The 72089-nt window shown below is 34.9% G+C and overlaps 6 protein-coding genes and 3 pseudogenes across 6 annotated transcripts; 6 read left to right on the forward strand and 3 right to left on the reverse strand.

The window, feature by feature from the left end:
* Nucleotides 1-6250: 6250 nt before the first annotated feature.
* On the reverse strand, nt 6251-7166 carry LOC143572621 (tyrosine/DOPA decarboxylase 5-like). The gene has a single exon (XM_077057729.1). The coding sequence runs from the start codon at nt 7050-7052 to the stop codon at nt 6387-6389; it is 666 nt and encodes a 221-aa protein (XP_076913844.1). The 5' UTR covers nt 7053-7166; the 3' UTR covers nt 6251-6386.
* Nucleotides 7167-9654: 2488 nt separating this feature from the next.
* Nucleotides 9655-12313, forward strand: LOC143572635 (putative boron transporter 7; annotated as a pseudogene).
* Nucleotides 12314-27617: 15304 nt separating this feature from the next.
* Nucleotides 27618-29286, reverse strand: LOC143572622 (tyrosine decarboxylase 1-like). The gene has a single exon (XM_077057730.1). It carries the CDS (start codon nt 29248-29250, stop codon nt 27754-27756), a length of 1497 nt encoding a protein of 498 aa, XP_076913845.1. The 5' UTR covers nt 29251-29286; the 3' UTR covers nt 27618-27753.
* A 4884-nt stretch (nt 29287-34170) lies between these two features.
* On the forward strand, nt 34171-34539 carry LOC143572638 (uncharacterized). The gene has a single exon (XM_077057737.1). The coding sequence runs from the start codon at nt 34171-34173 to the stop codon at nt 34537-34539; it is 369 nt and encodes a 122-aa protein (XP_076913852.1).
* A 155-nt stretch (nt 34540-34694) lies between these two features.
* LOC143572639 (uncharacterized) lies at nt 34695-35249 on the forward strand. The gene has a single exon (XM_077057738.1). The coding sequence runs from the start codon at nt 34695-34697 to the stop codon at nt 35247-35249; it is 555 nt and encodes a 184-aa protein (XP_076913853.1).
* A 10637-nt stretch (nt 35250-45886) lies between these two features.
* On the forward strand, nt 45887-48545 carry LOC143572640 (putative boron transporter 7; annotated as a pseudogene).
* Nucleotides 48546-62303: 13758 nt separating this feature from the next.
* LOC143572641 (tyrosine/DOPA decarboxylase 5-like) lies at nt 62304-63669 on the reverse strand (the record flags this gene model as incomplete). The annotated part of the gene is made up of 1 exon (XM_077057739.1): nt 62304-63669. A coding segment is annotated over one exon (1230 nt), but the record flags the coding sequence as incomplete, so codon positions are not given.
* A 15-nt stretch (nt 63670-63684) lies between these two features.
* On the forward strand, nt 63685-64497 carry LOC143572642 (tyrosine/DOPA decarboxylase 5-like; annotated as a pseudogene).
* Nucleotides 64498-69031: 4534 nt separating this feature from the next.
* Nucleotides 69032-69912, forward strand: LOC143572643 (boron transporter 1-like). The gene is made up of 5 exons (XM_077057740.1): nt 69032-69135; nt 69207-69289; nt 69389-69581; nt 69691-69822; nt 69903-69912. The coding sequence occupies exons 1-5, from the start codon at nt 69032-69034 to the stop codon at nt 69910-69912; spliced, it is 522 nt and encodes a 173-aa protein (XP_076913855.1).
* Nucleotides 69913-72089: the final 2177 nt, after the last annotated feature.

A 72089-nucleotide genomic window follows, 5' to 3' on the forward strand; every position in this document is an offset into this window, starting at 1 on the left:
GCGAAGCTATTACAAAAAAACAAAATTAATAATTTGGGATGAAGCCCCAATGACCCACAAACATGTGTTTCAAGTTCTAGAGTAAACATGCAAAGATGTGTTGCGATCTAAACTACTGTTCGGAGGAAAATTTGTTGTGTTTGGAGGCGACTTCAGACAAATTATGCCAGTAATTCAAAAAGGAAGCAGACAACAAATAGTAATGGCATCTCTATGTTCTTCATACTTTTGGAATGAATGTTGTGTCCTTAGATTAACAAGGAACTTAAGGTTAACAATTGGTCAACCATCTCCTGATATAAAGGAAACAAAAAAGTTTGCACAATGGTGCTAGACATCGGAGGAGGTAAAGTTGGTGGTCCTAATGACGGTACTATAAAAATAGAGATACTAACTGATTTACTTATCGAAAAATGTAATGCCCCTATCACAAAGCTAATTAAGTTTGTGTATCCAGACATTTTAAACAAGGAGCCCTAATTACTTTCAACAGAGGGCATTACTTACACCAACAAATGAGGTCGTACATGAAATAAACGACCGTCTAATCGAAAGCTTCCAAGGTGAACCGGTTGAGTACTTAAGCTCAGATTCAGATTCTGTATCGAAGTATGACTATATAAACGAAAATGCTGTCCAACATTATACTCTACTGAGCTATTAAACGGTATAAAAATAGCTGGACTACCAAACCATCGCCTTATACTAAAAGTGAGAGTGTCGGTTATGCTTTTAAAAAATATTGATCAAAAGAAAGGCTTATGCAATGGCACTAGGCTTCAGGTTATTTCTTTAGGTACCCGTGTAATTCAAGTGAAAATTCTTTCAGGAAATATCTATACCTAGAATCGCTTTAACACCTTTGACAAGAACATAGCATTCAAATTTACAAGACGATAATATCCCTTATTAGTTTGTTTCGCTATAACTATAAACAAAAACCACAGACAGTCATTAAATAGGGTTGGTTTGTACCTAAAGAACGATGTCTTCTCACATGGACAACTATAAGTCGCCTTATCAAGAGTTACAAGCAAAAAGGGTCTGCAGATACTTATTCTAGACAAATATAGAAAACAAACTAACAACACAAAAAATGCTGTCTTCAAAGAGATCTTTTCTTACTTGAACTAAATGTAAATGTAATTTTGATTTCTGGTTTTCATAAACTATTTTGAATTCATACTGTGATGTTATTGATTGATTTCTACACTAAACTCCACACTATTATGTACATTAAAAAAAATTAAACAACCCGTGTAACGCACGGGCTAAAAGCTAGTTTTGTTATAATTTTCTATATCATTTTTATATATCTGAAAAGGTAGTAGAAGTAAAACTATATAATATAGAGATGATTAATGTGTATTTTATACATATTTTGAGTTGTGAATTATTTATGCTTAAGTATTAAGTATGTAAAATTATCATGTATAATATATTAGTAGTGTTTTATTATAAAACAACTTACTCGTTATGTGAAGCTCTTCTCTTGCATCTAGTATTCCGACTTTCGAGACCTAAAAGCCTCAGAACGCCTCACGCTTTTAATATCATGGTCTTGATTCGGGTAGTTTGAACTTATAAGTACCATATGTAGTCCGTATGTCTTAGTATATAATTTGTTTAGCAAAAAAATATACCATTTAATGCAAATTTTAGCCCAACCTAGTCTGACACTAGCCAATATAACTTGACTCCAACCAATATATTCTATTTTCCCTCATTGACTAAGGATCCTGGATTTAATACGAGTTATAATTATCTATAAACTAGTACACACCATGGAGAAAGTTCTCAATTAGAACATATCATGGAGCAAGTTCTCAACGACACATGGTTTTTTTCTTTATGAGGGACAGAAAAACCTTTAGACTGAACGTGGAGCAAGTTCTCAATAACATTCATTTCAAATTTAAACGTTTTATTCATATGCTGGGACTAGAATAAAAATATAATAAATAACGTTCAAATCGGTCATTGGTTTGATTTCACCATTAATTTTTTTCATTTACTTTTGGCCGGTCGTTTACACTTTTCAAATGTTCGTTTCAGTTTTCGACGACAAAAACCGGTTAATAACGATTTAACCCACGGTTTAATTTAAAAACCATCAAAATCAAACCAGATCGCAAATGCCTCTACGTAAAATGTTATTTTTTTTAAATTTAAAAAACTATAACAATATGATAGTCAAATTAAAGAGAAAAACATGCTCGTTTTTATTGTGTAATTTCTTTAAAAAAATATTAGCGCATGAAAAAGTTATTAATGTTTAAAAATCACGAGGGAAGTTGAGTTAAAAATGAAAATAAAAGTCACAAAAGAGTGAAAGATCAAGGATCATAGTTGTAACAAATTTTAAAATTTACAAAAATTAAGTAAAGTGAAGGGGTTAATGTTGTAAATATTACTTAAGTAACCGCATTTAACTTTTTAGTGGACAAGTTTGCCCATGCTCTAGATGTATTAAAGGTTGTACCATATCTTGAATAATTTATAAATCCCTTAAATCTAAAGTGTCTTAATTTGCTCTTCTTTCATACATTATATATAGTATAGATAAATAATGATGGTTAGTATCTATATACCAGCATACACAACTAAAAATAAATAAATTAAATAATGATGATTAGGGTTGTGCATCAATCATATTATCTATATAGATAAATATCAAATTTTGGTGTCATAACTTTTTTTAGAAACCTACTATTTTAGTATTTATAATTTTAGTTTCATCAATGAAATAAATTTGTTAGTGAAGATGTGTTGGCTAAAGTGTCTTTTTGCTAACTTTCTTTGTGTTGAGTTGCCAAAGGTTCAAACCTTGGTTCCTTCATATGGATATTTTTTTCTTTTTCTTATCTTAAATTGTTTTAATTTTGGTGGGTTATAACATCACTTTTTTTTGCCTTTCAATTTATATTCTTTTTTGAAAGTTTTTTTAAGTATAATAATTTGAGGAAATTTTGTTTTAGATTTAGTTTCGGTATCGTAACAAATTTAAGCCCCGCCAACTAAAAAGGGCAACGCCTTATATAAGATAAATATTGAACGGTGGTGCCACGGAATTTACCTTTGCAATCTTACATGCACTTAAAATGCAATAATACCTGACCTAAAATAATGACATATCGCTTGTATGGATGGTTATTGCTAGGAAGATAAACATTACCTTTAATTCAATCACCCTGTGTTCGAGTCTTCGTTGTGATATCTTTTTGCAGCAAAAAGCAATTTGTTTGATCTTTCTTAGATAATTAGGTGGAGAAGTAATTTCCTGAGGCGTGGCCGAGACACGTTTCGGTATCACTTACTATTTTGATTATGTTTTACTTTGTTGCCCATTTTGATATACTTTGTGTTTGTTCTTTTTCAATAACAATTATAACCGAAACCAACTGAACTCGCGTTGACTCCCCATCACAACGCCCATGTTATATCAACTGAATAAATGTCGTTTTAAGTATGTTATTTTTTTTGTATCATATGTTGTATGAATTCTTTTTTGTTTTAGTTTCGCCATAGTAATATTGAACGTAACTGAAACCAACCGAATTCGGGTCACAACTCCCGGTTTTACCGATCGAATAACCTGTGATTCAAGTATGTTTATTTATGGTTTTTTTTTGTTTTGGTTTCAGTATCATAACAAACGTAACCAAAAATATTGACAAGTGAATCATGAGTTTTTTAAAATTTTTAATTTTAGTGCTTTCTGTTTTTAGTTTTTTAAGTAATTTGACGTCTTTTTTGCTTTATATATGTAAATATTTTGTCTTTCTTTTCTTTTTAGTTCCGGCGCCGTAACAAAAAAAATTGAAACCGACCTAATTCGTATTGACTCGCTGTCATCAAACACGGTTTATTGCTCGAATAAATATCCTTTTAAATATGTTATTGTTTTGTATCATAAGTTATACGAGTATCATGGGTGTTAATTTTCAGGTTTAGTGCCAGTACTGTAACGAAACAAACCGATACCAACTGTATTTTGTCGTTTTGATCATAATTGTACGTGTGGCGATACTGTTTTAGTTGCACACAGATGTATTTTTGGATTTATTGTTGTTGCCTTTACGAACTTAAATGATACCAACCGAACTTGTGAAATTGCTCTGTCGTCGCAACGCGGCGGTACTCAACTAGTTATCAATTATTATCTAACATAATTTACAAGTTTGGTGCCGCTAAGTCGCCATTGGGCCACTTGGCGGCACCTTACTTGTCCACACCATTTTGTTTTTTGTTTTTGCTTTTGTTTTTCGTTTTGTTAGTGTGACGAAAACTGACCCAATTTGCATAGACTCAACGTCCGAGACCGGCAACGCTTAGTTTTACCAACACCCGAGTTTACCGACCGAAACCACCCGACTGGTCCACTCAATTTTATATATATTTTTTTTCCTTTTTTAGCCCTGATACAGTAACGTACATAGCCGAAACCGACCGAATTCGTGTCCGGTTACCGCCTCAATGCCCGGACTGACAACGCTTGAGTTTTACCACCGTTCGGGTAAACTGACCAAACAAACTTCGTTTTAAATAACTTATTCTTTTTATATGTTAATTTGACAAAAATATATTTTTTGGACGCTAAGGTTTTACCAATGGTGTCTATATCGTAAAGAACGTAAACGAAATTAATTGAATTCACATCAACTTACCGACGTAACGCTAGGGTTTTACCAAAACCCAGGTTTCAACGTTGAGGTTTTTTCTAATCGCCCCGGCGCAACACGCCGAGTGAAAATCTAGTATAGTATAATTAAGAAGTTTGGTGTCACAATTTTTTTTTGAATATTATATTTTTTTGTTTTGCTTTTTATAAACCATTTTGATGTTTAACAAATTGAGATATCTTTGTGCGTTGGTTGTTGCTAGGATTGTTAATTCTTAGGAAAATGAGGGAAGTCATTGGCATCTAGGTTCGAGGCATGCTTGAAGCACACTAAAACAACAATCTTTTCTTTAAACATGGTTTTTTTGTTTTATGTTGTTTTTTTAGTTATTTTATGTGTTCTTTTTAATATGCTAACATGAATAAGAGTTTTGGTTACGCAAGTACTTCATTTGGCTACTTGTGTTGCGTGTTTATATAAATAACAGTCTGGCGGCATCTTATTGGTGAGAACAATTTTTAAATTTGTTTTAGTTCAAACGTAACGAAAACTGATTGAATGCCAATTTTGTAACAAATGTGACGGAAACCGGCCGGATTCACATAGACTCACGCCTTTTGTTTTAGTTCAGAAACCAAAATAAACTTGACGAAAAACCGACCAAATTTGGGTAGACGCCACATCGTCGGGGATCGATAACGGTCTTGTTTTACCAACACTCGAGTTTTGTCAACCAACGCCACCCCATCGGGCCACCTCATTTTTTTATTTTTTTTTTATTTATGGATTTAGTTCCGGTACAATATCGCATGTAACCGATACGACCTAATTCACTTTGACTTACCGCCTCAACGCTTAGGTTTTACCACCGCCCGAATTTTACCAACCTGCTCCGGCGCAACGTGCCGGGTTAAACCCTGGTAGATATATAAAGGAGAAGTTTGGCACCGCTAACTAAGTGGCGACACCAAACTTCTACATACCACTTTGATTTTTTTTTGTATTGGTAGTATTGCGAACATAATGAAAACCGACATAACGTCAATTTTTGTTCATGTAACGAAAACGGACTGAATTCGTGTAAACTCACTGCATCAACATCCGGGACTGGAAATGCTAGGTTTTTTATGCCATTTGGTTTTTTTGTTTTATTTCCGGTACCATAATAAAAGTAACGAAAACCGACCGGATGCCAGTTTTCTTTTTTATTTTTTGTTTTAGTGCCTGAACCATAACAAACGAGAAGAAACCGACCAAATTCGCATAATGTCACTGCCTTTTGTTTTAGTTCCAGTACCACCGTAACGAAAACCGACCAACTGTCATTTTTGTTTTAGTTCTGGTATCGTAAGAAACCAACTGGATTCATGTCGACTAACCATCTCAACGCTCGAGACTGACAACGCTTGAGTTTTACCACCACCAGATTTTACCGATTTGCCCGACGCAACACGCTGGGTAAATTCCTAGTTTACTATATTAATCTGTTATGTGTAAATGAAAAGCATTTAATTTTGGTTAAACTCATGTGTTCGGTTCATTTATGGTTTGTTTAATCAGAAACCTACATTTTTGGATTCTTATATGTTGTTCACAACTTTTGGATCATTACGTGATAATTCGACACATGATTATTTGAACGACAAAATCACATTATTTTATATATATTCAATACTAGATCCATTTGAAAAACACTACACGAAAAGCAAGAGAATTTGAGTACAAATTACTGTAGTGGTGCAACTTATTTAATATTGGCATATATTAGGTAATAGCTAGCAAACGACTTGCATGCTCTTGCACCATGTCCCATAGCATATTAACATGCTTCTCCTCAACAAGGGTTGCACCAATTGCAACCCGAATCACGTAGACTCCTATCACCGCATGCGTCATGTAAACTAAACCCGACCCATTTAACGATTCCAAGAGAGACTGCGTCAAACGATTAGAATCTTCATCGCTACTATCGTTAGCCAAAGGCGACACCCTAAAACACACGGTCGCAAAGTTTCTAGGAACCACAACTTCAAATCTCTTGTCAGTTAACAAAAGTGCTTCAAAATGCTCAGCCAATTTCACATGTTTCCTTATAATTTCTCGTAGGCCGGTCACTCCATAGCTTCTTATCACCATCCATAACTTCATGGCTCTAAACCGACGACTAAGCGCAATCTGCCAGTCTTTGTAGTCCACCACTTCCTTAGTATCACTTGCATTATTCTTCAACAGTTCAGGATCACTAGAAAGAGCCTTTGTAAGATCGGTTCGATCTTTAACCCAAAGACAACAACAATCTAAAGTGGTCAAGAACCATTTGTGCGGGTTAAAACTGAAGGAGCTTGCGCCTTCTACCCCATCAAGAAAGTGACGAAACTCTGGGCATATGCATGCGCTTCCCGCGTAAGCAGCATCCACATGAACCCACATATGGAATCGTTTCGCAATCTCACTCAAGCTATACAACGGATCCACTGCCGTCGTTGGTGTTGTCCCTAATGTGAGACACACGTATAGTGGGATCAAACCGGCTTTAACATCCGCTTCAATCGCCTAGAAAGTTTCCGGTTACACATAAGAAACCTCAATTAAAAATAAAACAGTCTGATAGTTTAAGAGAATGTAATGGTGTTTCGTTTATATATATTTAAGATGTGAGAGAAGAAGAGAGAAAGTGAGACCACAATGTTGCTCCTCAAGTTTGTAGACAAGGACTTCACTTCACAGCCACAACAACGAAGTTTGTCAAACCTTTGTCTATATGATATTGTGATGTCACATAAATCCAAACTTTGGAATATGATGCTTGTTGTGAATGCTCTAAACTTATGACAATTCTGTTAATATTTAAATAAGAAAAAAAATCCTTTAAACTTTTGAAACAAATTGGTGATAATTTCGTATACAACGTGAAGCAATTTTTTATTACTTTTAAGTGTGAGGGCAATCAAATTGATTGATTAACTTGATTTTTGAGTAAATCATAAACTATAAGGTTCTTGATTAAATTGGAAGTACGCTATCGACCCATTGCGTGTTTTCATGCTTTTAGGCTATACGAAGTGGTCCCGGATTCCATTTCCCTCAATTTTTTTTCTAAAAACGGAGAGGACCGGGGGGGTTGTGGGTTTCTCGGATCCATTTTCTCCCACTTTCTCCCAACTTCTACAACTTTCTACCTTGCCCCCCCCCCACCACCAAATTTTTTCACATAAACCGATGAGTACTTCATTGATTTCGATGAAACATCATTCAGGAGAAAGCGGAGGACGGTGTTTCCACCCGATCCTGTTTTTCCCACCACCTCCCTACGGCTCCCACTCTGTGTGTTCTTGTGGTTAAAACCAACTTAGAACACTTCTAAATTGCACAAATATATATATATATATATATATATATGCAACTATTTGAATCAAAATTGATTGGGGTATGACGGATATAGGTTGAAGTTTTTTTGATGGAACACATTAACACAAATGGGTGAAAATGCAATGGAATGTGAACATAATGATGTTTAAACATTAGGGAACTTCTTTTGTAGGCAATCCAACTATTACATGAACATAATTAGGTGTTTTGATTAAATTACTCTAACTAAGAACTATATGAATTTTGAATGACTTCATATTAAATTATTTAATTTTATTGAAAGTGTCTTGTGATAATTCTTCTTCTTCTCTTTCTTATTTTTATTATTATTATTATTATTTATTTATTTTTTGTAATCAAACAAACACATAAATATGTTAATGAGAAAAAGGTTTGTAAATATTTAATGAGTAAAATGTAACCAAACGTAATGAATTACAACTTGGAGATGGATTTTGATGGAATACGTTTAAAAGTCAGTTATATGACTCAACTACGTAAATGATAAACTCGAGTGTATTTGAAGGCATTTGAGTATGAACCGTTGTAATAAGGTATCAAATAATAATATAATCTTGGGGTATTAAATGTCGTCCCTTCTAGGTTAAAAGTTCGAGTGTCACTATGGATTGTCAAATCTTTTAATTTTACACTTATGATTTAAAAATGACTAAATACGAGAAATCTTGTTTATAATATTAACACGCTATTATCTTTTTTCTTTTTAATACACTTGGTTTCTTGTTGTTGAAATCTTTTAGCAAGGTTCCACAGGTGCTCATAGTAATTTTTAGCCTCTAAGATCGAAAGCTTTGTTTTTAATACCTATAATTGCTTTTGCTATTAAAATGAGTTATAATACAACTTGTTTTCTGGTTACCTGTCGTATTTTATCGTTTGTCTTTGGTAAATATTCAAATACGACTCAATTTAGTTTATAAATTAAAGAGAATAAAAATATAATAATAAAATAAACTAGTTGTTTCTCATACTTTGCTTTTAGCCTTTATACGTGTAGTTTAATTATTATTAAGTTACTTTCATAATATTTAAACAAAACCATTACGGCATTCATCCATCGGGTCTGCACCGTCGAACGGCATCACGCACAACCATCGTCCTCCGGCAGGCAAATGCATGCCTGATCATATCGTATCATATCATAGCGTATTAATTTTGTCGACGTAAATATCTCCGGTAAACATCCGGCCTGTTAACTACTTGTTATTAATTCATTCATACGCACATGAATGCCTCATGCATGTATCTATATCTATATTCAGATGGATGTTTTGTTCTAAACTTGCATGTTTTGTTTGTACGTATATGCATGTCCATGCAGATGCATATATAACAAACATTAATTAATTAATTAGCTTGCTAGGGTTCTAATGTTAGCAGCTAGGGCAATTTAGCCATCGAAAACATTTTGGGAATAAGATGGTCAAATGGACGTACATTATAGCAGAGTTTCTATCAATAAAAATTTATGTTGTATAACTTTATAGTTTTAAAATGCTTCTCATTCTTGTTATATATAACTAATTTAGCAATTAATTAGCAGTGTTAGTGTTATAATTAATAACTAAGGTCTAATGTTTAATCTGCTCTTCTCATATTATAGTGGTAGAGTTGCTTCCTTGATCATATATATATATGTCCAATGGATACCCCTAAAATCCCTTTTAGTGGGATTAAGAAAGATGTTCAAGGAAGATTGCAGTGTTACAAGCAAGATTGGGTTGGGGCACTCGGTTCAGGCGCCAGGTATCTCGTTTTCATGCAGATTAGTATTTGGATATCATGCAGATTAACAAGTTAATAATAATCTTTTCTAGGATATTAGCTCCAACAGCATACATCTTCTTTGCATCTGCCCTTCCGGTAATTGCATTCGGTGAGCAGCTAAATAAGGAAACGGGTACTGCATATAAGATATATTTGTGTAATATGTTATTAATACAACATTATGCTTCTTTGTCTCAAAAGATTTTTTTTTTGTTTTTGTTTCTGAGGACAGATGATATCTTGAGTGCAGTAGAAACTCTCACTTCTACTGCGATATGTGGAATTATTCATTCAGTTTTCGGTGGACAGCCGCTTTTGATATTAGGTGTTGCGGAACCTACTGTAATAATGTACAGTTACTTGTATAGTTTTGCCAAAGAACGACCCGAGTTGGGGAAAGATCTGTTTCTAGCTTGGGCTGGATGGTATGCTCTTTTTCAGCCTTGTTTTTAATGTATAAAGTTTGATTAGTTAATTAGTTATCTATATATTACCTTTCATTTATACGATAATACATATTGTTGTTGTAATTAGGGTCTGTGTTTGGACCTCTGTGATGTTATGTGTTCTTGCAATACTCAATGCTTGCGCGCTCATCACAAGATTCACAAGGATTGCTGGAGAATTATTTGGCATGTTGATTTCTTTATGCAAGAAGCTGTTAAGGTATGCAAATCACTTGTTACTATATATTTTGTCTTTACTTTAGGAATATATGTTTAACTATGTTTATATATATATTTTAGGGAGTACTAAGTGAGTTTCATGTACCAAAAGGAGAAGATGATACAAAAGAAGAGTACCAATTTCATTGGTTATATACAAATGGCTTACTTGCAATTATTTTGGCCTTTGGTACCCTCATGACTTCCATGAAGAGTAGAGATGCCAGATCTTGGTCTTACGGTGTAGGTAATATATACCAAGGCATGCACGTAGTGTTTGAATTGAAGCGATTATATTTGATATTTGATATATTTTTCTTTTCTACCATGTTGACAAGAACAGGGTGGATGCGCGGTCTAATAGCAGAATACGGGGTTCCACTTATGGTCTTGGTGTGGACTGCAATATCTTACGCAAAGCATCGAGAAGTTCCTCGTGATGTTCCTAGACGGCTATTCTGTCCCCTTCCTTGGGACGCCGGGCCTTTATCTCATTGGACAGTTATCAAAGTATAAGCGTTATAAAGATATTATTATTAGTTTGAATTAATGAAGTAGTTTTCTGAATTAGATTAATGTTATTGCAGGTAATGGGGAAGGTTCCAATGGTTCATATTTTCACTGCATTAATACCGGCTCTGATGATAGCCGCCTTGTACTTTTTCGACCATAGTGTAGCTGCACAAATGGCACAACCGAAAGAATTTAATTTAAAAAATCCATCTGCTTATCATTATGATTTACTCTTGCTTGGATTCATGGTAACTATTAAGTTGTGTCTTGTATATCGTCGTTTACATTTCAACGGTTTTCATTGATCTTGTGATCGGATGTTTCTTAGACTTTGATTTGCGGTCTGGTTGGAGTCCCTCCATCAAATGGCGTCCTACCACAATCACCCATGCATACCAGGAGTCTCGCAATTCTTGAGAGACAGGTTTGATATGCACCTTGAAATAACACTCTCGAAAAAAAGTATATATTTTTTTCATTCAACAAATGTCATGACTCGTGTTTTCAGATAATGCGGAAGAAGATGGCAAAGTGTGCAAAGGAAGGCATTAAGATGGAAGCAAGCAAATCCGAAATCTATGGAAAGATGCATGCTGCTTTTGTTGATATGGATCCTCATAAAACAGTATGAATCATCATTCGCATATTTTGTTTAATTAATAAACTTACATATTGCATAAACGATGTCATTTTATTTTTAGAGTCCTGTAGACAAGGAGTTAGAAGACTTGAAGGAAGTTGTTTTGGATAATGAAGACGGAGAAACCAGGGTCAAGTTTGACCCGGATGTACATATTGAGGATCATATACCGGTTCGGGTCAATGAGCAAAGAGTAACAAATCTACTGCAGTCCATATTAGTGGGCTCTGCAGTCTTTGCTCTGCCTGTTATTAGAAATATACCTACATCTGTTCTATGGGGATATTTCGCTTACATGTCGATAGATAGCCTTCCCGGTAATCAATTTTGGGAAAGATTCTTGCTCCTTTTTATCCCTTCGGGCAGGCGTTTCAAGTAAGTCAAACAACATAAATCCTCAAAAATAATTTGACTTCATTATTCATTCAGATTTAACTTTTCTGTGGTAAATATGGGACAGGCTCTTAGAAGGGCCTCATGCTTCGTATGTGGAATCGGTACCGTTCAAATACATAATGACGTTTACACTATTCCAGATTCTATTTTTCTTGCTTTGCTATGGAATCACATGGATACCGATAGGTGGTATATTGTTTCCCTTACCGTTCTTCTTGCTAATACCCATACGAGAGCATGTTCTCCCGAAAGTGTTCCCTCGTGAACATCTTCAGGAACTAGACGCATCTGCGTATGAAGAATTTAGGTGTTTTGTTTAGTTGAGTCTCAGGTCTAGTTTTTATTACTTGTTTAATTTAGTTAATATTTAATTGACTGTTTTTAGCACATCAAGGATCAACAAGCTGCATTTTTTCACAAAGTAGGTTGTGTTGTCAAATACTAAGACCCTTTGTAAACAGATCAGCAGGTTGATCTAATGTATGTATTTTTTCCACTTTAAATACTCCAGCCACAACCTTTTCTCTTATGAAATTCAGATCAATCTCAAAGTGTTTCTTCTGGTCATGAAACACCGGATTAGCAGATATGAGAACAACAACTTTATTATCACAAAACAGGGGCATGGGTAATTGACATTTAATTTTTAGATCAGCCAAGAGTTTGATCAGCCATGTTACCTCACATCCTGCTACTCCCATGGCTCTATATTCAGCTTCAGCTGATGAGCGAGACACAGTAGGTTGTTTCTTGCTCCTCCATGAAACGAGGGAATTCCCGAGGTACACACAATACCCAGAGATACACCTTCGGGTTGCCAAGCATTTGCCCCAGTCAGAGTCAGAATAGGCTGACAAATTGAAATTGTTGCTTTTACTAAATAAGCATCCTTTCCCTGGTGACCCTTTTAGATATTTTAGTAACCTCATGGCAATTTCAAGATGAGAGTCCAATGGTTTATGCATTAATTGACTTAGACAACCAATAGTATATGAAATGTCGGGTCTAGTTAGAGTGAGGTAAATTAATTTTCCAATCAGCTTTTGGTAGCTAGTAATATTAGACAATTCAAAATCCTCTTTGTAGGAATTTTGTTTGTTTGTTACTATTAACTTTTGCTCGATTGGGTTACCAACAGATTTTTATGCCAGCTTTCCAAATTCACTTAAAAGATCTAGACAATATTTTCTTTGAGATAAAACCAACCCTTTATCTGTTTTTAAAACTTCAATACCCAAGAAGTACTTAAGTTCACCTAAATCTTTTATCATGAATTTTGACATTAGGCAAGACTTAACATTTTCAAGCATGGAATCATTGTTTCCAGTTAGTATTATGTCATCAACATAGACAAGTAAAGCACATATTGCGTCTTTGTCAGTTTTAACAAATAAGGAGTAGTCGGTTTTACTTTGTTCGAAACCGATTTCAGTAAGAGTTGTGGTAAATTTCTCATTCCATTGTCTGGGTGCTTGTTTTAGCCCATAAAATGATTTTTTAGCTTACACACTTTGGTTTCATTTTTATTAAAATACCCTTCAGGCAGTGTCATATATACATCCTCATTGACGGACCCATACAGGAATGCATTGTTGACATCTAGCTGATATAGGGACCAATTATTTTGGACAGCAATACTGATTACACATCTTATTGTAGCCATTTTCACAACAGGGGAGAACGTCTCATCAAAGTCCAGGCCTTCTCTTTGACTGTAACCTTTGGCAACAAGCCTGGCCTTATAACGTTCTATTTCCCCGTTGGATTTGTATTTATTTTGTATATCCATTTGCAACCAATGGGTTTTCTGTTTTTTGGCAGTTCAGTGAGAACCCATGTGTCGTTTTTTAGAAGGGCCTCCATTTCCATATTCATGGTAGTGACCCAATTTGAGTCTTGTGAAGCCGTTTTATAAGTTTTCGGTTCAATACTTTCGTTAAGACTTGAAACGAAACAAAATTATCAAGTTTTTGAAGCACAATTGTTTTTCTAGTACATCTCCTTGGGGCTGTTGTGTTTTGTTGATTTGGTCCTAGCACACCCTCAGAGTCAGTTAATTCATTCCTAGGAGTTTCAGTAGTTTCTGCCATCCAGGTATCTCTATTCTGAGTTAGAGGTTCCGAGTCATTGACAGTGTCAAATGTTTGACTTTTGTCGGTTGCGGGTTTACCGCCATGCCTCTCGGATCCACCTGTCTCAGTTTGCGATTCCGAGTTGTTGACACTGTCAAATGCTTGACTTATGTCGGCTGCAGGTTCACCGTCATGCCGCTCAGATCCATCTATCTCAGATTGAGTATCTGGTTGCTGAACTTCACTGTTATGCCCCTCATGAGTATTTGACACATTTAGCACATCATCGGGTGTGGGTGTCTTGCTTTGCATATTTTTTACAAGTAATTCATCAAAAAGTTTTAGTCCTTCAATAAAGTCAGAGGATGGTTTTTGTTTGAAAGGGAAAATATCTTCGTAAAATTTTACATCTCTAGAAAAAAACGAAGTTCTTTTTTCTAGATCCCACATTTTATATCCCTTCTTTTCAACAGAATAACCAATAAAAACACATTTGATAGATCTATAATCAAATTTATTTAAAGCATTTAAATTAGCGCAAAAAGCAAGACACCCGAAGCTTCTAAGATGTAATAAAGAAGGTTTTCTTTTAAATAACAACTCATAAGGAGATTTACCAGCAAGGACAGAAGAAGGAATCCTATTGATGAGGTAAGTAGCAGTAACACACATTCATTCCACATATTGAGGGGAAGGTTGCCCTGAACATGAGAGATCTAGCAGCATTAAGTAAATGCCTATGTTTTCGCTCAACAATGTCGTTTTGTTGAGGTGTGTAAGCACACGAGGTTTGATGTATCACCTCATTTTGTTCAAAAAAATGTTCCACTTGTTTGTTGACAAACTCAGTCCCATTATCAGACCGACAAATTTTTATTTTTTTGTCAAAATGAGTTTCAATTAGTTTGAAGAAAATTATGATTTTTTGAAAGACTTCATCCTTAGATTTTAGAAGGTAAACCCATACAGCCCGAGAATGGTCATCAACAATGTTTAAAAGTATTTGTAACCTTCTCTGCTTGTCACCCTAAATGGTCCCCATAGATCCATGTGAACAAGTTCACCTAGATCATTTGATTTGTGGTCACTTAAAGTGAATACATTTCTGGTTTGCTTAGCTTGATGACACACATCACATGGGTATGTAGATTTAATGGTATTTAGAGGAAGAACATCTTTTAGGACATGTAGAACATTTTCAGCGGGGTGACCCAACCTGTTATGCCACAATTTTGTAGATAGAGCAGCAGAGTTTGCAAAAACAGAACCATCTAAGGACTCACCCTTGTTAAAAGTGTTGACAAGTACAAACCCTCGACTTCTGGCGCATAGAGTCCTGAATATAACAGTTATCTTCAGTAAACAGGCTATAAACTTTATTGTCTTTAGCCATTTTATTAACAGAAAGGAGATTAGCGGTATATTCAGGGATAAACAACACATCTTTAAGAGTAACATGATCAGATATTTTTAGGTTGCCAATTTTAGTTATGAGAGCCTTAGTTCCATTCGGATGAGAAACAGTGAGATTAAGGTCAGAAACATCAGTACAATTAACAAGGTCCTTTTCATACGTAACCATGTGTTGGTTAGCCCCGGAATCAATGACCCAGTGTTTAGAGAAGACCATGTTTTTAAAGCTATTTAGACATAAAAAAGTGTTCCAACCAATAGAGAAAAATAGCTTGCCTGACATATTAGAGATTAGACCCTCACTTCCGGACTTTTCACATATCAAGGACATGATCTTGTTAACCTGCTCATGTGTAAACGGAAAATGGTTTGTTTGGGAAACATTAGCCATCTTAGGTTTATCTTGATCATTAGATTGTTGGGCTCTTTGAATATTGGTCTTCTTTTTATAATTGGGAGGGTACCCAACAATTTCAAAGCATTTATCAATGGTGTGACCAGTAAGATTGCAGTGTGAGCATTTTAGAGGCTCCCTTTTGTTAAACCTTTTTTTTAGGATCAGGGCCTCTAGAAGCAAAGGCAGTGGCATGAGTTTTTTCAGAATGGTTGAGAGATCTATGGGATTCTTCACTGGATATCAAGGCAAATGAATTTTTGACAGTAGGAAGGGGTTCTTTGTAAGAATTTGAGTTCTTAAAGGTTGGTAAACATCATCAAGCCCCATTAAAAATTTCATAAGTTTGATTCTTTGATTAAAGTTTGATAAATTAGTAGCATCATCACATGTGCACTTAGGAAGATCAATTAACTTATCATATTGCCTCCACATAAGTTTAATTTGTGATAATAGTCAGAGATGGATGAACCATTTTGACATGTGGAGTTAATTTGTCTGTGTAAGTTATAAATTATAGACCCATTTATCTTATTGTATGTTTCTTTTAACTCAGCCCAAACTTCAGAAGCAACTTTTGAAAATATTTGCCCAACATATAGTTCTTCACTTATAGAATTAAGAATCCATGACAAAACAACAGAGTTGCCTCGTTCCCATTGCATAGCAAGGGTAGGATTGTCAGTAGATTTGACACAAGTTCCATCAATGAATCCTGTTTTATTTTTGACAAGAAGAGCTAATTCCATTGAACTCGCCCATATGGAGTAATTTTCAGTCCCAATAAGTTTAAGATTTATTATAGATAAGTTATTGGTGTCGGAAGAGTGAAGATACAAAGGATCAGCAAAATCAAGGTTGCTCATTCTATCAACAGCCTTTGGAGACCCGTCCATAACAACAGAATATAGGTGAGCACAAACAGATAATTATGATATCACAGAAACCCTAGGATGCCTATATGCACACATTACAGGGGATGTCTCTCCCTGTTTTTTCCAGCCAATACGTTGGTCCCTCTAACCCAGCCACAAATGCCTAATGCAGATAAAAAAAAATAAAACAAGGGAAATTAGAAGGATCTCACAGAGATTGATGTCATGAAGAAGATGAGGCAAAAGACTTGTGTTCTCAAATTTTGAATACAGGATCAAGAGTTTAGACTTGGGTGATTAAATCCCAGGTGAGATTTTCTTTTTTCCTTGAAGTAATTCTTTTTTTAGAGCAGAAGTCAATTTGCCAATACTACAGGCCACATGAATCTGAAAGGACAAACAAACCGAGAGCCAGATGAAAGTAATATGAATCAAACAAGAAGAATAAGGTTAAACTGAAAAAAGTTTCAATTAGGTTTCTTTTCTCCAAAAAAATTAGGGCTTGTAAATATCAAACGAATAATGATTGTCAAAGGATAGCCAGGACCAAGAGCACGAGGCTCTGATACCATGTAAAGAAATGGTTTCCTTTGACAAAACAAAATCGTTTATTGAATAAACACCTTACAAATACAAACTAGAATCAGAACATAACAGTGAAAATATGAAAGGTATTACACTAGTTGTCACACATTACTCTAGCTTCATGATGTGATGATGTTCAGACTGCAACCAACTGGATGCGGATGATCGAAGAGCAGCGGAGACGAACACAACAGCTCATGATGTAGTTGCAAGGGAGAAGGCAAAATATTTTTTTGTTCGTGCCTCTTGTCAAAAGGTGAGAAGACCTTTAAATACCCAAGCTGAAGTTGAAAAGTCCATGTAAACAGCCCTTGAAGTTTCCCAAAAATAATCAATCAATCCCTCACTACATACATGCCAAAAAGGGAGAAATAAAATTTATATTAGAATAAGTTTACCAAATATAAAAGAAATATAAAAAAGATAAATATATACCATTGAAATTGAATATTCTAACAAAACTCTTAAAAAAGATATAAGGTTCACATGAATGTTGAATGGTGTAATAAAGGTTCATATATCAAGTATCTTTTCAAATACATAAACAAAGGGCCCAATCAAGCGACTATGTATTTCGCTAACGGTGGAGAGGGTCAAAATAATGTAGACTAAACATTGATGAAATTAAAGAGTTCTATGACTGTCGATATCATGTGAGGCTTCGTGGCGTATTTTTGCTTACAATATACATTATAGAGTTCCAACGGTTATGAGACTACATTTTCACCTTCCTGGTAAGCAACAACTCATTTATGGTATAGGTGACGACATTGAAAATGTGTTGGAAAAAATAGACACTGTTTCATCTTCAATGTTCGAATTATGGATGTAATGTAACAAAAATGACTGTGCGGCACGTAAACTAACATACTCAGAATTCCCTACAAAATATGTCTAGCATCTAAGTCCAAGTGGATGGCAACGAAGAAAGTCGGGATTCTGTATTGGTAGAGTACAGGCTATATCTCCTGCTCTTGGAGAAGCGTATTTTAAAGGGTACTTATAAACAGAGTGAAAGGTCCAAGGAGTATTGAAGAAATACATACTGTTAACGGTCAGCCATACAATACTTTCATAGATGCATGTTATGCCCTTGGATTACTTGATGATGACACATAATACATTGAGGGAATTGAAGAAGCAAGTCTATCAGGTTCATGTGATTACCTACGATCATTGTGTCGCACCCCTATCTTAGGCCTGGGCATGCGACGAACAATTGGTACCACATTTGTAAATAAATCAGAGTTAGCGGATTAGAGCATTCTCAATGGGTTCTTTATCTTCATTTTTAAAATTTAACTAAAAAACATGATTTATTTTATTTATACATCATTTTCTAATAATCTCCCCCAACCCATTCTCCATTACCATCTCTATATTCTTTTGTCTTATTATCATTTTCAATATAAATTGATTTCTAATATATATTTATAGAAGAGTAGTTGGAAATGGAGTGTTGTGTCAACACTCTAAATTTGGAGGCTTCCTATATCATTTCACTAAAATTTAGAGATGGAGTTTAGAGATAGAGAATGGGTTGGAGTGATTATTTAGATGTTTTTTCTAAATTTTAGAAATGAAGATGGATATGGAGAACCCATTAAGAATGCTCTTACAACAGAAAATATATTTGCATGGATTACAATATTATATTTATATTACAAAAGACGGGATTTTAAAATACCCATGAATTGTTTACAAAAATTACTTGTTCTTATAAAACACCATTACATATTTTAAAGTTTATCAAAAGATCTGAGCTATCAAATCATCTACCATCAACTTCGATTCTTCAAGCGCGGCTAACCTTCGTTACCTGTAAAAAATGTTTGAAAATACGTCAGCAACACATGCTGGTGAATAAGCTGACGCATAAAATATTTTCTTTACTTGATTACCCATCGAGACCTAACTTAGGTCCGGCCCATCGTGGCTTAGGAATAATCAAGTTTTAAAACAAAACACAATTATAAACTTAAGGTCTACACGAACCACTCAGCAAACACCGCAGCGTTCGATATTACTTAGATACCATCAGTATACACATGATTACCCTCACTCAGACGTAACTTAGGTCCGGCCCATCGTGGCGGAGGCTCATAACCAAGTGTGGCGCAGTGTGCCCACCGACTTTTTACCACATATGCAAGGATCCAAACAAACGTACACGTAATCTCATGTAATCAATTTGTTTGAAACTTTTAATACAAGTTTATAAAGTTGGGCGTATTCACCTTTCTTTGAAAAGATCAGCTTCAATACATTGACCGGTTCTTCCTTGCTATCTCGCACCTATGGTACGAGTATAACCTTTTGTTAATACCATACCTTTAATCTGCCTTAAGACCTTTAGTCTCTTTTGTACAATCTTTACCTCGATTATATTTTCTTTATGAGCCTTTAGTTCAAAATATTTTTCTTTCTTTTATAATTTAAACTCTTAGTTTTACTTATTTACTTTTCTTAAACACTACGTTTCTTCTTTGAAGAAACGTATACTTTATTTTCTTATATATAATTCAAATAAAATTTTAAATAATAATCACATTTATTAATAAAGAATTATTAAATATTCATATTCTTTATTCTTTCTTTTATTTATTTGTTTCTCGAGGTATCGAGTACACCATTGACTTAGAGTTTAAGCCTTTTAATATTTGATTATTATTATTTTATTCGGGCATTATCCCTACCTTGTTTCGCTTATAAAACCCTAGGCACTTAGGCAGTTACTTCTTTTGAACTTCCTTGATCAACACCTTTCTTGGCACGCGAATCGAGGCACGTCGGTCTTCGTTCTTCCTTCGCACGCACTTCGAGGTGGAGCGTCGGGTCATCTCGGGATGGCTTGTACTTCAATATTACATCATCGGGTTATGGCGTGGAGATCGAGGAAACGTCAGAGTTAGGGCACGGATTACGAGGTAACGTCGTGGCACGCTTTACGAGGTTTAGAGAGATGATTTTCTAGAGAGAGAATGAGCTGTGTGAAGTTGGGTGAGTGAGAGTGAGGGATGGAACCCTCAATTTACAGACTGATTCACCAGACCATCGCAATACGCGATGATCAAAGGAATACCTCGTCGCGTACGCGACATAGGTGAGCTGAGTCACCCCTAGCCTTGTCACGTGGCAGACGCGGTGCCACGTGGTGACCTTTGTGCCACGTGGGGACACGTGGCGGGACACGTTCCCCTTGTCAGACCACGTCATCGCGATAGGCAATGTCTTTGGGCCTAAGGCTGTCGCGTATCGCGACCGGCCCAGATGACAGATTTTCTTTTTAGTCCTTTATGTTTGCAACTTGGCAATTTTGGTTCGAAGTTTTCATGATGTTACACATTGTTTGCTACAATGTTGTCTGCTGATAGTCTCTCTAGACCCGAACATGTATGGAATAGTGCATGGAAACTCATCCCGGAAGACATAATCTATAAGCAACGCAAACTTTTAAAATCTCTAGGTATATTCTATGTCTTAAATAATATTAAATGTTAAATTTTAAACTTACTAATTAAAAGTCTAGTTTGTTTAAAACTTCTACAGGGTTGCAACTGACTGAAGAACAAACAAAGAACCTTACCTTACTTGAAATCCAGAAAATACTACAACAAAAAAACACTAGCTTAACTAGGTATGAGACGATGCATTTTTCCAATGAAGAATCCTGATTTATTATCAATAATAGGTTGATCCTTGACGAACAGTCATACGATCAAGAATTTGAAAGAAAAGAATTTCAAAATCTCTTCGCTACGATCACCTCAGAACATAAAGAAATTTTTCACACAACAAAAATTTCTAAAGACTAACGGTGGCGTTTTTTTGTTTATGGTTATGGTGAAAAAGGAAAAAAGTACTTATGAAAGACATTAACTTCAACAATACGATCAGAAGATAATATTGTTTTGAATGTTGTCTAAAGCGGAATTGCATCATTATTCCACTTAACCTGAATAATGAACACATTCGAGATTTCACATTCCACTTAACCTGAATGAGGACTCCTCTTGTGTAATAGAACGAGGTTCGGATGAGGCGAATCTATTACAAAAAAACAAAATTAATAATTTGGGATGAAGCCCCAATGACCCACAAACATGCGTTTCAAGTTCTAGAGTAAACATGCAAAGATGTGTTGCGATCTAAACTACTGTTTGAAGGAAAATTTGTTGTGTTTGGAGGCGACTTCAGACAAATTATGCCAGTAATTCAAAACGGAAGCAGATAACAAATAGTAATGGCATCTCTATGTTCTTCATACTTTTGGAATGAATGTTGTGTCCTTAGATTAACAAGGAACTTAAGGTTAACAATTGGTCAACCATCTCCTGATATAAAGGAAACAAAAAAGTTTGCACAATGGTGCTAGACATCGGAGGAGGTAAAGTTGGTGGTCCTAATGACGGTACTATAAAAATAGAGATACTAACTGATTTACTTATCGAAAAATGTAATGCCCCTATCACAAAGCTAATTAAGTTTGTGTATCCAGACATTTTAAACAAGGAGCCCTAATTACTTTCAACAGAGGGCATTACTTGCACCAACAAATGAGGTCGTACATGAAATAAACGACCGTCTAATCGAAAGCTTCCAAGGTGAACCGGTTGAGTACTTAAGCTCAGATTCTGTATCGAAGTATGACTATATAAACGAAAATGCTGTCCAACATTATACTCTACTGAGCTATTAAACGGTATAAAAATAGCTGGACTACCAAACCATCGCCTTATACTAAAAGTGAGAGTGTCGGTTATGCTTTTAAAAAATATTGATCAAAAGAAAGGCTTATGCAATGGCACTAGGCTTCAGGTTATTTCTTTAGGTACCCGTGTAATTGAAGTGAAAATTCTTTCAGGAAATATCTATACCTAGAATCGCTTTAACACCTTTGACAAGAACATAGCATTCAAATTTACAAGACGATAATATCCCTTATTAGTTTGTTTCGCTATAACTATAAACAAAAACCACAGACAGTCATTAAATAGGGTTGGTTTGTACCTAAAGAACGATGTCTTCTCACATGGACAACTATAAGTCGCCTTATCAAGAGTTACAAGCAAAAAGGGTCTGCAGATACTTATTCTAGACAAATATAGAAAACAAACTAACAACACAAAAAATGCTGTCTTCAAAGAGATCTTTTCTTACTTAAACTAAATGTAAATGTAATTTTGATTTCTGGTTTTCATAAACTATTTTGAATTCATACTGTGATGTTATTGATTGATTTCTACACTAAACTCCACACTATTATGTACATTAAAAAAAATTAAACAACCCGTGTAACGCACGGGCTAAAAGCTAGTTTTGTTATAATTTCCTATATCATTTTTATATATCTGAAAAGGTAGTAGAAGTAAAACTATATAATATAGAGATGATTAATGTGTATTTTATACATATTTTGAGTTGTGAATTATTTATGCTTAAGTATTAAGTATGTAAAATTATCATGTATAATATATTAGTAGTGTTTTATTATAAAACAACTTACTCGTTATGTGAAGCTCTTCTCTTGCATCTAGTATTCCGACTTTCGAGACCTAAAAGCCTCAGAACGCCTCACGCTTTTAATATCATGGTCTTGATTCGGGTAGTTTGAACTTATAAGTACCATATGTAGTCCGTATGTCTTAGTATATAATTTGTTTAGCAATAAAATATACCATTTAATGCAAATTTTAGCCCAACCTACTCTGACACTAGCCGATATAACTTGACTCCAACCAATATATTCTATTTTCCCTCATTGACTAAGGATCCTGGATTTAATATGAGTTATAATTATCTATAAACTAGTACACACCATGGAGAAAGTTCTCAACTAGAACATATCATGGAGCAAGTTCTCAACGACACATGGTTTTTTTCTTTATGAGGGACAGAAAAACCTTTAGACTGAACGTGGAGCAAGTTCTCAATAACATTCATTTCAAATTTAAACGTTTTATTCATATGCTGGGACTAGAATAAAAATTTAATAAATAACGTTCAAATCGGTCATTGGTTTGATTTCACCATTAATTTTTTTCATTTACTTTTGGCCGGTCGTTTACACTTTTCAAATGTTTGTTTCAGTTTTCGACGACAAAAACCGGTTAATAACGATTTAACCCACGGTTTAATTTAAAAACATCAAAATCAAACCAGATCGCAAATGCCTCTACATAAAATGTTATTTTTTTAAAATTTAAAAAACTATAACAATATGATAGTCAAATTAAAGAGAAAAACATGCTCGTTTTTATTGTGTAATTTCTTTAAAAAAATATTAGCGCATTAAAGTTATTAATGTTTAAAAATCACGAGGGAAGTTGAGTTAAAAATGAAAATAAAAGTCACAAAAGAGTGAAAGATCAAGGATCATAGTTGTAACAAATTTTAAAATTTACAAAAATTAAGTAAAGTGAAGGGGTTAATGTTGTAAATATTACTTAAGTAACCGCATTTAACTTTTTAGTGGACAAGTTTGCCCATGCTCTAGATGTATTAAAGGTTGTACCATATCTTGAATAATTTATAAATCCCTTAAATCTAAAGTGTCTTAATTTGCTCTTCTTTCATACATTATATATAGTATAGATAAATAATGATGGTTAGTATCTATATACCAGCATACACAACTAAAAAAAATAAATTAAATAATGATGATTAGGGTTGTGCATCAATCATATTATCTATATAGATAAATATCAAATTTTGGTGTCATAACTTTTTTTAGAAACCTACTATTTTAGTATTTATAATTTTAGTTTCATCAATGAAATAAATTTGTTAGTGAAGGTGTGTTGGCTAAAGTGTCTTTTTGCTAACTTTCTTTGTGTTGAGTTGCCAAGGTTCAAACCTTGGTTCCTTCATATGGATATTTTTTTCTTTTTCTTATCTTAAATTGTTTTAATTTTGGTGGGTTATAACATCACTTTTTTTGCCTTTCAATTTATATTCTTTTTTGAAAGTTTTTTAAAGTATAATAATTTGAGGAAATTTTGTTTTAGATTTAGTTTCGGTATCGTAACAAATTTAAGCCCCGCCAACTAAAAGGGCAACGCCTTGTATAAGATAAATATTGAACGGTGGTGCCACGGAATTTACCTTTGCAATCTTACATGCACTTAAAATGCCATAATACCTGACCTAAAACAATGACATATCGCTTGTATGGATGGTTATTGCTAGGAAGATAAACATTACCTTTAATTCAATCACCCTGTGTTCGAGTCTTTGTTGTGATATCTTTTTGCAGCAAAAAGCAATTTGTTTGATCTTTCTTAGATAATTAGGTGGAGAAGTAATTTCCTGAGGCGTGGCCGAGACACGTTTCGGTATCACTTACTATTTTGATTATGTTTTACTTTGTTGCCCATTTTGATATACTTTGTGTTTGTTCTTTTTCAATAACAATTATAACCGAAACCAACTGAACTCGCTTTGACTCCCCATCACAACGCCCATGTTATATCAACTGAATAAATGTCGTTTTAAGTATGTTATTTTTTTTGTATCATATGTTGTATGAATTCTTTTTTGTTTTAGTTTCGCCATAGTAATATTGAACGTAACTGAAACCAACCGAATTCGCGTCACAACTCCCGGTTTTACCGATCAAATAACCAGTGATTCAAGTATGTTTATTTATGGTTTTTTTTGTTTTGGTTTCAGTATCATAACAAACGTAACCAAAAATATTGACAAGTGAATCATGAGTTTTTTAAAATTTTTAATTTTAGTGCTTTCTGTTTTTAGTTTTTTAAGTAATTTGATGTCTTTTTTGCTTTATATATGTAAATATTTTGTCTTTCTTTTCTTTTTAGTTCCGGCGCCTTAACAAAAAAAATTGAAACCGACCTAATTCGTATTGACTCGCTGTCATCAAACACGGTTTATTGCTCGAATAAATATCCTTTTAAATATGTTATTGTTTTGTATCATAAGTTATACGAGTATCATGGGTGTTTACTAATTTAATTTTCAGGTTTAGTGCCAGTACTGTAACGAAACAAACCGATACCAACTGTATTTTGTCGTTTTGATCATAATTGTACGTGTGGCGATACTGTTTTAGTTGCACACAGATGTATTTTTGGATTTATTGTTGTTGCCTTTACGAACTTAAATGATACCAACCGAACTTGTGAAATTGCTCTATCGCCGCAACGCGGCGGTACTCAACTAGTTATCAATTATTATCTAACATAATTTACAAGTTTGGTGCCGCTAAGTCGCCATTGGGCCACTTGGCGGCACCTTACTTGTCCACACCATTTTGTTTTTTGTTTTTGCTTTTGTTTTTCGTTTTGTTAGTGTGACGAAAACTGACCCAATTTGCATAGACTCAATGTCCGAGACCGGCAACGCTTAGTTTTACCAACACCCGAGTTTACCGACCGAAACCACCCGACTGGTCCACTCAATTTTATATATATTTTTTTTCCTTTTTTAGCCCTGATACAGTAACATACATAGCCGAAACCGACCGAATTCGTATCCGGTTACCGCCTCAATGCCCGGACTGACAACTCTTGAGTTTTACCACCGTTCGGGTAAACTGACCAAACAAACTTCGTTTTAAATAACTTATTCTTTTTATATGTTAATTTGACAAAAATATATTTTTTGGACGCTAAGGTTTTACCAATGGTGTCTATATCGTAAAGAACGTAAACGAAATTAATTGAATTCACATCAACTTACCGACGTAACGCTAGGGTTTTACCAAAACCCAGGTTTCAACGTTGAGGTTTTTTCTAATCGCCCCGGTGCAACACGCAGAGTGAAAATCTAGTATAGTATAATTAAGAAGTTTGGTGTCACAATTTTTTTTGAATATTATATTTTTTTGTTTTGTTTTTTATAAACCATTTTGATGTTTAACAAATTGAGATATCTTTGTGCGTTGGTTGTTGCTAGGATTGTTAATTCTTAGGAAAATGAGGGAAGTCATTGGCATCTAGGTTCGAGGCATGCTTGAAGCACACTAAAACAACAATCTTTTCTTTAAACATGGTTTTTTTGTTTTATGTTGTTTTTTAGTTATTTTATGTGTTCTTTTTAATATGCTAACATGAATAAGAGTTTTGGTTACGCAAGTACTTCATTTGGCTACTTGTGTTGCGTGTTTATATAAATAACAGTCTGGCGGCATCTTATTGGTGAGAACAATTTTTAAATTTGTTTTAGTTCAAATGTAACGAAAACTGATTGAATGCCAATTTTGTAACAAATGTGACGGAAACCGGCCGGATTCACATAGACTCACGCCTTTTGTTTTAGTTCAGAAACCAAAATAAACTTGACGAAAAACCGACCAAATTTGGGTAGACGCCACATCGTCGGGGATCGATAACGGTCTTGTTTACCAACACTCGAGTTTTGTCAACCAACGCCACCCCATCGGGCCACCTCATTTTTTTATTTTTATTTTTATTTATGGATTTAGTTCCGGTACAATATCGCATGTAACCGATACGACCTAATTCACTTTGACTTACCGCCTCAACGCTTAGGTTTTACCACCGCCCGAATTTTACCAACCTGCTCCGGCGCAACGCGCCGGGTTAAACCCTGGTAGATATATAAAGGAGAAGTTTGGTACCGCTAACTAAGTGGCGACACCAAACTTCTACATACCACTTTGATTTTTTTTTTGTATTGGTAGTATTGCGAACATAATGAAAACCGACATAACGTCAATTTTTGTTCATGTAACGAAAACAGACTGAATTCGTGTAAACTCACTGCATCAACGTCCGGGACTGGAAATGCTAGGTTTTTTATGCCATTTGGTTTTTTTGTTTTATTTCCGGTACCATAATAAAAGTAACGAAAACCGACCGGATGCCAGTTTTCTTTTTTATTTTTTGTTTTAGTGCCTGAACCATAACGAATGAGAAGAAACCGACCAAATTCGCATAATGTCACTGCCTTTTGTTTTAGTTCCAGTACCACCGTAACGAAAACCGATCAACTGTCATTTTTGTTTTAGTTCTGGTATCGTAAGAAACCAACTGGATTCACGTCGACTAATCATCTCAACGCTCGAGACTGACAACGCTTGAGTTTTACCACCACCAGATTTTACCGACTTGCCCGACGCAACACGCTGGGTAAATTCCTAGTTTACTATATTAATCTGTTATGTGTAAATGAAAAGCATTTAATTTTGGTTAAACTCATGTGTTCGGTTCATTTATGGTTTGTTTAATCAGAAACCTACATTTTTGGATTCTTATATGTTGTTCACAACTTTTGGATCATTACGTGATAATTCGACACATGATTATTTGAACGACAAAATCACATTATTTTATATATATTCAATACTAGATCCATTTGAAAAACACTACACGAAAAGCAAGAGAATTTGAGTACAAATTACTGTAGTGGTGCAACTTATTTAATATTGGCATATATTAGGTAATAGCTAGCAAACGACTTGCATGCTCTTGCACCATGTCCCATAGCATATTAACATGCTTCTCCTCAACAAGGGTTGCACCAATTGCAACCCGAATCACGTAGACTCCTATCACCGCATGCGTCATGTAAACTAAACCCGACCCATTTAACGATTCCAAGAGAGACTGCGTCAAACGATTAGAATCTTCATCGCTACTATCGTTAGCCAAAGGCGACACCCTAAAACACACGGTCGCAAAGTTTCTAGGAACCACAACTTCAAATCTCTTGTCAGTTAACAAAAGTGCTTCAAAATGCTCAGCCAATTTCACATGTTTCCTTATAATTTCTCGTAGGCCGGTCACTCCATAGCTTCTTATCACCATCCATAACTTCATGGCTCTAAACCGACGACTAAGCGCAATCTGCCAGTCTTTGTAGTCCACCACTTCCTTAGTATCACTTGCATTATTCTTCAACAGTTCAGGATCACTAGAAAGAGCCTTTGTAAGATCGGTTCGATCTTTAACCCAAAGACAACAACAATCTAAAGTGGTCAAGAACCATTTGTGCGGGTTAAAACTGAAGGAGCTTGCGCCTTCTACCCCATCAAGAAAGTGACGAAACTCTGGGCATATGCATGCGCTTCCCGCGTAAGCAGCATCCACATGAACCCACATATGGAATCGTTTCGCAATCTCACTCAAGCTATACAACGGATCCACTGCCGTCGTTGGTGTTGTCCCTAATGTGAGACACACGTATAGTGGGATCAAACCGGCTTTAACATCCGCTTCAATCGCCTTTAATAATGCATCCGGAGACAATTGAAAATTCATGGACTTCTTCGTTTGGACTGTTCGAACGTTGTTCGGACTAATGCCAACAACTTGACAAGATTTTTGAAGAGAAAAATGTGTCTGGTCAGAGCAATAAACAACAAGCTTACACAAAGCTTCTCTTGTTGTCCCAAATTGATTTAACTTATTCTCTCTAGCAGCAATGAGTGTGCACACAAAGCTTTCACATGTACTCCCATGAATGACACCCCCTCCACCACTCGAAAACGAGAACGATTTAGGAAGTTGAAGAAGCTTCAAAAGCCACTCCATGACAACCATCTCGAGCTCGGTGGCAGCAGGAGAAGCCAACCAGTTAAACCCTACGGTGTTAAACCCGCTAAGAAGCATTTCGCCTAGAAAGTTTCCGGTGCTTCCATTCGACTGGAAATAACCGAAGAAACCCGGACTTTGCCAATGGGTTATGCCTGGAATGATATGTTTTTGAACATCTTGCAGTATGGCTTCAATGGGGTCGGGTTGCGATGGCGCTGATTCGGGCATTGTTTTTGTGAGATAGCCGGGTTCGACTTGGCTACACACGGGATATTTTTCGATGTTGGAGTAGTAATCGGCTAAGAAATCAACCACCAAATGGGCTTGTCTCCTGAACTCCTCAGGGTCTAAAGGGTTCGTCATGCTAATTGCTTCAACAACATTGCAGCTACCCATTTTGTTACAAGGTAAATAAATATTAATATTATTTGTGTTTATTATATTTTATATGAGACATAGGGCTTTTATATAGACAATCGGATTCATGTATTTACAATTTTAATAAATGCCACACGGTTTTATCAGCAAGGCCAAACTCACTAGCTACCACACAATTTCAAAGAAGTTTTCATCTTTCATATTTTTGGACACGTTTTTTTTAGTGATACATATTAAAAACATGACTAACTAGTATATAGAAATGTCGGCCGGTTTTATTATTAGACAATCCGTGGGGTATATATTTGAAGACGTTTTCAGCCAAAGTTTTTGATTTGGCGTTTTGTATATAATGTTCATGGCTAAGCGTTTCGTGATAGAGAGGTAGAGAGAGAAGGAGGGGAAAGAAGTTTCTTCTAGACAGTTTCTCACTATACCTTATTTTTGCAAAAGGTTGAAAAAACTTACTGGACGCCACATGACGAAACATATCATGGTCTTTTATATTTAAAGGTATATTTCATTTTTTAATCCCCAATAGGGAGCGAGAAAAAGTGTTAGATATGCTCTAGCAAACATGTAGAGGAAACTAAAATAATAGAAAATTCATTGTGAAGTCATAATTTGTTTCAAATGTAAACAAGTATTGGTATACTTAATTATAATAAAACAGGTATTCGAAAAAATCAATCAATTTTTAATAGATTTTATAATGGTTTTTTAGAGTTTTAGCTGGCCATATACGAGTCAACCATTTAATTACTCGATTGTTGATCACCCAAGATTTTCTTAACTTGGTAAAGATAAATTTATATTTGTTGTATTGGAAAAGCGAAAATCAAATAAGAGAATGAGTATTGAATTCAATTAACCACTATAATTTATTCTTTCTAAATGATTATTAAGGGTTAATTATCTTTTCGTGACAGTCATTATCTCAAGAACCTCATTATAGTTTTAACGCTTGCAAGTGCGAGGCATCATTAATTATACGTGACTCAGCCAAACCCAGGCCGAAACTTCTAATGGCGCGCGATTTAATCCGATTTAACACATCTACTATGTGTATACGCCAAACAAAATTATTATTACAGCAAAATGAATTTTGGGATCAAACTCGTAACAAAAGTTCTCGTGGTCAGGATAAAACCCAAACTAATAACAATGCATAGATAATAAGAAAACTCGATCTGGTCATATAAAGAATCCTTAGATCTAATACCACCCAAACTTTTTTGAGCCTTTCTTTTCTTCTAACAAACTAATAGTTGGAGGATATTGATAGAAGTATGATTACGTGAGAAGAGAAAAAATGAATGAGTGAATATTATTAAAACGTTTGCCTTGTTTATATATTGGTTTAAAGTTAATTAACTTTCGTTTAACTGATTTTAAATTTCATCACAGCCAAGGAAGGTAGGGATATTAGCTTAGAGGCCGGAGATGGAACGGATACCGGTTTCAATCACCTTAGCGAGGTGCAACGTAGTAATTGAATGGTATGGTGTCCGGTGTGTAGGGAAGCGAACGAAACCGCGAAACATTTGTTGGTATCTTGCAAGTTTGCTCAAGCGGTATGCCATGGTTATTCAAGCGGCTTTTTCTACACGCGATATCTTGGAGTTACACATATCTTGGAGTTTGTTTAATGGTTGTTTGGTGACTTTAGAAGACAAGGAATGAAGTCGTTTTTTAGAGAAAACTGGCACATGTTAGGAATGTTTTAGGTGATATCAAGACGTTGAGCTTTTTGTGGATTAGTAATAGATCGAGGAATTCAAATTTTACTTAAGAAAGGTGGAGAACGTTTGATGTTTAATTGTATTATTTGTGGTAGAACTGAGAGTGTATTGGTTTGATGTTATACTTTTGCTAAACTAGCAACTTGCTGGTTTGGTTTTTGGCTAATAAACCTCTTGTTTGATCGTTCAAAAAAATCCATCACACTATTCCAAACCTTATCAATAGTTTTTATTGTTTTTTGGATTTACCGGGTATAATTATGGTTGATTTTAAGTATGTGAGAATATGTCACACAGGTAAAATTAATTAATTATAGCCAAGGTTGTAACTTAAGTGTTACTGTTTTCACATTGGTGTCCATACGTATATATACTTGGTTTGTATGGCACTAGACGTGCACAAATCGGGTAGTTTTAAAACCTGGGAACCGGGTATTTTTAGATCGGGTACAAAATGGGACGGTTTCAATCAAGAACCGGGTAGCGACCGGACCCGACCCGGTGGAGTAATATGGGAACCCGGTTCCAGTAGGGTACGAACCGGGTCCGGTTTATACCCAAAAAACCGGGTACACCGGGTTTTTTGAATTTTAAACAAAACTAACCGTTAGGAACCGGTTTTTAACCATATATAACTTACACACATACTATAAATAGCTAGGTGGTGTGTAGAAATTGGTAAACCACTTTTAAAACTCTAAAACACACTTTAAATCACAATTAAGCTTAAACCGGCAATCAATGGCAAGTAACGAGGATGTTGTTATGGTCATCGACACACCACGATGCCCCGAGGTTTGGGTTCATTATGATTTGTGTGTCATGACCGACTCACAAGAGATGCCGCAGTGCAAGTATTATTCAAAGTTTTTTAAAGCGGAGTCAAGCTCCACGCTACGAAAGCATACCAATAAGTATTGTCGTAAGAAAAAAAGTTTGGATGCCAAGAAAGTGGAAGCGGGAGAGTCGTTCGGCTCTACAACTCAAGCACCTACCACTGCCGGTAACAACGCTTAATTGTTGTAGAGCATGGGAATAAAACAACGAACCTTGTTTGTTATTTTAAGTTGTTATCTTACTACTCTAATAAAAGGCTACTAAATTTTGTCACTTGTCAACCTCTCACCACTCCTCACATATTTTTACCCCTATTCACTAATTTAACCCATATTCACAAAAATGGTATTATTTCGGATCAACCCACCCAACTAATATTATCCAGATCCGGATATTATTCTATCCATTTGTTTCCCCTTCCAAATAAAAAAAACCCTACGTTACAGACCCTAAATCAGGTGTCGTGACCCCTCCGCTATCAATCTGCCATTACTTCGTTGCCTTCTCCCTTATCTGATTAAACCTACGAGACCATTCATCTCCACCGCTGCTATCGCTTATCTCCGCCGTTGCTTTACCCAAATCATTCAAGATACATTTGGTCAAAATATATAGTTGAATATCAAATAAAATTTACACACCATTATTTTTTATGGTACTTGGTTATTAAGAAACACATATCCGTTAATACTCGATATGCACACCACTAATTTTTATATAATTTTTATTTAACATATTATATATGTTTTTATAATAGTTATTAAATACATGAAAATAAACAGTAAAATAAGTAAATAGTTTATATTGTTTATACAATCGAATTTCAAAAGCGTGGTTTGCCTCATGCCATATGTGCTTATTTATTCACGCCGATCATAAGCTTCCCGATGTAGAACACGTTGATCCTTTTATTTATGCGGAGATTCCTGATAAGAATGAAGACCCTTAATTACATAACCTTTTGAGTGAATTGATGATTCACGGTCCATGTGGTGCCCATAATCCGACTTGCTCGTGCATGTTTGACAACAAATGTTCAAAAAATTTCCCAAAGAACTTTCATGAGACAACATTAGTCGATTCACAAGGTTATCCCCTGTATAGAAGACGCGATTTTGATCAATTTGTTCAAAAAGAAGACATTCAATTAGATAACAAACGTGTGGTCCCCTACAACAAGTACCTATTAAGACGATATCAAGCACACATTAATGTTGAATGGTGCAATCAGGCATCATCTATGAAGTATATGTTTAAATACATAAACACAGGACCTGATCGAGCTACTGTTTATTTTTCCAAAAACAACACACAAGCAAACGTGGAACAACCAGAAGTTGATGAGATCAAACAATTTTATGATTGTCGGTATTTATCTGCTTATGAGGCAGCCTGACGTATTTTCGGCTATGATGTCCATTACAAAATGCCTTCTGGTTACCCGACTACCTTTCCATCTTCCAGGACAACAACATGTAGTTTATGGTGCGGACGATGATCTTGATAATTTCTTGGACAAAGTTGAAAGTGTCTCCTCTTCCATATTTACTGCTTGGATGAAGTGCAACCAAAAGTATGCTAACGCGCGTAAAATGTCTTATGTTGAATTACCTACGTAATTTGTTTGGCATGCTCAACCCCGTCGTTGGGAACCAAGAAAATCAGGATTTTCCATAGGAAGAATTTATGTCGTGTCTCCTGCTTCTAGGGAAGCATACTTCTTACGAATTCTTTTGAGCATAGTTAAAGGTCTAAAATCGTTCGAATAAATCTGTACTGTTAACGGTCGTCTTCAACCTTCATTTAGAGACGTGTGTTACTCTTTTGGATTGTTAGAAGACGATTGAGGAAATTGAAGAGGCAAGCCATTCATCGTTGGGTCATGGAATACGCACGTTGGTCGCTACAATGTTGTCAACTGATAGCCTTTCTAGACCAGAGCATGTCTTAATAAATACTTGAAAATGGCATTCTGATGACATTCTTTACAACCAACGGTGTCTTTTAAAGTCACCAGGTATTAATATTTTGGAAGTCAGTTTTACAATCTTTATATTTATATATAGTCATTAATATTACCAAATTAATTTTTTATTCAATTTTCACAAAGTTATCGCTACATGAAGATCAAATCAAGAACCTCACTTTATTTGAGATTGAAAAAAATCTTGTTGTGTAACAACTCAAGCTTAAGAAAATATCAAACCATGCATTTCCCCGATGCCGAGTATATATCTATTGCATATAATAGTTTGATTCACGAAAAGTACCATACGATCATAACTTGCTTTTAGTAGAGTTCCAAACTCTATTTAATTCAATTACTCATGAGGAGAAAACTGTTTTTGATCGTATAATGATGGTTGTTCAACGGAATAAAGGGGGTGTGTTCTTCATATATGGTTACGGTGGAACATGTAAAACATATTTATGGAAGACCATATCAACTGCCATAAGATCTAAAGGCAAAATCATCCTAACTGTTGCTTCAAGTGGAATTGCTTCGTTATTGTTAACCGGAGGTCGCACAACACATTCCAAGTTTCGTATTTTGAAAAATCTGAATGAGGATTCTACTTGCTACATGGATCCAGGCACAAATGAGGCACAATTATTAGAAAAAACCAAATTAATAATTTGGGACGAAGCTCCAATGGCTCACAAACATGGCTTTCAAGCTCTTGACGTGTCTTTAAAAGATGTTTTATCTTCTAATTTGCGATTTTGAGGAAAAGTTGTTGTATTTGGAGGAGACTTTTGACAAATCCTACCTATAGTTCAAAAGGGCACTAGACAAGAGATAGTAAACGCCTCTCTATGTTCTTCTTACATTTGGAGTGAATGCAATGTCTTGAGATTAATAAAAAAAAACTAAGGTTAACTATGGGTACGCCATCATCTGATGTTGAAGAAACCAAATTGTTTGCGAAATGGATTTTAGATATAGGTGAAGGTAATATTGGCGGTCCTAATGATGGTGGTGCAACGATAGACTTACCTGACTATCTAGTTATAAAAGATTTTGTTGATCCTATATCAAAACTTTTTGACTTTGTATATCCTGATATTCTACAGAATTACGAGAACCAACATTACTTTCATGATAGAGCCATACTTGCACCAACAAACGAAATTGTTTATGAAATTAATAATAGTTTGCTCAAGTTTTTTCCAGGTGATGAAGTTGAGTACTTAAGTTCAGATACCATATGTAGTTCTGAATATATCAATGACACTCTTGATACAACTTTGTACTCACCTGAACTGCTTAATGGTCTAATAATATCTGGACTACCAAACCACAAGCTTGTGCTAAAGGTTGGTGTTCCTTTTATGCTCTTTAGAAATCATAACCAGAAAGAAGGCTTATGTAACGATACCCGACTACATATTATATCTTTAGGTACTCGTGTGGTTGAAGGAAAAATTATTTCTTGAACTAGCATTGGTCATAGATTTTTGATCCATAGATCGCCACTGACTCTATCAGACAACAAAATAGCATACAAATTTCAAAGACGACAATTTTCCCTTGCAGTATGTTTCGCAATGACGATAAACAAAACCAAGGTCAATCATTATATAGGGCTGGTTTGTACTTAAAATAACCCGTGTTCTCTCATGGACAACTATACGCCGCCTTGTCAAGAGTTACAAGCAGGTATGGGCTAAAGATTCTGATTCTTGATAAACAAGGTAATCTGACTAATACAACCACAAATGTTGTGTACAAGGAAATTTTTCTTATTTGTAAAATACTTGGGTAAATTTTCTTTTGTAATTCATGTAATTTTGATGTAAGTTATAATTGTATTAACAATATATGATAATTGTGTTATTGATTGTATTTTGCATAATTTTTAAATATTAAAATTTTCATTAATTGCCCGTGTAATACACAGGCCTCAAACTAGTATTTAATATTGTTATGTTTTAAAATTTTTGTAATATGTTGTGTTTTTATAATAAAATGTTTGTCATCATTGTAATCAAGTGAAAGAATAATAAAAAATAAAGCATGACTAATGAGAAATAAAACATGACTAATAATAAACAAAGCAAAACTAAAAAATTACTTGAAATTTGATCGACTGGTTCGTGTTACAAATTAAGTTACTAAAACAAATAAAAATTACAAGTCTTCAAACTCTTCTTTTTAGTCTTCGTCCTCATCTTTTTCACCACCCGACATCCTGGAAGAAAGCCCTTCTTCCACCTCCTCATCATGAATTGGGTGCTCTAGTGGTATATATTTTGTCTTCAGAGTTTTTCTTGTGTTGTATACAATCCACCGCATCCAAATGCTCCTTTAGGCAAATGCACACCTCTAGAGACTCGGAGTTAGTTTTGTTCTTCGCATCGATAATACCCTTCCACTAAGAGAAAAAACCGATTCCGAAGCTACCGTTGAAGCTTGTATGCTAAGCAAGTCACGAGTCATGGCGGATAGAATAGGAAATTAGTTTTGCTTTCCTTTCCACCAAGCCAAACTATCAATGTTGCGAATTTCATCGACCGTTGCACCCTCAACATAGTTTGCTCCACTATATCGATCAATTTCACGTGTTAGTGTGTTTCCCCTTTGCCGCTTAGTCGCCAACTCACGAACAACATTCATCAAATTTATAAGTTTTTCCTTGCACGGCTTAGTTTTTGTTGTTTGCCTCCCAAAGGACGACCTTGAGCTTGGACCATAAAGTTGAAAATAATGATCATAAGTTCTTGAAGGGATCTGTTGAAATTATCCTTCGCTTCCATCGACAACCTTGGGCCGATCTTGTGCATACCCATGTTGTCATATATTTCCTTGATCAATTTATCAACCTCGTTAACATTCCAATAGGGGTTTAAAGCGCCAGCACAAGTAAACATCGGCGGTATGTTTTCATATTATTTTAGGAACTTTTCCTTCATTACCTTAACAATATCATTGAAAAGTTCGTTCTTCTCCTTAAACTCTCTAAAATTCAAGGAGATGTTGTACAATTCTTGCAACACCTAACAAATAGTGGGATAATAAACCCCCCCATAACTTAGTTTTTGCGGTTTTGAAAACATCAAGATACTCCAAGAAATAACCGACATTGACCCAAACACGGTTGGGAAGCAAATCGGCCTCACACCGATCAACAAGAGTGTTATGAAAACTTTGTAATGTTTCTCGTTGGGCAAAAGCACACTTGAGAATATGACAAGTTGATTTCCAACGGGTTGGAACGTCCCAATTCGGCCCCAAATATTTTATTCAACCGATTTGCAATAGTTTTTATATTCAAGATGACTTCTTTTACCACTTTTGAAAACATCTTGTAACATAAATCTAAAGCAAGTCAAACCGAGTCTCATGTTTTCAATGCCGAGACCTTGTTGAACAACCAAATTGATAATATGTGCAACACATCGAACATGAAAAAAATTCCCGTAACAAGGTGATAAATATTTTATGATAAATTTTTCTACCGCCTTTGTATTGTTTGTTGCGTTATCAAACGGCATCGAAAATATTTTGTTTTCAACTTATAAGTCGTTATTACCTCATCTACAATTTCAACAATTTATTGGCGGTATGTGGGTACGGGAAGTTTTCAAAAGCGATAGTGTGTTTCATCAATTGCTAAGACACCGGATCAACCCAATAAGCGGTGACACAAATGTAGGATTCCGGTAACTTGTGTGGTGCCGACCAAACATCACTAGTTAAACTCACACTCGCTTGTAAAGTTTGAAAAAGGTCGACTAAATAATTCTTTGCACACTCCCACAATTTGATACAATGACGACTAAGGGTAGTACGACTTACATGTGTGTATCACGGTTGTAGAGTTTCTCGAATCATGGCCGTCAACTCGGGGTTGTCAAAGTGGTGAAACAGCAAACCTTGTTGAATAACGAACTTTGCCATTCTATCATGAACCCGGTTCATGTTGTAACGAAAGAGTGTACCATCTTGACCTAATTCGACTTGGTCCGTTGCGGGAACTTCTTTCAAGACCCTGCAAATTTTTTTGTCGATGTGTTTTTTTAAAGTCGAGTTAGAATCTTGCTTTAAGAAAGTGCCACAAAATTTGCAACGAGCCTTAACGTTACCATTGATCAACTCAACCAAATCTCAATTCTTCCATACATCTTCGTTGCGGGTATGCTTGAGGACCCGCATAACTTCGGGGTCTTCTTAAACACGAAGCGGGTCAATAAAAACGGATGTAGAAGCCTTCTTGTTAGGCTTGTTGGTGATTGCCATAGTAACAACTAAGAAGTGGTGGAAGTGAAAAAAAACGAAGGCGTAGGTTGGTCGGGGTTGTAACTAAGTGTAAACCGAGAAGTATTTTTAGTGTTTTTGAGTTTGGTGGTAAAACAATGGATAACAAATCAATTTATATGGTTCATGGACATAAAAAACCGGTTCCAACGGCTCTTTTTTGAGCTGCGGCATCATTTATTGTCCAATACCCGGCTGAATCGGTTATTCCGGGTAGGAACTGGAACCAGGTTGGAACCGGAACCAGGTAGACCAGGTACGACCCGATTTGGGAACTAATATGAGGAACCGGGTAGGACTTGGAACTGGTTCCGGGTCGGGTCCATCGGTGCGGGTCCGGAACCGGTTATTTTATGCACGTCTATATGGCACCACGAGTTTTATTTTTTTTCAAACTAGTAGGTTTTATCATTCAAACTAGTAGGTTTTATCAAATGAGAGTGGGTTTTAGGTGACTGACAAAAGTGTTAATGAGTTTTAGGTGTTCCTTTATCTGAGATTGAGGAACTGATCTAATGGCACGCCAAGTCGCCAGTGACGTGTAAGTTAGAGATGACTGGATCCGCAATCTGAGATGGAGGGATCCAAGATTCATCCCTTGCGTCACATGAGAGCTTAACATGAAATCTTCCATCTGAGATGAACGGATTGAACTTCATATTTTTCTTTTAAGTAAAGGTACGTAGAGTAAAAAAAACATATGAAATGTTATAGGGGTAACTTGAAATGAGTGAAACCCTCCATATGAGATGGAGGGATTGAAGTGCATATTTATAACATAGTAACAAGATAAAGATGATGATGTTCTTCAAACGGTTCTTTGCTTGAAGTACGGTAACTTCAAATTCTAGCATGTTTTTAGAACGCAAAAGTCCAGGAATAATGGCTATAACACGATCACACATGAGCTAATCTATCCAACCTAGAAATTTTTGACACATGGAACCCTGTAAGGTATATTAAATTTAAAAAATGACAAATGAATTAACAAGGAAAATTAAGGTTCTTACAAAATGTGGACATTAATAGAATTTACGTTCAGGGTTGCGATCGGTACAGGATGGGCAAACAACAACATAGTGACCACAAGTGCAAATCGCCATTAAGAATTTATGATGTAAGGTTGTATACTATCAATTAAAAACTTAGACATATGTATACCTTAAAGACTCACACCATGCTGCTTTATAGAATCTCTCGTATCTGTTCTTCAAAAAAGTGTGTACGCCATGTGACCAAGACCACACCCGTGAGCGTGCCAAAACTGAAAATTTGGAGTTCAATCCTTCCATCTCATATGGAGGGTTCTACTTATTTTCAAGTTACCCCTACGGCATTTCATATTTTTTTAATTATACGTATGTTTGCTAAAAAATGAAATATGGAGTTCAATCCCTCTATCTCAGATGAAGGATTTCATGTTAAGTTGTCATGTGGGGCAAGGGAGGAATCTTGGATTCCTCCATCTCAGATTAGGGCCGTTCAAACAGCTCGCCGCTCGCTCATAAATTGATCAAAAAATGCTCGCTCGTTTTTATGCTCGATTGAAAACGAACCGCTCTGCTCGGGTCGGTTTGTAAACGAGCCAAGCAACGAGCAAAGGTCTGCTCGGTTCGGTTCGGCTCGAATATTTTTAATATATTTTATATATAATTATATATGAACAAATATATAAATATATAGACAAAACACATAAATATAAGCTTACAATTATTTTTACCCCTTAAAATTTTTTATATTCCGTCAATTTTATAGTTTTATTTGTTCGATTCAAGTTTTTGGAATACTAGAAGTATGTTTAAATGATCATTATATCTCACTTCAAACTTCTTTTTTAATAAAATTTAACAATATATTACATGTTTGTCTAGAAACTAGTAATTTATTTATAAAATATATTATTTACAACCTTCAAATTTGTTATTTATTGAAAATTTTAAAGTGAAAAAGAAATAAATAATGCTCGAAATCGCTCGACGTTCGTTCGAAAAATGCTCGATTCGATTTTGGCTCGTTTCGGTTTTCGCTCGGTTCGAATTTTGGCTCGTTTCGGTTTTCGCTCGGTTGTAAATGAGCTAAGCAACGAGCAAGCCTTCGCTCGGTTCGGTTCGGCTCGTGAACAGCCCTATCTCAGACGGTGGATCTAGTTATCTGACAAGAGTGAGTTCTAGATGTCTGACAAGAGTGCTAAAGGTTTAAATGGTTTTGAGGAAAGAGTTGCGTGTCGGAGAGGCAAGAGTTGAGGGTATTGAGATGATTGATGCCAATTATTTAAATGGTTTTGAGGTAATAGATGGTTTAAGTAATACGACAGTGTGAGATCGGTGTGGATATGTGTACTTGAGAGGAGTACACATCCCTCCCTAAAAGGTTTTAATAAATTTACATAGGTCTACCGTTTCTTTTTAACTTATATTATTTCTTGTGCCTAGATTGTTAACATTGATCATTAACCATGTTAAAATTGGTATAGTTGAACTAAAATCACCGTTAACAGTTAATAATAGTTGCTAGGTGATTTGTGTAATCGGTGCATTTTATACACACGGTATTGCATATTAATATGATGCACTGATTTTCCTAAAATATGTATAGCTACTTTTTGGTTTTTTAACTTAAGGTTTAGAAACGAAAATTCACTGAAACAGCTAACCAAATAAAACAAGAAACTTATATTGTGAGCTATTTATTTTCTTAGAATTGTTCACTACATCAATTTATTTAATGGTAAAATCAATGATGACGTGAAATAAAACAAGAAACTTATATTGTGTACGTCAAATCAATCTAGGAGAAATTGGTTGAGCTAACAACCAAGAAAACAAAAGAAATAAGTGAAGGCTCGGTGATGGTTCACATGATAGGGAAAAATCAAGAAAGTCAACAAGTGGCCGGCCCACGAAGAGATGGAAAAATCATATTCATTAAGCAAGGCACGTGATACACGAGTATTGAGTTTTTTTCCTCGCATTTATTGCTTTTCCTTTGCTTATTTACTCGTTCAACTTTAGTTTTGTGAAGAAACTTGAGGCTATTTGGTAGTCTGTTAATACTTAAATTGGTAATTGCTTTAATATTATCTTGATTATGTTATTAGTCGATGTATATTGAATAAGTCAACATTGTTAGACTCGTTTGTTGCGGTTAATAACCATTCAAACTATTTAGCTGTTCATATCTATGTGAATTATGAACTGTTAGTTATTAAATTTCGCAAAGTATTTCATGAACTTAAAAACAACTGCGATCATCCTTTTAGTTGTTTACAAATCAAGTTCACTATTAATTATGCTTTTTTAATCAATCAATCAATTCTCACAATATCAAGTTTAATTAAATTAGATATATTTTGTTTAGACGATTGCAAAATGTGCAGACCACACGGGTGTCCACTGCAAATTTGCCACCACATAGCGTAATCCAACAAAATGGTGTCGACTACACGGGTGTTAGAGATGATGATTTTTTTAACTGAAATAAATATCACGTAAATTGATCGTTATCATTTTTCGAAGAAACGCAATTACTTGTGCAAAATTATTTTTAGAAATAACTTTTTTTTATATTAGGAGAATAAGCATTTAAGTATGATCATGTGAAGGAAAAAATGATTGAATAAGGGTTGTCGATTTATGACACGGACGCTTTAACCTGCCACGACATGATACGGGTTTTAACAGATTTGTGTTTGAGCTTAAAAGGTTTCGTGCCTTAAATATGTCGACATGTTTAAGACATGTTTAAATTCATGTCCTAACAGGTTAAAGACCTATTAATCTGTTAGTAAAATGTGTAGATTTTTATTTTTAAATATATATATATATATACACACACTCCTAAATACTTAAACCTAAAGTCGTACTTATAAACGACATTTCACTAATGTCCCTCATACCCGATATTAAGTTTTTTATGGATGTTATAGATTTGTAGTCTTTTGTTTCAAGTATTTTATGGATTTGTGGTTATTTGTTTCAAATATTTTATGGATTATCTAGTAACTAAGACTTTTATGTTTGTTTTGAAAATTTTAATTTCGTTACACATGTATTATTCACTGTGTCTTTTAACAGGCCTTAACATGTTAACTTGTCACTAAACAATTTGTGCTCGTGTTTAACACCCCAGGTCATCATGTCTTATCGTGCGGTGTCCGATATGTTATTATTGGACCTGGATTGAATGAGTGAAATTTATTGAAAAGTCTGTTTGTTCAAATTAAGTTAGTTAGACCCTTTTTAATTAAATTTAGTAGGTCATATAGCTAACTTGTAGTCTACATTAATTGATATAGTTCTTTTTAGAGCAATGAATTTCTTGTATATGCTACTGTATTCGTTAAATTTGTGGAGCCACGATGTCCCACTCTGGTTAAATTATGCTGTCTTTACCGGGTCCACGTTGGCTTTAGAGTTTGGATTGGGCGTTCCTCCGGGAAACCATACCGACGACTGCCACTTGACAGTCAGTGTGTGTCATTACAAGAGCATAACTCTCTTGCATAACACACGGTGAGACGAATACCCGGGTGGGCTCGGGGTTCGAACTGACAATATTTGCACAAGGCATAGCTCAAATCTTTCATTGTCAATATTCACCCAAAAATAACATAAGTAGGATTCGATCTTGAGTCTCCATTGAAACACCAAATCCTCCATTGAAGCACCAAATCCTCTTATCACTATGCCACAGATAAGGGATATTAATTAGTTGATATAGTTAATTTTCACTTTTGGTGTCTATACATGTACATTTTCCACATTTTGTCTATATATACTTGGTTTATATGGCACCACGAATAAAGAATGTCAAGATCAAACTGTGATGGCAAATAAAATAGGTGAACGCTATGATTATCGGGTGTCCCCACCAATGACAAAGATGTTTATATCATTTGTTATTAAAGCATTTACAACGATAAACTTATAATATAAATTGTTAATTCTAATTATTTCTTAAAACCTCATATTTTTTCACAACAATAAACTTTCATAAAACTTATTAATAAAATCTTAAAACTATATATATATATAATATGTATATATACGTGTACTTGTTTTCATCCCCCGTATTACGGAGATTGTTTTATATTATTCGATCTAATATTTAAATATTTATTTGGATTTTTATTTTTATTTATTATAAGAAATTTAATAATATACTTTGGGTTTTTTGGATGAAAGAGTTTCACAAATAAATAAGTTGTTATAACCTGGTTTAAAAGCTATGAGTTTGGTGAGACACTGAGACCCATGACCTGCTTATTTTTTTTATACTATAAAATTATTTTTTAATTATAAATAATATTTTCTTTAATTGGATATTAATTTTGTGAGACCCATACCCGTGAATTCGGGTCAAATGCATAAGAAACCTCAATTAAAAATAAAACAGTCTAATAGTTTAAGAGAATGTAATGGTGTTTCGTTTATATATATTTAAGATGTGAGAGAAGAAGAGAGAAAGTGAGACCACAATGTTGCTCCTCAAGTTTGTAGACAAGGACTTCACTTCACAACCACAACAACGAAGTTTGTCAAACCTTTGTCTATATGATATTGTGATGTCACATAAATCCAAACTTTGGAATATGAAGCTTGTTGTGAATGCTCTAAACTTATGACAATTCTGTTAATATTTAAATAAGAAAAAAAATCCTTTAAACTTTTGAAACAAATTGTTGATAATTTCGTATACAACGTGAAGCAATTTTTTATTACTTTTAAGTGTGAGGGCAATCAAATTGATTGATTAACTTGATTTTTGAGTAAATCATAAACTATAAGGTTCTTGATTGAATTGGAAGTACGCTATCGACCCATTGCGTGTTTTCATGCTTTTAGGCTATACGAAGTGGTCCCGGATTCCATTTCCCTCAATTTTTTTTCTAAAAACGGAGAGGACCGGGGGGGGGGGGGGGTCGTGGGTTTCTCGGATCCATTTTCTCCCACTTTCTCCAAACTTCTACAACTTTCTACTTTCCCCCCCCCCCCACCACCAAATTTTTTCACATAAACCGATGAGTACTTCATTGATTTCGATGAAACATCATTCAGGAGAAAGCGGAGGAAGGTGTTTCCACCCGATCCTGTTTTTCCCACCACCCCCCTACGGCTCCCACTCTGTGTGTTCTTGTGGTTAAAACCAACTTAGAACACTTCTAAATTGCACAAATATATATATATGCAATTATTTGAATCAAAATTGATTGGGGTATGACGGATATAGGTTGAAGTTTTTTTGATGGAACACATTAACACAAATGGGTGAAAATGCAATGGAATGTGAACATAATGATGTTTAAACATTAGGGAACTTCTTTTGTAGGCAATCCAACTATTACATGAACATAATTAGGTGTTTTGATTAAATTACTCTAACTAAGAACTATATGAATTTTGAATGACTTCATATTAAATTATTTAATTTTATTGAAAGTGTCTTGTGATAATTCTTCTTCTTCTCTTTCTTATTTTTATTATTATTATTATTATTTATTTATTTTTTGTAATCGAACAAACACATAAATATGTTAATGAGAAAAAGGTTTGTAAATATTTAATGAGTAAAATGTAACCAAACGTAATGAATTACAACTTGGAGATGGATTTTGATGGAATACGTTTAAAAGTCAGTTATATGACTCAACTACGTAAATGATAAACTCGAGTGTATTTGAAGGCATTTGAGTATGAACCGTTGTAATAAGGTATCAAATAATATATATAATCTTGGTGTATTAAATGTCGTCCCTTCTAGGTTAAAAGTTCGAGTGTCACTATGGATTGTCAAATCTTTTAATTTTACACTTATGATTTAAAAATGACTAAACACGAGAAATCTTGTTTATAATATTAACACGCTATTATCTTTTTTCTTTTTAATACACTTGGTTTCTTGTTGAAATCTTTTAGCAAGGTTCCACAGGTGCTCATAGTAATTTTTAGCCTCTAAGATCGAAAGCTTTGTTTTTAATACCTATAATTGCTTTTGCTATTAAAATGAGTTATAATACAACTTGTTTTCTGGTTACCTGTCGTATTTTATCGTTTGTCTTTGGTAAATATTCAAATACGACTCAATTTAGTTTATAAATTAAAGAGAATAAAAATATAATAATAAAATAAACTAGTTGTTTCTCATACTTTGCTTTTAGCCTTTATACGTGTAGTTTAATTATTATTAAGTTACTTTCATAATATTTAAACAAAACCATTACGGCATTCATCCATCGGGTCTGCACCGTCGAACGGCATCACGCACAACCATCGTCCTCCGGCAGGCAAATGCATGCCTGATCATATCGTATCATATCATAGCGTATTAATTTTGTCGACGTAAATATCTCCGGTAAACATCCGGCCTGTTAACTTATTGTTATTAATTCATTCATACGCACATGAATGCCTCATGCATGTATCTATATCTATATTCAGATGGATGTTTTGTTCTAAACTTGCATGTTTTGTTTGTACGTATATGCATGTCCATGCAGATGCATATATAACAAACATTAATTAATTAATTAGCTTGCTAGGGTTCTAATGTTAGCAGCTAGGGCAATTTAGCCATCGAAAACATTTTGGGAATAAGATGGTCAAATGGACGTACATTATAGCAGAGTTTCTATCAATAAAAATTTATGTTGTATAACTTTATAGTTTTAAAATGCTTCTCATTCTTGTTATATATAACTAATTTAGCAATTAATTAGCAGTGTTAGTGTTATAATTAATAACTAAGGTCTAATGTTTAATCTGCTCTTCTCATATTATAGTGGTAGAGTTGCTTCCTTGATCATATATATATATGTCCAATGGATACCCCTAAAATCCCTTTTAGTGGGATTAAGAAAGATGTTCAAGGAAGATTGCAGTGTTACAAGCAAGATTGGGTTGGGGCACTCGGTTCAGGCGCCAGGTATCTCGTTTTCATGCAGATTAGTATTTGGATATCATGCAGATTAACAAGTTAATAATAATCTTTTCTAGGATATTAGCTCCAACAGCATACATCTTCTTTGCATCTGCCCTTCCGGTAATTGCATTCGGTGAGCAGCTAAATAAGGAAACGGGTACTGCATATAAGATATATTTGTGTAATATGTTATTAATACAACATTATGCTTCTTTGTCTCAAAAGATTTTTTTTTTGTTTTTGTTTCTGAGGACAGATGATATCTTGAGTGCAGTAGAAACTCTCACTTCTACTGCGATATGTGGAATTATTCATTCAGTTTTCGGTGGACAGCCGCTTTTGATATTAGGTGTTGCGGAACCTACTGTAATAATGTACAGTTACTTGTATAGTTTTGCCAAAGAACGACCCGAGTTGGGGAAAGATCTGTTTCTAGCTTGGGCTGGATGGTATGCTCTTATTCAGCCTTGTTTTTAATGTATAAAGTTTGATTAGTTAATTAGTTATCTATATATTACCTTTCATTTATACGATAATACATATTGTTGTTGTAATTAGGGTCTGTGTTTGGACCTCTGTGATGTTATGTGTTCTTGCAATACTCAATGCTTGCGCGCTCATCACAAGATTCACAAGGATTGCTGGAGAATTATTTGGCATGTTGATTTCTTTATGCAAGAAGCTGTTAAGGTATGCAAATCACTTGTTACTATATATTTTGTCTTTACTTTAGGAATATATGTTTAACTATGTTTATATATATATTTTAGGGAGTACTAAGTGAGTTTCATGTACCAAAAGGAGAAGATGATACAAAAGAAGAGTACCAATTTCATTGGTTATATACAAATGGCTTACTTGCAATTATTTTGGCCTTTGGTACCCTCATGACTTCCATGAAGAGTAGAGATGCCAGATCTTGGTCTTACGGTGTAGGTAATATATACCAAGGCATGCACGTAGTGTTTGAATTGAAGCGATTATATTTGATATTTGATATATTTTTCTTTTCTACCATGTTGACAAGAACAGGGTGGATGCGCGGTCTAATAGCAGAATACGGGGTTCCACTTATGTTCTTGGTGTGGACTGCAATATCTTACGCAAAGCATCGAGAAGTTCCTCGTGATGTTCCTAGACGGCTATTCTGTCCCCTTCCTTGGGACGCCGGGCCTTTATCTCATTGGACAGTTATCAAAGTATAAGTGTTATAAAGATATTATTATTAGTTTGAATTAATGAAGTAGTTTTCTGAATTAGATTAATGTTATTGCAGGTAATGGGGAAGGTTCCAATGGTTCATATTTTCACTGCATTAATACCGGCTCTGATGATAGCCGCCTTGTACTTTTTCGACCATAGTGTAGCTGCACAAATGGCACAACCGAAAGAATTTAATTTAAAAAATCCATCTGCTTATCATTATGATTTACTCTTGCTTGGATTCATGGTAACTATTAAGTTGTGTCTTGTATATCGTCGTTTACATTTCAACGGTTTTCATTGATCTTGTGATCGGATGTTTCTTAGACTTTGATTTGCGGTCTGGTTGGAGTCCCTCCATCAAATGGCGTCCTACCACAATCACCCATGCATACCAGGAGTCTCGCAATTCTTGAGAGACAGGTTTGATATGCACCTTGAAATAACACTCTCGAAAAAAAGTATATATTTTTTTCATTCAACAAATGTCATGACTAGTGTTTTCAGATAATGCGGAAGAAGATGGCAAAGTGTGCAAAGGAAGGCATTAAGATGGAAGCAAGCAAATCCGAAATCTATGGAAAGATGCATGCTGCTTTTGTTGATATGGATCCTCATAAAACAGTATGAATCATCATTCGCATATTTTGTTTAATTAATAAACTTACATATTGCATAAACGATGTCAATTTATTTTCAGAGTCCTGTAGACAAGGAGTTAGAAGACTTGAAGGAAGTTGTTTTGGATAATGAAGACGGAGAAACCAGGGTCAAGTTTGACCCGGATGTACATATTGAGGATCATATACCGGTTCGGGTCAATGAGCAAAGAGTAACAAATCTACTGCAGTCCATATTAGTGGGCTCTGCAGTCTTTGCTCTGCCTGTTATTAGAAATATACCTACATCTGTTCTATGGGGATATTTCGCTTACATGTCGATAGATAGCCTTCCCGGTAATCAATTTTGGGAAAGATTCTTGCTCCTTTTTATCCCTTCGGGCAGGCGTTTCAAGTAAGTCAAACAACATAAATCCTCAAAAATAATTTGACTTCATTATTCATTCAGATTTAACTTTTCTGTGGTAAATATGGGACAGGCTCTTAGAAGGGCCTCATGCTTCTTATGTGGAATCGGTACCGTTCAAATACATAATGACGTTTACACTATTCCAGATTCTATTTTTCTTGCTTTGCTATGGAATCACATGGATACCGATAGGTGGTATATTGTTTCCCTTACCGTTCTTCTTGCTAATACCCATACGAGAGCATGTTCTCCCGAAAGTGTTCCCTCGTGAACATCTTCAGGAACTAGACGCATCTGCATATGAAGAATTCAGGTGTTTTGTTTAGTTGAGTCTCAGGTCTAGTTTTTATTACCTGTTTAATTTAGTTAATATTTAATTGACTGTTTTTAGCACATCAAGGATCAACAAGCTGCATTTTTTCACAAAGTAGGTTGTGTTGTCAAATACTAAGACCCTTTGTAAACAGATCAGCAGGTTGATCTAATGTATGTATTTTTTCCACTTTAAATACTCCAGCCACAACCTTTTCTCTTATGAAATTCAGATCAATCTCAAAGTGTTTCTTCTGGTCATGAAACACCGGATTAGCAGATATGAGAACAACTTTATTATCACAAAACAGGGGCATGGGTAATTGACATTTAATTTTTAGATCAGCCAAGAGTTTGATCAGCCATGTTACCTCACATCCTGCTACTCCCATGGCTCTATATTCAGCATCAGCTGATGAGCGAGACACAGTAGGTAGTTTCTTGCTCCTCCATGAAACGAGGGAATTCACGAGGTACACACAATACCCAGAGATACACCTTCGGGTTGCCAAGCATTTGCCCCAGTCAGAGTCCGAATAGGCTGACAAATTGAAATTGTTGCTTTTACTAAATAAGCATCCTTTCCCTGGTGACCCTTTTAGATATTTTAGTAACCTCATGGCAATTTCAAGATGAGAGTCCAATGGTTTATGCATGAATTGACTTAGACAACCAATAGTATATGAAATGTCGGGTCTAGTTAGAGTGAGGTAAATTAATTTTCCAATCAGCTTTTGGTAGCTAGTAATATTAGACAATTCAAAATCCTCTTTGTAGGAATTTTGTTTGTTTGTTACTATTACCTTTTGCTCGATTGGGTTACCAACAGATTTTTATGCCAGCTTTCCAAATTCACTTAAAAGATCTAGACAACATTTTCTTTGAGATAAAACCAACCCTTTATCTGTTTTTAAAACTTCAATACCCAAGAAGTACTTAAGTTCACCTAAATCTTTTATCATGAATTTTGACATTAGGCAAGACTTAACATTGTCAAGCATGGAATCATTGTTTCCAGTTAGTATTATGTCATCAACATAGACAAGTAAAGCACATATTGAGTCTTTGTCAGTTTTTACAAATAAGGAGTAGTCGGTTTTACTTTGTTTGAAACCGATTTCAGTAAGAGTTGTGGTAAGTTTCTCATTCCATTGTCTGGGTGCTTGTTTTAGCCCATAAAATGATTTTTTAGCTTACACACTTTGGTTTCATTTTTATTAAAATACCCTTCAGGCAGTGTCATATATACATCCTCATTGACGGACCCATACAGGAATGCATTGTTGACATCTAGCTGATATAGGGACAAATTATTTTGGACAGCAATACTGATCACACATCTTATTGTAGCCATTTTCACAACAGGGGAGAACGTCTCATCAAAGTCCAGGCCTTCTCTTTGACTGTAACCTTTGGCAACAAGCCTGGCCTTATAACGTTCTATTTCCCCGTTGGATTTGTATTTATTTTGTATATCCATTTGCAACCTATGGGTTTTCTGTTTTTTGGCAGTTCAGTGAGAACCCATGTGTCGTTTTTTAGAAGGGCCTCCATTTCCATATTCATGGTAGTGACCCAATTTGAGTCTTGTGAAGCCGTTTTATAAGTTTTCGGTTCAATACTTTTGTTAAGACTTGAAACGAAACAAAATTATCAAGTTTTTGAAGCACATTTGTTTTTCTAGTAGATCTCCTTGGGGCTGTTGTGTTTTGTTGATTTGGTCCTAGCACACCCTCAGAGTCAGTTAATTCATTCCTAGGAGTTTCAGTAGTTTCTGCCATCCAGGTATCTCTATTCTGAGTTAGAGGTTCCGAGTCATTGACAGTGTCAAATGTTTGACTTTTGTCGGTTGCGGGTTTACCGCCATGCCTCTCGGATCCACCTGTCTCAGTTTGCGATTCCGAGTTGTTGACACTGTCAAATGCTTGACTTATGTCGGCTGCGGGTTCACCGTCATGCCGCTCAGATCCATCTATCTCAGATTGAGTATCTGGTTGCTGAACTTCACTGTTATGCCCCTCATGAGTATTTGACACATTTAGCACATCATCGGGTGTGGGTGTCTTGCTTTGCATATTTTTTACAAGTAATTCATCAAAAAGTTTTAGTCCTTCAATAAAGTCAGAGGATGGTTTTTGTTTGAAAGGGAAAATATCTTCGTAAAATTTTACATCTCTAGAAAAAAACGAAGTTCTTTTTTCTAGATCCCACATTTTATATCCCTTCTTTTCAACAGAATAACCAATAAAAACACATTTGATAGATCTATAATCAAATTTATTTAAAGCATTTAAATTAGCGCAAAAAGCAAGACACCCGAAGCTTCTAAGATGTAATAAAGAAGGTTTTCTTTTAAATAACAACTCATAAGGAGATTTACCAGCAAGGACAGAAGAAGGAATCCTATTGATGAGGTAAGTAGCAGTAACACACATTCATTCCACATATTGAGGGGAAGGTTGCCCTGAACATGAGAGATCTAGCAGCATTAAGTAAATGCCTATGTTTTCGCTCAACAATGTCGTTTTGTTGAGGTGTGTAAGCACACGAGGTTTGATGTATCACCTCATTTTGTTCAAAAAAATGTTCCACTTGTTTGTTGACAAACTCAGTCCCATTATCAGACCGACAAATTTTTATTTTTTTGTCAAAATGAGTTTCAATTAGTTTGAAGAAAATTATGATTTTTTGAAAGACTTCATCCTTAGATTTTAGAAGGTAAACCCATACAGCCCGAGAATGGTCATCAACAATGTTTAAAAGTATTTGTAACCTTCTCTGCTTGTCACCCTAAATGGTCCCCATAGATCCATGTGAACAAGTTCACCTAGATCATTTGATTTGTGGTCACTTAAAGTGAATACATTTCTGGTTTGTTTAGCTTGATGACACACATCACATGGGTATGTAGATTTAATGGTATTTAGAGGAAGAACATCTTTTAGGACATGTAGAACATTTTCAGCGGGGTGACCCAACCTGTTATGCCACAATTTTGTAGATAGAGCAGCAGAGTTTGCAAAAACAGAACCATCTAAGGACTCACCCTTGTTAAAAGTGTTGACAAGTACAAACCCTCGACTTCTGGCGCATAGAGTCCTGAATATAACAGTTATCTTCAGTAAACAGGCTATAAACTTTATTGTCTTTAGCCATTTTATTAACAGAAAGGAGATTAGCGGTATATTCAGGGATAAACAACACATCTTTAAGAGTAACATGATCAGATATTTTTAGGTTGCCAATTTTAGTTATGAGAGCCTTAGTTCCATTCGGATGAGAAACAGTGAGATTAAGGTCAGAAACATCGGTACAATTAACAAGGTCCTTTTCATACGTAACCATGTGTTGGTTAGCCCCGGAATCAATGACCCAGTGTTTAGAGAAGTCCATGTTTTTAAAGCTATTTAGACATAAAAAAGTGTTCCAACCAATAGAGAAAAATAGCTTGCCTGACATATTAGAGGTTAGACCCTCACTTCCGGACTTTTCACATATCAAGGACATGATCTTGTTAACCTGCTCATGTGTAAACGGAAAATGGTTTGTTTGGGAAACATTAGCCATCTTAGGTTTATCTTGATCATTAGATTGTTGGGCTCTTTGAATATTGGTCTTCTTTTTATAATTGGGAGGGTACCCAACAATTTCAAAGCATTTATCAATGGTGTGACCAGTAAGATTGCAGTGTGAGCATTTTAGAGGTTCCCTTTTGTTAAACCTTTTTTTTAGGATCAGGGCCTCTAGAAGCAAAGGCAGTGGCATGAGTTTTTTCAGAATGGTTGAGAGATCTATGGGATTCTTCACTGGATATCAAGGCAAATGAATTTTTGACAGTAGGAAGGGGTTCTTTGTAAGAATTTGAGTTCTTAAAGGTTGGTAAACATCATCAAGCCCCATTAAAAATTTCATAAGTTTGATTCTTTGATTAAAGTTTGATAAATTAGTAGCATCATCACATGTGCACTTAGGAAGATCAATTAACTTATCATATTGCCTCCACATAAGTTTAATTTGTGATAATAGTCAGAGATGGATGAACCATTTTGACATGTGGAGTTAATTTGTCTGTGTAAGTTATAAATTATAGACCCATTTATCTTATTGTATGTTTCTTTTAACTCAGCCCAAACTTCAGAAGCAACTTTTGAAAATATTTGCCCAACATATAGTTCTTCACTTATAGAATTAAGAATCCATGACAAAACAACAGAGTTGCCTCGTTCCCATTGCATAGCAAGGGTAGGATTGTCAGTAGATTTGACACAAGTTCCATCAATGAATCCTGTTTTATTTTTGACAAGAAGAGCTAATTCCATTGAACTCGCCCATATGGAGTAATTTTCAGTCCCAATAAGTTTAAGATTTATTATAGATAAGTTATTGGTGTCAGAAGAGTGAAGATACGAAGGATCAGCAAAATCAAGGTTGCTCATTCTATCAACAGCCTTTGGAGACCCGTCCATAACAACAGAATATAGGTGAGCACAAACAGATAATTATGATATCACAGAAACCCTAGGATGCCTATATGCACACATTACAGGGGATGTCTCTCCCTGTTTTTTCCAGCCAATACGTTGGTCCCTCTAACCCAGCCACAAATGCCTAATGCAGATAAAAAAAAATAAAACAAGGGAAATTAGAAGGATCTCACAGAGATTGATGTCATGAAGAAGATGAGGCAAAAGACTTGTGTTCTCAAATTTTGAATACAGGATCAAGAGTTTAGACTTGGGTGATTAAATCCCAGGTGAGATTTTCTTTTTTCCTTGAAGTAATTCTTTTTTTAGAGCAGAAGTCAATTTGCCAATACTACAGGCCACATGAATCTGAAAGGACAAACAAACCGAGAGCCAGATGAAAGTAATATGAATCAAACAAGAAGAATAAGGTTAAACTGAAAAAAGTTTCAATTAGGTTTCTTTTCTCCAAAAAAATTAGGGCTTGTAAATATCAAACGAATAATGATTGTCAAAGGATAGCCAGGACCAAGAGCACGAGGCTCTGATACCATGTAAAGAAATGGTTTCCTTTGACAAAACAAAATCGTTTATTGAATAAACACCTTACAAATACAAACTAGAATCAGAACATAACAGTGAAAATATGAAAGGTATTACACTAGTTGTCACACATTACTCTAGCTTCATGATGTGATGATGTTCAGACTGCAACCAACTGGATGCGGATGATCGAAGAGCAGCGGAGACGAACACAACAGCTTATGATGTAGTTGCAAGGGAGAAGGCAAAATATTTTTTTGTTCGTGCCTCTTGTCAAAAGGTGAGAAGACCTTTAAATACCCAAGCTGAAGTTGAAAAGTCCATGTAAACAGCCCTTGAAGTTTCCCAAAAATAATCAATCAATCCCTCACTACATACATGCCAAAAAGGGAGAAATAAAATTTATATTAGAATAAGTTTACCAAATATAAAAGAAATATAAAAAAGATAAATATATACCATTGAAATTGAATATTCTAACAAAACTCTTAAAAAAGATATAAGGTTCACATGAATGTTGAATGGTGTAATAAGGGTTCATATATCAAGTATCTTTTCAAATACATAAACAAAGGGCCCAATCAAGCGACTATGTATTTCGCTAACGGTGGAGAGGGTCAAAATAATGTAGACTAAACATTGATGAAATTAAAGAGTTCTATGACTGTCGATATCATGTGAGGCTTCGTGGCGTATTTTTGCTTACAATATACATTATAGAGTTCCAACGGTTATGAGACTACATTTTCACCTTCCTGGTAAGCAACAACTCATTTATGGTATAGGTGACGACATTGAAAATGTGTTGGAAAAAATAGACACTGTTTCATCTTCAATGTTCGAATTATGGATGTAATGTAACAAAAATGACTGTGCGGCACGTAAACTAACATACTCAGAATTCCCTACAAAATATGTCTAGCATCTAAGTCCAAGTGGATGGCAACGAAGAAAGTCGGGATTCTGTATTGGTAGAGTACACGCTATATCTCCTGCTCTTGGAGAAGCGTATTTTAAAGGGTACTTATAAACAGAGTGAAAGGTCCAAGGAGTATTGAAGAAATACATACTGTTAACGGTCAGCCATACAATACTTTCATAGATGCATGTTATGCCCTTGGATTACTTGATGATGACACATAATACATTGAGGGAATTGAAGAAGCAAGTCTATCAGGTTCATATGATTACCTACGATCATTGTGTCGCACCCCTATCTTAGGCCCGGGCGTGCGACGAACAATTGGTACCACATTTGTAAATAAATCAGAGTTAGCGGATTAGAGCATTCTCAATGGGTTCTTTATCTTCATCTTTAAAATTTAACTAAAAAACATGATTTCTTTTATTTATACATCATTTTCTAATAATCTCCCCAAACCCATTCTCCATTACCATCTCTATATTCTTTTGTCTTATTATCATTTTCAATATAAATTGATTTCTAATATATATTTATAGAAGAGTAGTTGGAAATGGAGTGTTGTGTCAAAAGGTGAGAAGACCTTTAAATACCCAAGCTGAAGTTGAAAAGTCCATGTAAACAGCCCTTGAAGTTTCCCAAAAATAATCAATCAATCCCTCCAGTTAAGGTCCACTACATACATGCCAAAAAGGGAGAAATCAAATTTATATTAGAATAAGTTTACCAAATATAAAGAAAATATAAAAAAGATAAATTTAAAAGAAATATAAAAAAGATAAATGTCTTTGGGCCTAAGGCTGTCGCGTATCGCGACCGGCCCAGATGACAGATTTTCTTTTTAGTCCTTTATGTTTGCAACTTGGCAATTTTAGTTCGAAGTTTTCATGATGTTACACATTGTTTGCTACAATGTTGTCTGCTGATAGTCTCTAGACCCGAACATGTATGGAATAGTGCATGGAAACTCATCCCGGAAGACATAATATATAAGCAACGCAAACTTTTAAAATCTCTAGGTATATTCTATGTCTTAAATAATATTAAATGTTAAATTTTAAACTTACTAATTAAAAGTCTAGTTTGTTTAAAACTTCTACAGGGTTGCAACTGACTGAAGAACAAACAAAGAACCTTACCTTACTTGAAATCCAGAAAATACTACAACAAAACAACACTAGCTTAACTAGGTATGAGACGATGCATTTTTCCAATGAAGAATCCTGATCTATTATCAATAATAGGTTGATCCTTGACGAACAGATACGACCAAGAATTTGAAAGAAAAGAATTTCAAAATCTCTTCGCTACGATCACCTCAGAACATAACGAAATTTTTCACACAACAAAAATTTCTAAAGACTAACGGTGGCGTTTTTTTGTTTATGGTTATGGTGGAAAAGGAAAAAAGTACTTATGAAAGACATTAACTTCAACAATACGATCAGAAGATGATATTGTTTTGAATGTTGTCTAAAGCGGAATTGCATCATTATTCCACTTAACCTGAATAATGAACACATTCGAGATTTCACATTCCACTTAACCTGAATGAGGACTCCTCTTGTGTAATAGAACGAGGTTCGGATGAGGCGAAGCTATTACAAAAAAACAAAATTAATAATTTGGGATGAAGCCCCAATGACCCACAAACATGTGTTTCAAGTTCTAGAGTAAACATGCAAAGATGTGTTGCGATCTAAACTACTGTTCGGAGGAAAATTTGTTGTGTTTGGAGGCGACTTCAGACAAATTATGCCAGTAATTCAAAAAGGAAGCAGACAACAAATAGTAATGGCATCTCTATGTTCTTCATACTTTTGGAATGAATGTTGTGTCCTTAGATTAACAAGGAACTTAAAGTTAACAATTGGTCAACCATCTCCTGATATAAAGGAAACAAAAAAGTTTGCACAATGGTGCTAGACATCGGAGGAGGTAAAGTTGGTGGTCCTAATGACGGTACTATAAAAATAGAGATACTAACTGATTTACTTATCGAAAAATGTAATGCCCCTATCACAAAGCTAATTAAGTTTGTGTATCCAGACATTTTAAACAAGGAGCCCTAATTACTTTCAACAGAGGGCATTACTTACACCAACAAATGAGGTCGTACATGAAATAAACGACCGTCTAATCGAAAGCTTCCAAGGTGAACCGGTTGAGTACTTAAGCTCAGATTCAGATTCTGTATCGAAGTATGACTATATAAACGAAAATGTTGTCCAACATTATACTCTACTGAGCTATTAAACGGTATAAAAATAGCTGGACTACCAAACCATCGCCTTATACTAAAAGTGAGAGTGTCGGTTATGCTTTTAAAAAATATTGATCAAAAGAAAGGCTTATGCAATGGCACTAGGCTTCAGGTTATTTCTTTAGGTACCCGTGTAATTCAAGTGAAAATTCTTTCAGGAAATATCTATACCTAGAATCGCTTTAACACCTTTGACAAGAACATAGCATTCAAATTTACAAGACGATAATATCCCTTATTAGTTTGTTTCGCTATAACTATAAACAAAAACCACAGACAGTCATTAAATAGGGTTGGTTTGTACCTAAAGAACGATGTCTTCTCACATGGACAACTATAAGTCGCCTTATCAAGAGTTACAAGCAAAAAGGGTCTGCAGATACTTATTCTAGACAAATATAGAAAACAAACTAACAACACAAAAAATGCTGTCTTCAAAGAGATCTTTTCTTACTTGAACTAAATGTAAATGTAATTTTGATTTCTGGTTTTCATAAACTATTTTGAATTCATACTGTGATGTTATTGATTGATTTCTACACTAAACTCCACACTATTATGTACATTAAAAAAAATTAAACAACCCGTGTAACGCACGGGCTAAAAGCTAGTTTTGTTATAATTTCCTATATCATTTTTATATATCTGAAAAGGTAGTAGAAGTAAAACTATATAATATAGAGATGATTAATGTGTATTTTATACATATTTTGAGTTGTGAATTATTTATGCTTAAGTATTAAGTATGTAAAATTATCATGTATAATATATTAGTAGTGTTTTATTATAAAACAACTTACTCGTTATGTGAAGCTCTTCTCTTGCATCTAGTATTCCGACTTTCGAGACCTAAAAGCCTCAGAACGCCTCACGCTTTTAATATCATGGTCTTGATTCGGGTAGTTTGAACTTATAAGTACCATATGTAGTCCGTATGTCTTAGTATATAATTTGTTTAGCAAAAAAATATACCATTTAATGCAAATTTTAGCCCAACCTAGTCTGACACTAGCCAATATAACTTGACTCCAACCAATATATTCTATTTTCCCTCATTGACTAAGGATCCTGGATTTAATACGAGTTATAATTATCTATAAACTAGTACACACCATGGAGAAAGTTCTCAATTAGAACATATCATGGAGCAAGTTCTCAACGACACATGGTTTTTTTCTTTATGAGGGACAGAAAAACCTTTAGACTGAACGTGGAGCAAGTTCTCAATAACATTCATTTCAAATTTAAACGTTTTATTCATATGCTTGGACTAGAATAAAAATATAATAAATAACGTTCAAATCGGTCATTGGTTTGATTTCACCATTAATTTTTTTCATTTACTTTTGGCCGGTCGTTTACACTTTTCAAATGTTCGTTTCAGTTTTCGACGACAAAAACCGGTTAATAACGATTTAACCCACGGTTTAATTTAAAAACCATCAAAATCAAACCAGATCGCAAATGCCTCTACGTAAAATGTTATTTTTTTTTAAATTTAAAAAACTATAACAATATGATAGTCAAATTAAAGAGAAAAACATGCTCGTTTTTATTGTGTAATTTCTTTAAAAAAATATTAGCGCATGAAAAAGTTATTAATGTTTAAAAATCACGAGGGAAGTTGAGTTAAAAATGAAAATAAAAGTCACAAAAGAGTGAAAGATCAAGGATCATAGTTGTAACAAATTTTAAAATTTACAAAAATTAAGTAAAGTGAAGGGGTTAATGTTGTAAATATTACTTAAGTAACCGCATTTAACTTTTTAGTGGACAAGTTTGCCCATGCTCTAGATGTATTAAAGGTTGTACCATATCTTGAATAATTTATAAATCCCTTAAATCTAAAGTGTCTTAATTTGCTCTTCTTTCATACATTATATATAGTATAGATAAATATTGATGGTTAGTATCTATATACCAGCATACACAACTAAAAAAAAATAAATTAAATAATGATGATTAGGGTTGTGCATCAATCATATTATCTATATAGATAAATATCAAATTTTGGTGTCATAACTTCTTTTAGAAACCTACTATTTTAGTATTTATAATTTTAGTTTCATCAATGAAATAAATTTGTTAGTGAAGGTGTGTTGGCTAAAGTGTCTTTTTGCTAACTTTCTTTGTGTTGAGTTGCCAAAGGTTCAAACCTTGGTTCCTTCATATGGATATTTTTTTCTTTTTCTTATCTTAAATTGTTTTAATTTTGGTGGGTTATAACATCACTTTTTTTTGCCTTTCAATTTATATTCTTTTTTGAAAGTTTTTTTAAGTATAATAATTTGAGGAAATTTTGTTTTAGATTTAGTTTCGGTATCGTAACAAATTTAAGCCCCGCCAACTAAAAAGGGCAACGCCTTATATAAGATAAATATTGAACGGTGGTGCCACGGAATTTACCTTTGCAATCTTACATGCACTTAAAATGCAATAATACCTGACCTAAAATAATGACATATCGCTTGTATGGATGGTTATTGCTAGGAAGATAAACATTACCTTTAATTCAATCACCGTGTGTTCGAGTCTTCGTTGTGATATCTTTTTGCAGCAAAAAGCAATTTGTTTGATCTTTCTTAGATAATTAGGTGGAGAAGTAATTTCCTGAGGCGTGGCCGAGACACGTTTCGGTATCACTTACTATTTTGATTATGTTTTACTTTGTTGCCCATTTTGATATACTTTGTGTTTGTTCTTTTTCAATAACAATTATAACCGAAACCAACTGAACTCGCGTTGACTCCCCATCACAACGCCCATGTTATATCAACTGAATAAATGTCGTTTTAAGTATGTTATTTTTTTTGTATCATATGTTGTATGAATTCTTTTTTGTTTTAGTTTCGCCATAGTAATATTGAACGTAACTGAAACCAACCGAATTCGGGTCACAACTCCCGGTTTTACCGATCGAATAACCTGTGATTCAAGTATGTTTATTTATGGTTTTTTTTTGTTTTGGTTTCAGTATCATAACAAACGTAACCAAAAATATTGACAAGTGAATCATGAGTTTTTTAAAATTTTTAATTTTAGTGCTTTCTGTTTTTAGTTTTTTAAGTAATTTGACGTCTTTTTTGCTTTATATATGTAAATATTTTGTCTTTCTTTTCTTTTTAGTTCCGGCGCCGTAACAAAAAAAATTGAAACCGACCTAATTCGTATTGACTCGCTGTCATCAAACACGGTTTATTGCTCGAATAAATATCCTTTTAAATATGTTATTGTTTTGTATCATAAGTTATACGAGTATCATGGGTGTTAATTTTCAGGTTTAGTGCCAGTACTGTAACGAAACAAACCGATACCAACTGTATTTTGTCGTTTTGATCATAATTGTACGTGTGGCGATACTGTTTTAGTTGCACACAGATGTATTTTTGGATTTATTGTTGTTGCCTTTACGAACTTAAATGATACCAACCGAACTTGTGAAATTGCTCTGTCGTCGCAACGCGGCGGTACTCAACTAGTTATCAATTATTATCTAACATAATTTACAAGTTTGGTGCCGCTAAGTCGCCATTGGGCCACTTGGCGGCACCTTACTTGTCCACACCATTTTGTTTTTTGTTTTTGCTTTTGTTTTTCGTTTTGTTAGTGTGACGAAAACTGACCCAATTTGCATAGACTCAACGTCCGAGACCGGCAACGCTTAGTTTTACCAACACCCGAGTTTACCGACCGAAACCACCCGACTGGTCCACTCAATTTTATATATATTTTTTTTCCTTTTTTAGCCCTGATACAGTAACGTACATAGCCGAAACCGACCGAATTCGTGTCCGGTTACCGCCTCAATGCCCGGACTGACAACGCTTGAGTTTTACCACCGTTCGGGTAAACTGACCAAACAAACTTCGTTTTAAATAACTTATTCTTTTTATATGTTAATTTGACAAAAATATATTTTTTGGACGCTAAGGTTTTACCAATGGTGTCTATATCGTAAAGAACGTAAACGAAATTAATTGAATTCACATCAACTTACCGACGTAACGCTAGGGTTTTACCAAAACCCAGGTTTCAACGTTGAGGTTTTTTCTAATCGCCCCGGCGCAACACGCCGAGTGAAAATCTAGTATAGTATAATTAAGAAGTTTGGTGTCACAATTTTTTTTTGAATATTATATTTTTTTGTTTTGCTTTTTATAAACCATTTTGATGTTTAACAAATTGAGATATCTTTGTGCGTTGGTTGTTGCTAGGATTGTTAATTCTTAGGAAAATGAGGGAAGTCATTGGCATCTAGGTTCGAGGCATGCTTGAAGCACACTAAAACAACAATCTTTTCTTTAAACATGGTTTTTTTGTTTTATGTTGTTTTTTTAGTTATTTTATGTGTTCTTTTTAATATGCTAACATGAATAAGAGTTTTGGTTACGCAAGTACTTCATTTGGCTACTTGTGTTGCGTGTTTATATAAATAACAGTCTGGCGGCATCTTATTGGTGAGAACAATTTTTAAATTTGTTTTAGTTCAAACGTAACGAAAACTGATTGAATGCCAATTTTGTAACAAATGTGACGGAAACCGGCCGGATTCACATAGACTCACGCCTTTTGTTTTAGTTCAGAAACCAAAATAAACTTGACGAAAAACCGACCAAATTTGGGTAGACGCCACATCGTCGGGGATCGATAACGGTCTTGTTTTACCAACACTCGAGTTTTGTCAACCAACGCCACCCCATCGGGCCACCTCATTTTTTTATTTTTTTTTTATTTATGGATTTAGTTCCGGTACAATATCGCATGTAACCGATACGACCTAATTCACTTTGACTTACCGCCTCAACGCTTAGGTTTTACTACCGCCCGAATTTTACCAACCTGCTCCGGCGCAACATGCCGGGTTAAACCCTGGTAGATATATAAAGGAGAAGTTTGGCACCGCTAACTAAGTGGCGACACCAAACTTCTACATACCACTTTGATTTTTTTTTTGTATTGGTAGTATTGCGAACATAATGAAAACCGACATAACGTCAATTTTTGTTCATGTAACGAAAACGGACTGAATTCGTGTAAACTCACTGCATCAACATCCGGGACTGGAAATGCTAGGTTTTTTATGCCATTTGGTTTTTTTGTTTTATTTCCGGTACCATAATAAAAGTAACGAAAACCGACCGGATGCCAGTTTTCTTTTTTATTTTTTGTTTTAGTGCCTGAACCATAACGAACGAGAAGAAACCGACCAAATTCGCATAATGTCACTGCCTTTTGTTTTAGTTCCAGTACCACCGTAACGAAAACCGACCAACTGTCATTTTTGTTTTAGTTCTGGTATCGTAAGAAACCAACTGGATTCATGTCGACTAATCATCTCAACGCTCGAGACTGACAACGCTTGAGTTTTACCACCACCAGATTTTACCGACTTGCCCGACGCAACACGCTGGGTAAATTCCTAGTTTACTATATTAATCTGTTATGTGTAAATGAAAAGCATTTAATTTTGGTTAAACTCATGTGTTCGGTTCATTTATGGTTTGTTTAATCAGAAACCTACATTTTTGGATTCTTATATGTTGTTCACAACTTTTGGATCATTACGTGATAATTCGACACATGATTATTTGAACGACAAAATCACATTATTTTATATATATTCAATACTAGATCCATTTGAAAAACACTACACGAAAAGCAAGAGAATTTGAGTACAAATTACTGTAGTGGTGCAACTTATTTAATATTGGCATATATTAGGTAATAGCTAGCAAACGACTTGCATGCTCTTGCACCATGTCCCATAGCATATTAACATGCTTCTCCTCAACAAGGGTTGCACCAATTGCAACCCGAATCACGTAGACTCCTATCACCGCATGCGTCATGTAAACTAAACCCGACCCATTTAACGATTCCAAGAGAGACTGCGTCAAACGATTAGAATCTTCATCGCTACTATCGTTAGCCAAAGGCGACACCCTAAAACACACGGTCGCAAAGTTTCTAGGAACCACAACTTCAAATCTCTTGTCAGTTAACAAAAGTGCTTCAAAATGCTCAGCCAATTTCACATGTTTCCTTATAATTTCTCGTAGGCCGGTCACTCCATAGCTTCTTATCACCATCCATAACTTCATGGCTCTAAACCGACGACTAAGCGCAATCTGCCAGTCTTTGTAGTCCACCACTTCCTTAGTATCACTTGCATTATTCTTCAACAGTTCAGGATCACTAGAAAGAGCCTTTGTAAGATCGGTTCGATCTTTAACCCAAAGACAACAACAATCTAAAGTGGTCAAGAACCATTTGTGCGGGTTAAAACTGAAGGAGCTTGCGCCTTCTACCCCATCAAGAAAGTGACGAAACTCTGGGCATATGCATGCGCTTCCCGCGTAAGCAGCATCCACATGAACCCACATATGGAATCGTTTCGCAATCTCACTCAAGCTATACAACGGATCCACTGCCGTCGTTGGTGTTGTCCCTAATGTGAGACACACGTATAGTGGGATCAAACCGGCTTTAACATCCGCTTCAATCGCCTTTAATAATGCATCCGGAGACAATTGAAAATTCATGGACTTCTTCGTTTGGACTGTTCGAACGTTGTTCGGACTAATGCCAACAACTTGACAAGATTTTTGAAGAGAAAAATGTGTCTGGTCAGAGCAATAAACAACAAGCTTACACAAAGCTTCTCTTGTTGTCCCAAATTGATTTAACTTATTCTCTCTAGCAGCAATGAGTGTGCACACAAAGCTTTCACATGTACTCCCATGAATGACACCCCCTCCACCACTCGAAAACGAGAACGATTTAGGAAGTTGAAGAAGCTTCAAAAGCCACTCCATGACAACCATCTCGAGCTCGGTGGCAGCAGGAGAAGCCAACCAGTTAAACCCTACGGTGTTAAACCTGCTAAGAAGCATTTCGCCTAGAAAGTTTCCGGTGCTTCCATTCGACTGGAAATTTCCAGTTTCCGAGAAATTTCCAGTCGAATGGAAGCACCGGAAACTTTCTAGGCGATTGAAGCGGATGTTAAAGCCGGTTTGATCCCACTATACGTGTGTCTCACATTAGGGACAACACCAACGACGGCAGTGGATCCGTTGTATAGCTTGAGTGAGATTGCGAAACGATTCCATATGTGGGTTCATGTGGATTCTGCTTACGCGGGAAGCGCATGCATATGCCCAGAGTTTCGTCACTTTCTTGATGGGGTAGAAGGCGCAAGCTCCTTCAGTTTTAACCCGCACAAATGGTTCTTGACCACTTTAGATTGTTGTTGTCTTTGGGTTAAAGATCGAACCGATCTTACAAAGGCTCTTTCTAGTGATCCTGAACTGTTGAAGAATAATGCAAGTGATACTAAGGAAGTGGTGGACTACAAAGACTGGCAGATTGCGCTTAGTCGTCGGTTTAGAGCCATGAAGTTATGGATGGTGATAAGAAGCTATGGAGTGACCGGCCTACGAGAAATTATAAGGAAACATGTGAAATTGGCTGAGCATTTTGAAGCACTTTTGTTAACTGACAAGAGATTTGAAGTTGTGGTTCCTAGAAACTTTGCGACCGTGTGTTTTAGGGTGTCGCCTTTGGCTAACGATAGTAGCGATGAAGATTCTAATCGTTTTACGCAGTCTCTCTTGGAATCGTTAAATGGGTCGGGTTTAGTTTACATGACGCATGCGGTGATAGGAGTCTACGTGATTCGGGTTGCAATTGGTGCAACCCTTGTTGAGGAGAAGCATGTTAATACGCTATGGGACATGGTGCAAGAGCATGCAAGTCGTTTGCTAGCTATTACCTAATATATGCCGTCGGGTTGCGATGGCGCTGATTCGGGCATTGTTTTAGTGAGATAGCCGGGTTCGACTTGGCTACACACGGGATATTTTTCGATGTTGGAGTAGTAATCGGCTAAGAAATCAACCACCAAATGGGCTTGTCTCCTGAACTCCTCAGGGTCTAAAGGGTTCGTCATGCTAATTGCTTCAACAACATTGCAGCTACCCATTTTGTTACAAGGTAAATAAATATTAATATTATTTGTGTTTATTATATTTTATATGAGACATAGGGCTTTTATATAGACAATCGGATTCATGTAAAGACAATTTTAATAAATGCCACACGGTTTTATCAGCAAGGCCAAACTCACTAGCTACCACACAATTTCAAAGAAGTTTTAGTGATACATATTAAAAACATGACGAACTAGTATATAGAAATGTCGGGCCGGTTTTATTATTAGACAATCCGTGGTGTTATATATTTGAAGACGTTTTCAGCCAAAGTTTTTGATTTGGCGTTTTGTATATAATGTTCATGGCTAAGCGTTTCGTGATAGAGAGGTAGAGAGAGAAGGAGGGGAAAGAAGTTTCTTCTAGACAGTTTCTCACTACACCTTATTTTTGCAAAAGGTTGAAAAAACTTACTGGACGCCACATGACGAAAGATATCATGGTCTTTTATATTTAAAGGTATATTTCATAGAAAAAGTGTTAGATATGCTCTAGCAAACATGTAGAGGAAACTAAAATAATAGAAAATTCATTGTGAAGTCATAATTTGTTTCAAATGTAAACAAGTATTGGTATACTTAATTATAATAAAACAGGTATTCGAAAAAATCAATCAATTTTTAATAGATTTTATAATGGTTTTTTAGAGTTTTAGCTGGCCATATACGAGTCAACCATTTAATTACTCGATTGTTGATCACCCAAGATTTTCTTAACTTTGGTAAAGATAAATTTATATTTGTTGTATTGGAAAAGCGAAAATCAAATAAGAGAATGAGTATTGAATTCAATTAACCACTATAATTTATTCTTTCTAAATGATTATTAAGGGTTAATTATCTTTTCGTGACAGTCATTATCTCAAGAACCTCATTATAGTTTTAACGCTTGCAAGTGCGAGGCATCATTAATTATACGTGACTCAGCCAAACCCAGGCCGAAACTTCTAATGGCGCGCGATTTAATCCGATTTAACACATCTACTATGTGTATACGCCAAACAAAATTATTATTACAGCAAAATGAATTTTGGGATCAAACTCGTAACAAAAGTTCTCGTGGTCAGGATAAAACCCAAACTAATAACAATGCATAGATAATAAGAAAACTCGATCTGGTCATATAAAGAATCCTTAGATCTAATACCACCCAAACTTTTTTGAGCCTTTCTTTTCTTCTAACAAACTAATAGTTGGAGGATATTGATAGAAGTATGATTACGTGAGAGGAGAAAAAATGAATGAGTGAATATTATTAAAACGTTTGCCTTGTTTATATATTGGTTTAAAGTTAATTAACTTTCGTTTAACTGATTTTAAATTTCATCACAGCCAAGGAAGGTAGGGATATTAGCTTAGAGGCCGGAGATGGAACGGATACCGGTTTCAATCACCTTAGCGAGGTGCAACGTAGTAATTGAATGGTATGGTGTCCGGTGTGTAGGGAAGCGAACGAAACCGCGAAACATTTGTTGGTATCTTGCAAGTTTGCTCAAGCGGTATGCCATGGTTATTCAAGCGGCTTTTTCTACACGCGATATCTTGGAGTTACACATATCTTGGAGTTTGTTTTATATTATTCGATCTAATATTTAAATATTTATTTGGATTTTTATTTTTATTTATTATAAGAAATTTAATAATATACTTTGGGTTTTTTTGGATGAAAGAGTTTCACAAATAAATAAGTTGTTATAACCTGGTTTAAAAGCTATGGGTTTGGTGAGACACTGAGACCCATGACCTGCTTATTTTTTTTATACTATAAAATTATTTTTTAATTATAAATAATATTTTCTTTAATTGGATATTAATTTTGTGAGACCCATACCCGTGAATTCGGGTCAAATGCATAAGAAACCTCAATTAAAAATAAAACAGTCTGATAGTTTAAGAGAATGTAATGGTGTTTCGTTTATATATATTTAAGATGTGAGAGAAGAAGAGAGAAAGTGAGACCACAATGTTGCTCCTCAAGTTTGTAGACAAGGACTTCACTTCACAGCCACAACAACGAAGTTTGTCAAACCTTTGTCTATATGATATTGTGATGTCACATAAATCCAAACTTTGGAATATGAAGCTTGTTGTGAATGCTCTAAACTTATGACAATTCTGTTAATATTTAAATAAGAAAAAAAATCCTTTAAACTTTTGAAACAAATTGGTGATAATTTCGTATACAACGTGAAGCAATTTTTTATTACTTTTAAGTGTGAGGGCAATCAAATTGATTGATTAAATTGATTTTTGAGTAAATCATAAACTATAAGGTTCTTGATTAAATTGGAAGTACGCTATCGACCCATTGCGTGTTTTCATGCTTTTAGGCTATACGAAGTGGTCCCGGATTCCATTTCCCTCAATTTTTTTTCTAAAAACGGAGAGGACCGGGGGGGTTGTGGGTTTCTCGGATCCATTTTCTCCCACTTTCTCCCAACTTCTACAACTTTCTACCTTGCCCCCCCCCCCCACCACCAAATTTTTTCACATAAACCGATGAGTACTTCATTGATTTCGATGAAACATCATTCAGGAGAAAGCGGAGGACGGTGTTTCCACCCGATCCTGTTTTTCCCACCACCTCCCTACGGCTCCCACTCTGTGTGTTCTTGTGGTTAAAACCAACTTAGAACACTTCTAAATTGCACAAATATATATATATATATATATATATATATATATATATATATATATATATATATATATGCAATTATTTGAATCAAAATTGATTGGGGTATGACGGATATAGGTTGAAGTTTTTTTGATGGAACACATTAACACAAATGGGTGAAAATGCAATGGAATGTGAACATAATGATGTTTAAACATTAGGGAACTTCTTTTCTAGGCAATCCAACTATTACATGAACATAATTAGGTGTTTTGATTAAATTACTCTAACCAAGAACTATATGAATTTTGAATGACTTCATATTAAATTATTTAATTTTATTGAAAGTGTCTTGTGATAATTCTTCTTCTTCTCTTTCTTATTTTTATTATTATTTATTTATTTTTTGTAATCGAACAAACACATAAATATGTTAATGAGAAAAAGGTTTGTAAATATTTAATGAGTAAAATGTAACCAAACGTAATGAATTACAACTTGGAGATGGATTTTGATGGAATACGTTTAAAAGTCAGTTATATGACTCAACTACGTAAATGATAAACTCGAGTGTATTTGAAGGCATTTGAGTATGAACCGTTGTAATAAGGTATCAAATAATATATATAATCTTGGTGTATTAAATGTCGTCCCTTCTAGGTTAAAAGTTCGAGTGTCACTATGGATTGTCAAATCTTTTAATTTTACACTTATGATTTAAAAATGACTAAACACGAGAAATCTTGTTTATAATATTAACACGCTATTATCTTTTTTCTTTTTAATACACTTGGTTTCTTGTTGTTGAAATCTTTTAGCAAGGTTCCACAGGTGCTCATAGTAATTTTTAGCCTCTAAGATCGAAAGCTTTGTTTTTAATACCTATAATTGCTTTTGCTATTAAAATGAGTTATAATACAACTTGTTTTCTGGTTACCTGTCGTATTTTATCGTTTGTCTTTGGTAAATATTCAAATACGACTCAATTTAGTTTATAAATTAAAGAGAATAAAAATATAATAATAAAATAAACTAGTTGTTTCTCATACTTTGCTATACGTGTAGTTTAATTATTATTAAGTTACTTTCATAATATTTAAACAAAACCATTACGGCATTCATCCATCGGGTCTGCACCGTCGAACGGCATCACGCACAACCATCGTCCTCCGGCAGGCAAATGCATGCCTGATCATATCGTATCATGTCATAGCGTATTAATTTTGTCGACGTAAATATCTCCGGTAAACATCCGGCCTGTTAACTTATTGTTATTAATTCATTCATACGCACATGAATGCCTCATGCATGTATCTATATCTATATTCAGATGGATGTTTTGTTCTAAACTTGCATGTTTTGTTTGTACGTATATGCATGTCCATGCAGATGCATATATAACAAACATTAATTAATTAATTAGCTTGCTAGGGTTCTAATGTTAGCAGCTAGGGCAATTTAGCCATCGAAAACATTTTGGGAATAAGATGGTCAAATGGACGTACATTATAGCAGAGTTTCTATCAATAAAAATTTATGTTGTATAACTTTATAGTTTTAAAATGCTTCTCATTCTTGTTATATATAACTAATTTAGCAATTAATTAGCAGTGTTAGTGTTATAATTAATAACTAAGGTCTAATGTTTAATCTGCTCCTCATATTATAGTGGTAGAGTTGCTTCCTTGATCATATATATATATGTCCAATGGATACCCCTAAAATCCCTTTTAGTGGGATTAAGAAAGATGTTCAAGGAAGATTGCAGTGTTACAAGCAAGATTGGGTTGGGGCACTCGGTTCAGGCGCCAGGTATCTCGTTTTCATGCAGATTAGTATTTGGATATCATGCAGATTAACAAGTTAATAATAATCTTTTCTAGGATATTAGCTCCAACAGCATACATCTTCTTTGCATCTGCCCTTCCGGTAATTGCATTCGGTGAGCAGCTAAATAAGGAAACGGGTACTGCATATATGATATATTTGTGTAATATGTTATTAATACAACATTATGCTTCTTTGTCTCAAAAGATTTTTTTTTTGTTTTTGTTTCTGAGGACAGATGATATCTTGAGTGCAGTAGAAACTCTCACTTCTACTGCGATATGTGGAATTATTCATTCAGTTTTCGGTGGACAGCCGCTTTTGATATTAGGTGTTGCGGAACCTACTGTAATAATGTACAGTTACTTGTATAGTTTTGCCAAAGAACGACCCGAGTTGGGGAAAGATCTGTTTCTAGCTTGGGCTGGATGGTATGCTCTTTTTCAGCCTTGTTTTTAATGTATAAAGTTTGATTAGTTAATTAGTTATCTATATATTACCTTTCATTTATACGATAATACATATTGTTGTTGTAATTAGGGTCTGTGTTTGGACCTCTGTGATGTTATGTGTTCTTGCAATACTCAATGCTTGCGCGCTCATCACAAGATTCACAAGGATTGCTGGAGAATTATTTGGCATGTTGATTTCTTTATGCAAGAAGCTGTTAAGGTATGCAAATCACTTGTTACTATATATTTTGTCTTTACTTTAGGAATATATGTTTAACTATGTTTATATATATATTTTAGGGAGTACTAAGTGAGTTTCATGTACCAAAAGAAGAAGATGATACAAAAGAAGAGTATCTGGTTGCTGAACTTCACTGTTATGCCCCTCATGAGTATTTGACACATTTAGCACATCATCGGGTGTGGGTGTCTTGCTTTGCATATTTTTTACAAGTAATTCATCAAAAAGTTTTAGTCCTTCAATAAAGTCAGAGGATGGTTTTTGTTTGAAAGGGAAAATATCTTCGTAAAATTTTACATCTCTAGAAAAAAACGAAGTTCTTTTTTCTAGATCCCACATTTTATACCCCTTCTTTTCAACAGAATAACCAATAAAAACACATTTGATAGATCTATAATCAAATTTATTTAAAGCATTTAAATTAGCGCAAAAAGCAAGACACCCGAAGCTTCTAAGATGTAATAAAGAAGGTTTTCTTTTAAATAACAACTCATAAGGAGATTTACCAGCAAGGACAGAAGAAGGAATCCTATTGATGAGGTAAGTAGCAGTAACACACATTCATTCCACATATTGAGGGGAAGGTTGCCCTGAACATGAGAGATCTAGCAGCATTAAGTAAATGCCTATGTTTTCGCTCAACAATGTCGTTTTGTTGAGGTGTGTAAGCACACGAGGTTTGATGTATCACCTCATTTTGTTCAAAAAAATGTTCCACTTGTTTGTTGACAAACTCAGTCCCATTATCAGACCGACAAATTTTTATTTTTTTGTCAAAATGAGTTTCAATTAGTTTGAAGAAAATTATGATTTTTTGAAAGACTTCATCCTTAGATTTTAGAAGGTAAACCCATACAGCCCGAGAATGGTCATCAACAATGTTTAAAAGTATTTGTAACCTTCTCTGCTTGTCACCCTAAATGGTCCCCATAGATCCATGTGAACAAGTTCACCTAGATCATTTGATTTGTGGTCACTTAAAGTGAATACATTTCTGGTTTGTTTAGCTTGATGACACACATCACATGGGTATGTAGATTTAATGGTATTTAGAGGAAGAACATCTTTTAGGACATGTAGAACATTTTCAGCGGGGTGACCCAACCTGTTATGCCACAATTTTGTAGATAGAGCAGCAGAGTTTGCAAAAACAGAACCATCTAAGGACTCACCCTTGTTAAAAGTGTTGACAAGTACAAACCCTCGACTTCTGGCGCATAGAGTCCTGAATATAACAGTTATCTTCAGTAAACAGGCTATAAACTTTATTGTCTTTAGCCATTGTATTAACAGAAAGGAGATTAGCGGTATATTCAGGGATAAACAACACATCTTTAAGAGTAACATGATCAGATATTTTTAGGTTGCCAATTTTAGTTATGAGAGCCTTAGTTCCATTCGGATGAGAAACAGTGAGATTAAGGTCAGAAACATCGGTACAATTAACAAGGTCCTTTTCATACGTAACCATGTGTTGGTTAGCCCCGGAATCAATGACCCAGTGTTTAGAGAAGTCCATGTTTTTAAAGCTATTTAGACATAAAAAAGTGTTCCAACCAATAGAGAAAAATAGCTTGCCTGACATATTAGAGGTTAGACCCTCACTTCCAGACTTTTCACATATCAAGGACATGATCTTGTTAACCTGCTCATGTGTAAACGGAAAATGGTTTGTTTGGGAAACATTAGCCATCTTAGGTTTATCTTGATCATTAGATTGTTGGGCTCTTTGAATATTGGTCTTCTTTTTATAATTGGGAGGGTACCCAACAATTTCAAAGCATTTATCAATGGTGTGACCAGTAAGATTGCAGTGTGAGCATTTTAGAGGTTCCCTTTTGTTAAACCTTTTTTTTAGGATCAGGGCCTCTAGAAGCAAAGGCAGTGGCATGAGTTTTTTCAGAATGGTTGAGAGATCTATGGGATTCTTCACTGGATATCAAGGCAAATGAATTTTTGACAGTAGGAAGGGGTTCTTTGTAAGAATTTGAGTTCTTAAAGGTTGGTAAACATCATCAAGCCCCATTAAAAATTTCATAAGTTTGATTCTTTGATTAAAGTTTGATAAATTAGTAGCATCATCACATGTGCACTTAGGAAGATCAATTAACTTATCATATTGCCTCCACATAAGTTTAATTTGTGATAATAGTCAGAGATGGATGAACCATTTTGACATGTGGAGTTAATTTGTCTGTGTAAGTTATAAATTATAGACCCATTTATCTTATTGTATGTTTCTTTTA

This window comes from Bidens hawaiensis, unplaced genomic scaffold (assembly GCF_021521415.1).
Source record: "Bidens hawaiensis isolate Kalapana, Puna unplaced genomic scaffold, B.hawaiensis_p1.1 tig00025981_1, whole genome shotgun sequence".
NCBI lineage: Eukaryota > Viridiplantae > Streptophyta > Magnoliopsida > Asterales > Asteraceae > Bidens > Bidens hawaiensis.

Excerpts from the sequence above, each read along its gene's own strand:
- LOC143572622 (XM_077057730.1), bottom strand. The coding sequence starts at position 29,250 with ATGGGTAGCTGCAATGTTGTTGAAGCAATTAGCATGACGAACCCTTTA.
- LOC143572639 (XM_077057738.1), top strand. The coding sequence starts at position 34,695 with ATGGGTACGCCATCATCTGATGTTGAAGAAACCAAATTGTTTGCGAAA.
- LOC143572643 (XM_077057740.1), top strand. The coding sequence starts at position 69,032 with ATGGATACCCCTAAAATCCCTTTTAGTGGGATTAAGAAAGATGTTCAA. Across the intron at positions 69,136-69,206 it reads GCACTCGGTTCAGGCGCCAG|GATATTAGCTCCAACAGCAT; the intron begins GTATCTCGTTTT and ends AATCTTTTCTAG. Across the intron at positions 69,582-69,690 it reads TTTCTAGCTTGGGCTGGATG|GGTCTGTGTTTGGACCTCTG; the intron begins GTATGCTCTTTT and ends TGTTGTAATTAG.
- LOC143572638 (XM_077057737.1), top strand. The coding sequence starts at position 34,171 with ATGGTTGTTCAACGGAATAAAGGGGGTGTGTTCTTCATATATGGTTAC.
- LOC143572621 (XM_077057729.1), bottom strand. The coding sequence starts at position 7,052 with ATGTGGGTTCATGTGGATGCTGCTTACGCGGGAAGCGCATGCATATGC.